At 42.2% G+C, this 72089-nt stretch overlaps 1 long non-coding RNA gene across 2 annotated transcripts; it reads left to right on the forward strand.

Annotated features, from left to right (window-relative positions):
- Positions 1–1145: 1145 nt before the first annotated feature.
- LOC309612169 lies at positions 1146–42742 on the forward strand. Of its 2 annotated transcripts, XR_014235023.1 has the most exons (3): positions 1146–2443; positions 23623–23684; positions 25139–42742. It is a non-coding gene; the product is annotated as an uncharacterized lncRNA (long non-coding RNA). The 2 variants fall into 2 exon arrangements; XR_014235022.1 differs by having other exon boundaries at positions 23623–42742.
- Positions 42743–72089: the final 29347 nt, after the last annotated feature.

Consider the following 72089-nt stretch of genomic DNA (forward strand, 5'->3'; position numbering starts at 1 on the left):
TTAATTCAGAAAAGCCTCTCTCTATACCTGTCTGATCTCCTCGAACTTATAAACTCATACAATACTGAAGCCAGAATTCAAGTTTCACCGCCTCCTTTAAGAGGTGAAGAAAATGTAGATCAAGCTGGAAGGGTTACCAAAGAAATCAGTGAGGCTAGAAACTGAATTTCTTGGTTACTGTTCTGATTCCTTTTATGAGTCTTTGAATCAGTAAAATGACTCCAATTTAATACAGCCCTGCCAGATCAGCGTTGCTGACTGCCTTCAGTAAGTCCCCGGGTTTCTGGGGTCTGGATAATAAAAAAAATTTGAACTAACGGGATCAGAGCTGGTGGACGTCAAGATCCAAAGGAAGAGAAATGGGCAGCATTGCTAAACCAGAAAAGCCATTTGGGGAGTGAGGTGGAAAATGAGGTGAGGCCAGGAGTGAGGAAGATAGAAGACGGCAGAATGGAGTAAACAGACAGGTATGGGGACTTCACATGGCTCGTGTATACTGGCATCCTCTTTCGTTTTTATTTTTTTATTTAAAAAATTATTTATTTTATTTATTTATTTTTGGCTGTGTTGTGTTTTTGTTGCTGCGTGCGGGCTTTCTCTAGCTGCGCGTGCGGGCTTCTCATTGCGGTGGCTTCTCTTGTTGCGGACCTCGGGCTCTGGGTGCATGGGCTTCAGTAGTTGCAGCACGCAGGCTCAGTAGTTGTGGCTCACGAGCTTAGTTGCTCCGCGGCATGTGGGATCTTCCCGGACCAGGGCTCAAACCCGTGTCCCCTGCATTGGCAGATGGATTCTTTTTTTTTTTTTTTTTTAATTTTAACTATTTTCTTTAAATAAATTTATTTATTTATGTTTGGCTGTGTTGGGTCTTCGTTTCTATGCGAGGGCTTTCTCCAGTTGTGGCAAGCGGGGGCCACTCTCCATCGCAGTGCGGGGGCCACTCTTCATCGCGGTGCGCGGGCCTCTCACCATCGCGGCCTCTCTTGTTGTGGAGCACAGGCTCCAGACGCGCAGGCTCAGCAGTTGTGGCTCACGGGCCCAGTTGGTCCGCGGCATGTGGGATCTTCCCAGACCAGGGCTCGAACCCGTGTCCCCTGCATTGGCAGGCAGACTCCCAACCACTGCGCCACCAGGGAAGCCCCGGCAGGTGAATTCTTAACCACTGCACCACCAAGGAAGCCTTGGCATCTTCTTTTCTTTTCTTTATTTTTTAAAAATCAACATGGTAGGGACTTCCCTGGTGGCGCAGTGGTTAAGAATCCACCTGACAATGCAGGGGACGTGGGTTCAATCCCTGGTCCGGGAAGATCCCACATGCCACGGAGCAACTAAGCCCGTGCGCCACAACTACTGAGCCTGCGTGTCACAACTACTGAAGCCTGCACACCTAGAGCCCATGATCTGCAACCAGAGAAGCCACTGCAATGAGAAGCCTGTGCACTACAACGAAGAGTAGCCCCCGCTCACTGCAACTAGAGAAAGCCTGTGCACAGCACCGAAGACCCAACTCAGCCAAAAAAGAAAAAAATCAACATGATAGACCACGCAGACATGAATCTACATAGTATGTGCCTGCAATTTGCCAAGTTTGTTAAAGATGGAAGGAAATAGAAAGCATTGAATACTTGACTCTCTAGTCCCAGTGCCCTGTTATTGGCTTCATTTTGGCAGATTTGAATCAATCTTGAGCACTCTGGACAAATGGGACTGGACTGAACTCTGCCACAAATTCCCTGGGTGACCTTAGGTGTTACCTTTCTCCTCTCTTGGCAGAGGAAATGAAGGTATTAAATGGGTCCCTGGGGACCTATTCACCTCTGGAATGCTGTCATTGTTTCTGGGCAAGATGGTCAGGCTGAGCATAGCTGGTGAATTCCATGAACCCCATTTTCTCCTTCACCCCAGCCCCCAGATATTTCAGCTCCCTTTGGGGTGAGTTCCAGGTGTCACAAAAAGATCACCTCTTCTCCCACTCTGATGTTCCTCTGGGAGATACAGCAGCCAGAATTCCTTCCCTAGCTGCTACCAGGATACATTTTATTCCCCACGCTCTTAAAATTCTCAGTGCCAGCCTCCTGAGCTGGGACGCGAAGCAGGCATGGCAAACGTCGTGCAGAAGGAGTGGCTTGTGTCTGCTCTTTGCCTCTGTCCCGTTTGCACAAGATGTCCTTGTCTTGGCGTCACGCTATAGTGAGTGACCTCTGAGGTCTCACCATGGAGGGAACAATTGCGTAACTGGAGCAGTTATGCTGAAGGAAACAACAACATAAGGAGATGGGCCTGCAACCTGTAACAGAGAGGAAGTAGTGAGCACAACAGAGAGATTCCACACGTTCCACTGTGGACCCAGCAGCACAGCACGGCACAAATATATTTTTAGGAAACCTTCCAGCTTATGCAAATACGGTCTTCTGTCGTACCCCATTGCCTTCTTCCGAGAATACAGGTACGGTGATTTTGAGTTTCTGCCACACATCTTTAATTTATATCATAAAATTTAATAATTTTACGTTGTCCAGGTACTTGTACAAGATCTATTTCATGCCATTTAACATAACTGAAGAAAACTTTAAAAAAAAAGAGATTTGGTTCATCTAGAAATGAATTCTGGCCTGGCAGTATTGACAGGGAGATTCTGGTCAAGTGGCTTTCTCTCTCTGGACTTCAACTCCCAAATTAATGAATTGATTTTATCTTTCATTTGTTCATTAAAATTCTATGAGTGTCACCCATGTCCCAAGTGCTGGGAAAATAAAATAAAGCTATTGCCTTCAAAGACAAATAGTGATCTTCACTTATTAAGTGATAGATATTGAGTGCAAGGTTGTGAGTCTCTTCTCTAAAGTCAGGCAATCAAAACATGGATGGGGTTATAATGTTGTTTTAGGTCCATAGGTCATCAGCAGGCCCTGAATACTGTGGAAAGAAGAGAAGCTTTGTCTCCTGGATGGCCTGGGCTCCATCCTGCCTCTGACCTCCACCAGCAGTGTGACCTGTGGCTATGTGTGTATGACAGCACTTTGTTAGCTACAAAACGATGACAAATGTCAGGGATGATCTATACAGGACGAACTTGCTTATAGTAGAGGACAAACTGATATTTAGAAAACTAATCTCTCCTTGATTGCTCAGGTTCAAGATTGACCAAGATTTTGTATCTAGTTAAATTTTTTGTTGAATGGTATTTTTAAAGTTTTGTTTGGACTTTGTATGAGCCAGTGACTTTTGGCAAGGTAGCCACAGAAACGAGCTACAACTTGGTGCGAAATTTGGGCTCCAGGTATATGCAAGAAATGTTCCTAAAGGTAGTTCTTGGGAATCTTGTTGGAAGAGCATCTAGAAATAATGGATTCTAGCCGCAATATTTTCTGGTGAAGAAAATGGAGTCCAGAAGAAAGCTAATGATTGTCTCTGGATCACATAGGAATTTGACCCATCTGGCAACTCCCAAATCTTCTGGTTCCCAGTTCAGTGTCTGTTTGATTATTCTACATTCCCTTATTACATAGCTTTTTCTTTTATTTGTTACTCTGAACTAGAAATAGAGATGGACGATCCCAATGCTCTTCCAAATAGCTCCCTATGTATGTTTGAATCTATTAATTCTTTTTTTTTAAATTAATTTTATTTATTTTTCTTTTTGGCTGCTTTGGCTCTTCGTTGCTGCACGAGAGCTTTCTCTAGTCGTGGCGAGCGGGGGCTATTCTTCGTTTCGGTGCACGGGCTTCTCATTGCGGTGGTTTCTCTTGTTGTGGAGCACAGGCTCTAGGCATGCGGGCTTCAGTAGTTGTGGCATGAGGGCTCAGCAGTTGTGGCTCGCAGGCTCTAGAGTTCAGGCTCAGTAGTTGTGGCACACGGGCTTAGTTGCTCCGTGGCTTGTGGGATCTTCCTGGACCAGGGCTCGAACCCACGTTCCCTGCATTGGCAGGCGGATTCTTAACCACTGTGCCACCAGGGAAGCCCTGTATCTATTCATTCTAATGCCGAGTTAGGATATCATTTTTGTTACTGGATTTATTCGAGAGATTGGATTACGTTGGATGGGAGTTGGTGAGATGATAGATGTTCATTATAACCCTTCTAACATTCCTGAATGATAAGAATTTATTCCAAATCCAACAGACATCATGGATGACTTGATCACTGAGTAGGAGAAGCAAACAAACAAACATTTGTGTGTCTTCATGGGAGGGAGACCTAAATTTGCATCATAGCTTCACTATGCCTGTCTGAATTTAGGTGAGTTACTTGACTTTTCTGAGATTTCTTGCTCAAAAATGCCCACAGAGCAAGGAAGGTTTATTAGTTTTCTTAATCTGCTATAGTAAATCATCACCAATTTGGTGGCTTAACACAAACAAACAAACAAAAACTTAAGAAGTCTGAACTTCAGTGGGGACAGTCTCCCTCTGGGAGCTGTAGGTGGAGAAGCTATTTCCTGTCTCGTTCAGCTTCTGATGGCTTTCCTGGCATTCCTGGGCTTGTGGCCACACCACTCCAATCCGCACCTCCATCCTCACATCACCTTTTCCTCTGTGTGTCTGTTGTAAGGACATTTTCATTGGCTTTAAGATGCACCAGGTAATCCAGGACGATTTCCTCATCTCAAGATCCTTAACTAAATTACTTCTGCAAAGACTCTTTCCCCAAATAAGGTAGCATTCATAGGTTCTGGGATTTACATGTGAGCATATATTTTTAGAGACTCACCATTTAACCCACTACAGAAAGTGTGAAGATTAAATGCATAAGCCTAGCGTCTGGCACACAGAGATAGGGCTCCACTGATGTTGGTGGTCTCCTAGCCCAGCATTTGGCGAAAATTTAGTTGCCTATTTTTCTTTAAAAGTGGAAAGTGGTTTTCTGCCTAGATAATTTGGCTAATGTTGAACCTACGAGCAGCTGCCATTTAGGGAGCAACCGCTATGAAGCTGGAATTTTGCAGGCATTGCCTCACTTAATCCTCACAACTGCAAGACTAGAAACTTAGGCTCAGCGAGGCTCAGTCTTTTGCATGAGCTCAGTCTGTGCGGGGCAGAGCCTGGAGTCCATTCCAGGCTGGCCTGCCCACTGCCTGTGGTGTACCAGTCTGTCTCTTCCACTAGGAAAGTCATTGGCTGAACAGACCCAGTGCTCAGCAAATTCGGGCTCCTCAAAAAGTATTCCTTTCTGAAGGCAACAAATGAGAGTCCACAACCTGCCTTTTCATTCTGATTTCTAGGCCATCTCATTCTAGATGGGGAAAGGCCTCTGAAAGCATTCTGAACTTTTTCCTCCTGTGCATCTTCTATTCTGAGTCATCTGTGTGTGCAGTATGATTAGACGATTCATCAAATTCTTAATAAAAACGTTTTCTGAAAGGGTGCCCACCATGAATTATGGAATACTTACTTTCACTCCCCTCATCTCACTTGAAAACATGGTGCACCATGATTAAATATCTCTGCCATGAGCATTTGGGCTTTTCAGAAGAGCAGTTCATTGAGATTTACTGAAGTGTTTGGAGAAAGTTCTAATAAAACAGTAGACTGTGGAATCTGCAGCTCAGTGAATTGAGCTGACGGAAGAAAACATTCAGAGGTCTGTGGGTTCTGAGGCTGGGGATGATTTTCACGTCTGATGAGTCTTCTCTGTGTTGGTATGCCTCGTTCTCGTTCTATCTGTGGGGCCTCATGAATGTCAGGGAGGTAACTGAAGACAGGAGGGTAAGGCTGCTTTAGACTAAAAGTCCATCTTGCGGAGTCCTCTTGGCCTGAATTAGGGATAGACAGCCCAGAGTGAGGCAGCAACAGGTTGCTTAGGTCTGCGTGGCTCAATTAAATTTTGGATGAGTGCCTGTGAACCTGAGCACTGCACTCTGTAGGGGCACCATGAATGGATTATTCAGAGAAAAGATACCAGGATTGGGTGGTAACTGGAAACCAAGTTATAGGAGATGCTGTTGAAGAGAATGATGGCGGATCTCCAATATCCAAGTTCAGGAATCTGAAAGAGTGGACAATCTGCTAAATCTCAGGGGGTAAATGAGAACCAAGATACGTGAAAGATGCAAGAAGACCTACAAAAGGGTAAGCAACAGCATCTAGCCTGGTTCCCACCAGTTGGACCCGATAAATATTTGTTCAGTGAATAAATGAATGAACATAAATGGAAGAGGCTTTGGTGTGGAAAGATTGGATTTCGGAGTCAAATAGACTGAGATTTGATCTGCCATTTCTTAGCTGTGTGTACTTGGCTGAGTCATGTCTGAGTTGATTTCTATTCTTTAAAATGAGGACAATGGAACTTACTTCCCAACACTGTTATGCAGCTTAAGATTAGACGAGATCAAACACTTTTTGAGCCCTGGTTAGTCTCAGCAGGAGCACAATTTGTGGAGCTAAAGAAAGAGGAAAATTATGATCAAAACTAGAGCAGATGTGGCCAGTGTAAGAGCTGTGTAGTCAGGGACACTTCACGGGGGAAAGTGGCTGAGACTGGGGCCACCAGTGGCACCACTGAGTAACCCATGTGTGTGATGATGGCTCTATGCCATTCAGAAAATGTGAGACTATGGTATTCTTTTTAAGCAAAAAGTAAGACATGTGGAATTCATCAGGGGAGTGTTCTTTAAAAGCTGGGTTTAAAAAAATGTTGAATGTGTTTCATTTATTCTTTTATTCATGCTTTAGCCCTAAACAAGATAGAAATCGTTTTTAGGAACTTTTCTTAAGTGTAACGGCTCCTTCCCAAAATGAGGAGTAATACCTTAATTCTTCAATTGTGTGATTCGTGTTCACTGTGTTTTTATGAGGCCAAGCACTACTCCATTTGTTCTTTCTGGGTTTTTGTTTGTTTGTTTGTTTTGTCTTTGGCTGCACCAAGTGGCATGCGGGATCTTAGTTCCCCGACCAGGGATCGAACCCTCAACCCCTGCGTTGGAAGCACAGAGTCTTAACCACTGGACTGCCAGGGAAGTCCCAAACACTACTCCATTTGAATGAGGAGTTTCTGTTTCCTGAGTATGAAATTAGAGGAATATAATATTAATTCTCAATTGACATTAACTATAAAACCATGTCATTTTTTTTTCTCCCATCAACGGCATGGTCAAGGTTAACAGGGCAGCCAGGATCCTAGATGACTCTGCCTCCCAGACTCAACCCTTCTTCCTGCTTAGACCCCATGCCCCAGAGGTTTTGGCAGCTTCCTGGTTCTTGATGACTCTGGGAAGGTTTTCCTGACTCTGCCAAGCTTAATTCCTTCTTTTTTGTTGTGTTTACTGAATCATCTGCTCACTTCTATTACAGCACAAATAAAATAATAGTAAAATCTCTTTTACTAGTGCCTAGAATACAGCAGACACTACATCACAGGTTCTGCATATATCGACTCATGAAATCCTTTCAACAACCTTGAGAGAAGATATTATTATTTGCATTTTACAGATCTAAAGCTTCCAGGGCTTAGGAAGCTTGCTAATAATCACTCCGTTAATGAAAGGCAGAGCCTGAACTTGAATGGAGGTGTGTCTGGATCCGAAGTTGTTTTCCTCAACTTTAACATGATACTGTGTCTCTTTCCACTAGGCTGTGAACATTTTTCAGGGCAGATATGGAGTGTAATTTACTTCTGTGTCTTCATTGCCTTCAATGGGGCTATACTAGATGCTCAGGAAACGTCTTTAGTATCATGAAAGGTGCTTCTGATATAGATGGCTCCTAGGAAGGAACTGAACACAAATCACACACACACAGACACACACACGGACACAGACACACCCAGATACACACACAGAGAACAGAAACAGAAACACACACACAGTGACATAAACAGACACACACACACACACGCAGCCCATTAAGGAAGCTTTTTTTTATAGCCTAACATAATGAAGAGAGAAAGTCCCTGACGATTGTCCAGAAGGTCCCCGGTGACTCAGTGACCTGGATTCTGACCTGCCCAGCACCTGCGCGAGGGTCAGGTTGCAGCACTTTTGAAGCTGCCCGGTCAGCCCACTCACTGCGTCTCCAAGGCCTGTGTTTTCATACAGTCAGTAACTGGGAGTTTCCCCTTGCGCGCTGCTGAGTGTGGCTTCCGACGAGATGGAAACAGGTCTGTTTGTGTCTAGGGTTGCCCGCCTCGTAGGCACTTCCGGCACCAGTGAGCAAAAGCAGGTACCTAGGCACGAGGTGCAGGACAAAGGGGCCGGGAGAGGAACGCTGTGCCCAAAGCTCAGCCTGGGCCAGGGCTGCACTGCTTCTCAGGTTGAAAAGTTCTTTCGTTGCAATGCAGTTTGCGGTGTGCTTTCTCAGCAAACTCCATCTAACAACTTATTAGGTTTTGCCTCCGTCTGTGCCACCATTTTCCCCTTCTTCATGAAACTAAGAAAATAAAAAATGAAACTGCTGTTGGTTGAAGTATCCATTTCCCAGGGCTGCTGTAATAAAAGACCACAAGCTAGGTGGTTCATAACACCCCAAGTGTATTCACTTAGAGCTCCAGAGGCCAGAAGTGTAAAATCAAGAAGTCGGCAGGACCTGAGGCAATCTGTATGCTCAAGGGCACAGTTTGCTCCTGTTGCAGGTGGCCCAGGCGTTCCTTGTCTTGTGGCCATATCGCTTCCATCTCTGCCTTCAAGGTCACGTTACCCCCTCCTGATCTCCTATCTTTCAAGTTATATGTAGTTGCGTTTAGGGCTCACACATACGATCCCGGATAAGGTGCAATGACTCTTTCTCCAAATAAGGTAACATTCATAAGCCAGGGGTTTAGGACACAGACATGTAGTTTCGGGGGCCACCGTTAAGTCAACTTCGGTTCATACAGTGTCACCAGAATTACCTGGGAACACGTTCAAAAGACGCATCTCTAGACTCAGGTTCAGAAGACATGGGGTCAGGAACCTGAACTTAGTACGAGTTTCCTGAGTGAATCTTACAGCTCAGCCAGATTTGGAAAACCCTGCCTGGAGCTTAGACCAATCCATCGTTAATTTAAGAAGTCTCCAGAATGATCTTTCTAAAACACGGGTCAATAGCATATCGTTTCTCACGTTCAATCCTCCACTGTTCCACATCCTTCTTAACCTCCCTCCTGAGGCTCCATATACAGAGGGCGCTCTAGCCATGCAGGACCCTTCGCAATTCTGAAGGTGCAGCATCTTCTCTTATCTCAAATTCATGACATCTGACCTCCCCTCTATTCAGAACCTTCCCTCCCCGCCTTTAGTTTTATTTACTCTTCTGTGTATTTCAGCATCTATTTCAGGTAAATCCTCCGTGATACCAGGCAAGGTTTGGTGGTCCTGCTGTTTACTCTTACCAGCTCTGGGTTCACATCTGCATCACAGAAGTTAGCACATCGGACTATGATGGCATGGTTATTTCTCCCTCTCTCCCCCTTAGGTTGTGAGCTCATTGAGGGCCAGAGTCGTGTCTCACTCCCATTTCTTTCTCTAGTACTTGGCAGAGGGTGTGTGACATGTAATAGGGATTCAGAATATGTTTACCATAAAATGAAGAATGAATGATTCCTCCTTATATCAAGTTTCCCTCTCTCTCAAGGTCTTTACCAAATTTTCTGAGTATGCTCATTCCAATGAGAATTTTGTTTAAAGAGAAAAAGCCCGGAGTTTCAGATTGCATTGCATTAAAAACAAAAGTCATTTTGTTATTTTCTTTTTTTTTTCATTGATGGCCTCATATCCCTTTCATTTGGATGGGATTGTTTACAAAACCTCTTTACATAGTCATCTCACATACCAGTCAAATGAAGTAGGCAGGGCGGTTATTAGTATCTTCATTTCACCGATGAGAACATAGATCCAGTTAGATCAATTGACTTATCCAGGGTCATCCAAGCATTCAGTGGTGAAACCCACATTATCTGACTCAAGGCCAGCAGAATTTGCACTATCCAAGTTTGGAACTTAAGATGCCTGTTAAAAAGTATACTAGGAATGTGTTACTGGAATCAGGCTGATCTGTGGTGGGTAGAGAATACGCAGTAGCAGAGATCCATCTGGATGATGCAAAGGGAGGGACTGATGGTGCGACTGGGGAGCCAAAGTCTCCCTGACCCAGTTACCCAAGGGGAAAAGCAAAGTGCTGCTGACAAAGTGCAGTGTTGGCTGTGCTGGGTACAATTCTAGTCCGAGCTCAAGTAACTCTGTGGCTGAAGGTGGCTATCTTTAAATCCTTAAACACAAGTCTGAATATCTGGAGTTAAAGAAGAAAGGTAGAAGGGCATAGGGCTAGTCGGCCCTGAGGTCAGTTTCCCCTCTAGCCAGATGTGGACAAAGCAGGAAGAGCAACGCCCATGTGTCTGACCTTTGCAGGCATGGTGACCCACCCACTGGTAGATCTGACTCAGTGCCTGACCAATTAGATTAGTACCGGTCCTTGGAGGAGGGGCGAGAAAGGGGGCATAGGGAGACTTCTGGGGAGTTTCCCCAACTCACATTGGATCCCGATGACCAGTTTGGTGGCTCCTTCATTTGGAGAAGCCCGGACCGTCAGGGGTAGTACAGCAGGCTCTCCTTCACAGCTGTGCATTCAGAGATGACAGAACAGGACAGGAGACTGGGAAGCAGCAGTCTGATTACACGGCCCTTGGCGCCTTGCAACAAATAATATCTTGGTTTGTAGAGCTGTGGTCTGGAAAATGGGCCATGCTCAGCCAGGCGATGCCCAAAGATGATCCACTGTAATGGAAAGACCATATTGGATCTTCCACTTCCGTTGATCTTGTATCCTCTCCTTTTTGACATTTTTGTGTTTTTTTGTGTCAGTTCAATAATGAACATGACATTTTGGGCGCAGTAGTTGGAGTATATAATATATAAACAAATAAATATATGTCTAAAAGAGGTAAAAATAAGATCATTTGTATATTACCGGTCTAGAGATACAAATTCCATCAACCAAGTATTCTAAGCCAGGCTGGAATGCTCTAATTCAGTGACTCCCAAACACCATTCCATAAATCTGCTTTGATTTGGCTTCATGAGAATAATTGTTAAAAGAACAAAATTTCAGGTGCCACTTCTAGAAATTCCATAGGTTCAGAGTGGGGCCCAGCAAGCTTCACCCCCTGCCTTGTCCTCAGGTGGCTTCAGTGCAAAGCCAGGAGTGCTCCTTTCTGGGCCTTGGTTCTCCTGCTGGGCAGCAGAGAGACCGGGCGGAAGAGAGTCTAAAGCCATTTCTCTCCTTGACGCTCTGTGATTCTATTAATTTAATTTATATGGAGGAAAGGTCATGGCACCCAGAATCTGGAAAGCCTGTTGCTAATTTCTACATTTTCATTAATTCACCTTCTGACATTGCCTCTGGGCATCTCAGTTCCCTTATCTATTGGATAGAAACAACAGTTAGCATTTACTCAGCGCTTACTGAATGCCAGGCACTCTAAACAGTGAATGTCTAGTAACTTATCTAATACATCAACTTTATGAGGCAATAAACTTATGTTTATTATCACTATTTTGTAGATGGGGAAATTGGGACAGAAAAGATGAAGTATCAATAGTTCACCTATGGACACACAGCAAGTAGGTGTTATGACCAGGTTATAAACCCTGTTAAGGGTCCCTAGAGCCCCCACTCTTAAACACAGTGGTATTAGCAAGATGTAATAAATTAACCTTTAGGAAAATGCCACACCAATGACTAGAATCCAATGGTTAAAGAATTCCGTGATTCCAATCTAAATGGGAGCAGGGAACTATTTATATGCCTATGAGATTTGCTGTGTCAGATTCATCTAGTGGCCCGAGCATGGTGCTGTGGGAAGGATCCAGAGCTGGGCATCAGGGACCTGGGTTCTAGCCCTACCCTGTCATAAAATCAGTGAGCCAATCACTCCCTACTTGTGCCTTTCAGCTTCCCCATCTGTATGACATGCTAAGGTCCCTTCTGGCACTAAGGATTTATTCTGTGTCTGTTGCCTGTAGGTAAAATTTTGAGAAACATGCTTATTTGAGGTGGAAACAGTGACAATACCAGTCACAGCTCGGTTTGCTTTGCTGGAAGGTGTTTGAAAAGACTGCATGTACCCACAGCAGAGGCCAAGACAGCCCACGTCTGAAGCCTTGCGCATTCTGTTCCTTTGCATTGTCAGCTCCCACACTGTCAGTTTCCACGAAGTGCTGGGGACTAGGGGGCCTGAAGCGAGTTCAGCTACAGGAGCCGTGGGGCTGTCGGGAGATGTAAGGAGCCGGACAGATGTCAACCAGGGAGCCCTGAGGCCCGAAGTCTCCTCCTGGGAGCAACTCCCAGTGGTTGATCACTGATCTCGCTTTGAAGCCCTCCCTCTATTGAACAAAAACCTTTCCTTTTATTGTTTTGAAAACGTCAGAGGGAGCTTGAAACCTGTATGAAGGATGAGGGAGAATTACAAAAGTAGTGTCATGACTCTGAAGACGGAGATCTTCTGAATAGGACCATTAATTTACTCAGTGAGCTTGGACGGGTCATTGTTCTATCCTGGATGCATAACCCTTATGAGTTAGTGGCAGTTTTTAAATAAATGAAGAAATGAACAAACAGCAGCTCACCACCATCGTCTCACACACCTGTAAGGCAGGTGTTAGGACGCACGCTACTGAGGACCAGTTGAAGCTCCTGGAGGTTAATGACTTAGCCCAGGTCACCCAGCAGGTAGGCAAAGATCTGGAGCTAAGTCCAGATCTCCCAGATTTTCTTTGAGGCCTTGTCTACTGAACCCTGGCTGTCTCCCTGGAGCCGGATAGCTCAACTAGGCTGTAACCATGTGTTAAGCCCCATCTTCCCTTTCATGGTCTGAGTGCGGTGTTGTGTCACTGGACACAAAGAGCTCTTTCACCAGCTGCCTCCACTGAGGACCACCCAGGACAAAGTCAGTTTCAGCCACAGCTGGACAAATTTAGGTCAGATCTGGAGAAGAATGTCCTGGCAGGGCAGTTACAATGGGACAAGTTCCTGAGCAAAGTTGTAATTTTCATCTTCGGAGGATAAGTAAATCAGAGCAAGTTTCCTCTGTGTCAAAGGAGCAGAGGCTTTAACTTTGCAGCCTCTTCATTTCCCTTTATACCAGACAAGTCCTTGAAGCCTAGAAGACAAAGAACTTGTTACTAGAAGAAAAGAAGTTGCCTGGTGTAGTTGACAGAGGGGGTCAGTCTGTAAGTATTTATCAAACCCTCAAGGTATATCTTGCATTATCTAGATGCTGGGGTTAGAGCAACAAATGAGACAGAGTCTCCATCCAGATAGAGATTTGATTCTAGTGATGGGAGACAAACTCATAAATGAATAAGACGATATCCTATACCAAGGAAACTAGGAAGATAAAATAAGATAATTTGAAGGAGAGACTTGGGGCTGCCTTAGCTGGGTGGTCCAGGTGGTCCAGGCCCTCCACTTCTGAGGAAGTATGTTTGGAATTGTGACCTGGAGGCTGAAAAAGCAGCAACCAGGTGGACATATAGGGAAAAAGCATTCTCAGCAGAAGGAACAATAAATGCAGAAGTTTGAAGCCCAGCAGACCTGGTGTGGTGTATTCCACTTACTAGCTCACTGTTCCTCTCAGAGCCTGAATTTCTTCATCTGTAAAATGGGTCAGTATCAGCACCTATTTATTGGTTTACTGAGAAGATTAAATGAGATAAAAAGATGTTAAGAAATAAAACAAGACAGAGTCCCTGCCTTTCGGGAGCTCACAGTACAAGCAATGAGGAGGAGATGCAAGCAACTCAATTTAGAAAAAACAAATATGAAATACATGATAAATAATAATCAACATCATCAAAGTCCAAAGTGCTTGTCCCTCCTAACATACAGACCTACTGTCGTTATAATCTATTGTTCAAATCATAAATCCATAAGGAGAGTGAGCCCATCTCTGCTGGAAAATCTTTCTCCACTCTGGGGCACATCTAATGCTCTGTATACCCCAGTGTCCCCTATACCCAGGAAGCTCGGTGACAATTTTTAAGATATCAATCAGCAAGAGTAACCTAAGAAAGAAGAAAAGAAGTATTAACCCTGAGCTCCGGTGTTTGCAGTTATAAGTAATAAACATGCACGCCTTTGTCTTCTTGCGTGGAGGGATGTTCTCCTATGGATGATTGAGATTGTCTAGTGTTTCATTTTAAAGAGTACTTCTCGCCTTCCCAGACAATTAAAGGCTAGAGTTCATGCTGATTATAGCTTTATTCTGGGGACTCCATTGTTTTCACCTCCAAAAACAGTGCTTATTTCACCTTTGGATACAAATGATACAGTTTCATTTGATGGCAGTATTGAATGTCTTTATAAGAGTTTGCACGTTGTCATAGCCAGGGGGATAATATACCAGGGAGGACTGTGAAATCAATTGAAGAATAATCTCCTGAAGAAAAACAGTGCTGCCGTAGGAGGTGGTGGAATTGACTGTTCTATAATAAGGAGCAGAGCTCAGGCAGCATTTGGACGGAGAACTTTCAACCATACCTGATATGTCTCTGCAATCGGCATTGGTGATTTGTCCTGTTCATGCTGTGTCTGCACAGTATATGAAGGGGCGGGGCTGCCTCCGTCATGGGCCACGTAATGTGCTCTAACTATGAACCACCTGTGACCTTGACAGCAGTCCTGAAAGGGAGGCCTCAGATCATTCCTACTGAGCAGTAAATAAATGCAGTCAGAGAGGTTAAACTTGATCTTGATCACATGGGTGGTAAGGGGTGGAAAGAATTCCTAGCCCGTGTTCTTTTTTTCCATGATGCCACATATCCTGAAGTGTTTTGAATAAAGTGTAAGATTCAATTCAAATGCATATAAGGATGGTGATCATTTAATCGGTACCATGATTGCACCCATATTTGGTTATTACAAAGACAACTGAACCCTTTTCTGAGAATGCAAATCCTTTCTGACATGCTTTAACCGTAATTGCCTCTTTATGGGGAAGTTTGCTGTGCATTTATACATATCCTACGGTCTGCCTGACATGACCTTCTCCTTCTACCCCTGCCTTCTGGTAAATCCCTTGTATCCTTTCTGAAAATTTCCAGGTAGAGGTAATTACTCTAACCTCTGCTCCCAAAGTGCCTGCACCTCCCATCACCCTGAACTGTGTGAGTCTTCCTTCCAATCTATGTCAAAACTCAGTTCCACCTCAACAGCCAGTCTGCTTGGGGGGCGGGGGAGCAGGACGGGGCACAGTTCATCTTTGTTGCTACTGTCGCCAAGCACAGGGTCTGCACACAGTAGGCACAGTAGGTACATGCTTGAAGCTGAAAGGGAGGGCGGAGGGAGAGCGGCAGAGCCATGTGTCCGCCCCCTTCGCCCAAGTGGATTCAGATGACTGAGGCAGAAGAAAATACCCCAGGGTTACTATAGCACAAGGCAGCCGTGGTGGGTGTGTGGGAACAGAGGGCCGACCAGGGTATTTCAGAGTCCTCAGAGAGGCTGAGAGCCCGCTGCACTGGTCCATCCCTGGGCCAAAGAATCGGTGCTTCGTTCACAGGCATTGATCAAATTCCAGGAGGGCATCTCCGTAATCTGCACATTCCAGTGGGTTTGTTATCAGCCTTCGGGTGACGGAGGGGTGAGTGAACGCAGGAGACCGTCGTGTAGCGGGGAATGTTACAAATGCCCGGCACCAGGCTGAGCTCCTAAAATGCATCCTCTGCAGCAAAACGTCCTCACTTTCACACAGCACAGTGTGTGAAAGTGAGAAAGGACAGGAGGTGGCCTTGAGTCCCCGAGATGCCAGCCCTCCCTGCTGGGCCCTATACTGTATTAAACACATGACACAAACCACCCCTGAGACGGGCACTGCCATCGCCCTTGTTCCTTGATGAGGAAAACAACTTTCAGAGAGATTAGGTAATTCACCGCAGCCAGTGGGTGAAGGAAGAATTCATACCCAAGTCAGCCTGACCCACCCCTGTTTTTTCCATCTCCCCATTCTCCTTCATTTCTGGAGATGTTTTCCTTTCTTAAATATCTGGAGAACATATAGACATTAAATATTAAACTATATAGCATGTTCCCCTGTTTGACATGTATTTTTCATAGTCTACTATGTGAAGACACACTTCAGGGCACTTGGGCATCACAGGGAATCATTTGATGTGGGATCTACCTTTGGGTACTTGCCGTATAATTGGGGATTGAATCAAAGGAAGAGAAGAGGTCAGAGAATAGTGAGAGCTTGTCCTCACGGGCCTGAGTCAGTGAAACAGGCATGAGTTCTGGAAGGAGGGGCCAGAAGAGGCCAATTCACAGGAGCAGGAAGCTGAGGACAGGCTTCCAGAAGATGAAGAGATTCAGGAGGACACCTGTGTATGGCCGGGTGCTTGGTTCCATCTTCATTTTCTTAACAATCATAAGCCATTTGGCTTTTGTGATTTACATATGCATTTTTTTTTTCTTTTAACAAGGAAAATACAATATCAGTCCAAGAGTGTTATCAGAGCTTTATGAAAAAGGTGATTTCAAATTGTTCTGGGTTTTGTTTGGGTGGCACTCAGATGCGGGCCACGTCCATGACTTTGCGGATTGTCATGACTTTGTGGATTGTCATGACTTTGCGGATTGTCATGACGTTAAGTTTAGCAAACTTAGTGGCTCTGTCTCTACTCAGCCACCCCCAGGACAGGGGGTGGGATGTCCCCTGAGAGCTGCGTCCCAGTTTTAGATATAATCTCATTGATGCCAGTGTTGGAAGATCCCCTTAGAGATTAACTTCCTTTCCCAGGGGAAGAAACAACTCCAGAGAAATAACTGGCCTGGGGTACCTCACTGATCTTTGGATCCAATCTCAACATTTCCCCAGTGAGGAAACTGAGGCCCAGGGGAGATGGACGGACGTAGCTTCCAACTCTTGGTCAAGACGATGCTATTCGCTTGGTCTTCTAAATTGTTAAACATCATTGTCATTCAGTATGCTGTAGTAAGAATTCCCCATGTCAGTTTCTGAGGTATTGGGCTCAGATAAGTATAATGTATCTTTATGAAATTTCATTCCAGAATCTTTTACATAATCAGCATTAATCCACTCATAAATGTAAAATACGGAGCCACAGTGAAAAATTTTATGCAATGTGCTGTATGCTGTTTACACAGATATTCTGGGGAGCGGAAAGGGAGGTGTTTCTGGAAAGTGGTAATTTTCTCAAAACTTTGATATGTTGATTATTTTTCCTTCAGGATAAATATAATTGATCAACTCACACTGAAAAAATATATATGCTTTAGAAATTGTCATGGATTATGGAGTTAGATAATTCTAGATATATGGATTCTAGTAGAACTACTGCCAGACAGGTTTCTTATTCCTGGAGCTCTGTTGTCTCATTTGTGATGAACACTTTCTGCATGGAAGGCATGGGGTTAGATACTGAGCACTGATTTGGGGGAAAATACCAGGAATGGATACTGCTCAGAGTATTCGAGAGGAGAGATCATCATGGGATTGAGACCCACAATACAATAATAATACAATAATAAGTGATCCATGATGCAAAAATATCAGTCTTTTCCAGATTAATTTACAGACAACACAATTTATATCAAAATTCTAGAGTTTTTAGAAGACAAAATGTTTCTGAATTTCATTTTGAAAAATTAACAAATAGGAGCAGGGGAGAAACTGGAAAACAAGTGTGAAATGTAGGACTTGATTTATCGTATGCAAGAACGCATTATATAGCTACAAAATTAAGAGTATGGTAGCTGTGAAAAATTGGCAGTAAAAAGTATGGAACACAAAGTACAGCAGTCAAACTACTCCTATTGCATATAAAAATCTAGTATGTTAGTCAATAAAATATGCTTACAAATTTTGCTAAGACTTTTAATTAAAATTAACTCTTACCTCATGTTGTACACTAAGATACATTCCTGCTGAGTAATTAAATCCAATGCACATTTATAATTTAATTGACTATTTAATTGTTACTGGGCTGAAGAAGAGCTTCTAATAACAATGGAAAAACAAATCAAAAAGAAGAAGAAGAATATATTTGAATATATACAAATTAAAAATGTTGCACATCCTGAAACTTTAAAATCCAAATTGAATAATCCAGTGGTGGAAAAAATAGCAAAACAACGACAAGGAACACAGTGAAGACATTAGAAGGAATTTCAAAGAAAATTCAAAGATTCTGTACACAAATGAAAAAAAATGTTAAACTACAGTAGAAATGTAGAAATTGGCAAAGATATTGACAAATAATATTTAATGTTTGGGAAAATACTCATGAGATACAAACTTGAAGATACACATATGCTCAGATGTATATCCAGATGGTGGCATGTTTCTAGTGTCTTTTCTTCACTTTTCTTTAACTTTCTAATAAAAAGATTAATTGATAAGAAAGAAAAGACCTTTATTAAAAATAACAAACCCAAAGGAAAATGGGGTCAGATCAAGTTCTTCAGGGTCCTGGAGGAAATGGAAATTTCTAGACAGAAGCATTTTCCAGCTTTTCTCTCTCATCTCAGATTTCCCTTCCTTGCTCTCCCCACTATCCCCCAAAGTCACTGCAGTCCTTTTTCTCCTACGCGAACTGAGCTTTTTCCTTGATAGGATGTTTTTATTTAGGTTGAAAAGCAGTAACATTCACAAGACTTTCTCCCCATAGTCACAAAGTCTCAGACCACTCTTCCTTGTGATGTCATGCTTTGCTGTGAAGGCTGCATCCTGACTAGGGGACCAGGCAGTGATCTGTGCATGTCAGCTCACCCCGTCCTCAGGAATATCCAGCCTACAGGCGTGGGCACCGTGGATTCTACTTACAAACCAGGAGAGGACATCTCAGAAGGCACAAAGATTCATCTGTATCCCCATGGAGCCAGGATGAGGCAAAGTCTGGATGGCGGATGGGAACGCCATGTGTAGAACAGGCAAGAAAGATGGGCAGGAAATTTCTCTGACTCTCAGCTCATTGACACTCTCCTTCACAATGTCAGAGTCCCTTAAAGGGACAAAATTTGCATCTGTTGAGTGCCACAAGAAGCCAGGCAGTATAAAGAAAAAAAAAAAAAAATAGGGTGCATTACTGAGGGGAAAAAAGGTGCAATTGTTTTTCTCTGGATGCACAAACCTAAGAAACAAAACAAAAACAAACAAAAAGAAGCCAAGCAGCCAGGCATTGTGCTGGGAACTTTGTATATTGCAGCGAATCCTATGGCAACCTGGCAGGATAAGCGCTATTCCCATCCAACAGGATGAAAGTACTGGGACCTGAGATGCTGACAGGCTGGCAACTAGCCTGAAGCTGTACCACCTAGAGAAGTTCCTAGTAAGTCCCAACAAGCTTTCAGGAATGACGGTCTGATGACGCAAAGGCCCTCATTGTTTGCTCTCTTTATGTAGAGAAGGTAAACCCTAGACCCTCCCAACTCCCGTTGCAAGCACCCATGGAACTGTTTTTATCATCTTCATTTGTGTCTCCCTGTGGTGGAAGTTTCTGTGTGATTTCATGTCCTCTTGTATCATCCTTGTTTCAGCTTTGCTTCTCTCCAAGTTTACCTTCTCAAAGGCTCAGAGAATCACAGAACTATTCTCTGAAAAGGAGTAGGATGAATCGGAGTGAAATGAAACAGGGGTCTTTACTACCTACATACGTATTTGCAAATAAATGGCATAAGCAGTTTCCCAGGTGGACATTTTTATTTTTTTAGAAGTTATGCATTACAATTAGCACAGACAGGAAAGTACCCTTCCACCTGCTCCCCATGGGACTTCCCCCACTTTCAACTACACCCTCCCTCACATGTATACACATAAAAAACAAAAGAATTTATGGGCAAAATCAAACACGGACACTATAAGTGACTTCCATCCTCACAGCTCCCCTCCCCCAGCTGATTGTTGCTATGGGCAACCATTGCCAACAGGTACCATAAGTTTGGGGCCACATGGCAAGGCTGGCTGCAAGTCACAGCACAGCTCCGACAACTGTGTGTGGGCGGAGAGGGGCACTCACTGGATGTGTTCTGTAATTAGTCCTTCTCAGAGTGGCTTCTTTGTCAATCTCAGATCAAAGGAGGATGGCTTTCCCCAGAGAGAGCGGTAATAATAGCTGAATTCTTGATAAAGCAGAAATGTCATTTCCATAGCTCCCTAAGAGTGCTGTACATGACTGGGATGAGAAAGTACCAAGTCTAGGATGTGCTGGGCACTGGGCTGAGCGCTTTATTATCTGCAGTCACGCAATCATTTGTTAGGGCAAGCTCTGCAAAGTCAGGATGCTTCTCCCCATTTTAGAGCATGGGCAGGTCGCTTACCTAAGAGCACACAGCAAATGTACAGCAGGGCTCTGGGACTCAAGGCTTTCTTTCTTTCAAAAGCTTATTCTTTCTGATTCAAAGCTTGTTCTCTAGCCACAGCACTGCCCCGCTGTCTTCAGGGAACAGCTGCAGGGCAGGGTCGCATCTGGTGGGAGGGATGCTAGGGTGTGAGCCGGAGGGAGCACATCACATTGGTGTCTGCAGATGTTCTGCTCTGGCTTTGCTACTCACGAGCAGGATGAATCAGGTTCGTCCCTGGACCTCTCTGGCCCTCCAGAGGGGCTGGTTCTTATTAACCTGTCTTTAGGGATCTATATAACGCTGCACACGCCCCCTCCCTTCTCACCACTTTCCTGGGTGTTTGGTACTCTGACCTGTCTGCAACTCCCACTCCACACTGCTTGTGCAGGACAGCAATTTAACTCTTATGCCAATGTTTCCACTTTTCATCAGTGTCATCGTGAGACAGGACTGCAGCACCCTGCTCTTTTACAACCTACTCATCAAACAAACAAACAAAACCAGGAAGACTCATATCTCCCAAAGTTGAATCCAGCTTAAAATAAAATGAGGATAAAATTAGGTCATACATGTCAATAATACGCGGGGAATGTAAGAACTCAATACTCGTTGTGTTCTCTACTTTTCTGGGTCCCTTCAAAGTCAAGCCCTGTGCTAGGCATATAACATTATAGTATATGTTCATCATGTCCTGTTAAATCAGCAAATGAATTGATGATGTCCACATGAAACAAAGCCCATTGGCAGTCTTAGCTCCTCTTAAGCAGAGCTGGGAGCTCTGGAGCCTGACTCAACAATGTAAATTAGGTCAGTGTTTGTTTCTGTTATTTACAAATGAATTCAATTGTACTCTCAGTTGATCATTCTGATTGGTCCTGCTGAATGGGGACTTAAGTCAGTTACATAGAAAACCTAAGTATTCTGCCCATCTCAGAATGAGCCAGAGGCTGAAAAATGACCAAGAGCATCCAATGATTGATTGAATGACCTCAACAGGACAGAGGAAAGGAAGAGCCTGCATGTCTTTGGGCAGGGGATTTAACATCTCCAAATCCCAACCTCATTATCTGTGAAATAAGGATGGATTATAAAAATAATATAAGGATAATAACAATACTAAAATAAGCTACCATTTGATGAGTTACTACCAGGTCCTGGACCTTTAACAGAGAGTGTCACATTTAAAAATTTTCTTTTCCTTCTCTTTCTCTTTCTCCTTCCCCTTTTATGAAGGTTAATTTTATGTGTCAAATAGCCCAAATACTTGGTCAAATGTGTCTGTGATGTTTCTGTGACGTGTTCTTTTTTGGATGAGGTTAACATTTAATTGGTTGAACTTGGAGTAAAGCAGATTGCTCTTCATAACGCAGATGGGCCTCATCCAATCAGTTGAAAGCCTGAATAGAACAAAAGTCTGACCTCCACTGAACAAGAAAATATTCTGCCAACAAATGGCCTTTGAAATTGAATTGCAACTCTTTCCAGTCTCCAGACGACCAGCCCACTCCGTCAGATTTTGGACCTGCCAAGTCTCCACGGTCACATAAGCCAGTTCCTTAAACTAAATCCCTCCCTCTCCCTCTCTCTCTCTCTCTCTCTCTCTCTCTCTGATGTTGGCCTGTTTCTTTGGAGAACTCTAATACAACCTTTCTTTCTTCTTTATTTCCCTACTTTCATACCTACCCCCTTCTTTCCTTATAGATTAGAAAATTGGTTCATGGAAATAACATAAATTGACCAGGGTCTACTGGCTTGTAGACTAAATTTCAAGTCTATCTCCCTCCAAAGACTCTATGGCTGCCACAGCTCCAGTTAGTGAATTGTGACATGCTGTGCAAACAAATGGGCCCTCTTTTGGTGGGTCCTGTACCACAGAGCACATCTGGCTGTGGTTTCTCATCTCTCATCAATGCTGCACCTGCAGGAACTTCCATGAAACAGTCAAAGACCCTCGCAGATCTGCAGGGCTACAGAGAGCCTGCCACCAAGTATTATGTGTCTCCTTTGTTGTATTTTGCAAATAAAGCAGACATTTTACTAGTGTTAATGTATCATTTCATGGAGAAAAGTACATCTTATGAGTGGATCAAAACTACATAAGGTGCAGTCAAAGACACATGCCTCTTCAAGCTCTCATTTCTCTCTTTTCCTCTCCATCCCTATCTCACTGCCTGAGTTCATATTTCCATCAACTCTTCAAGAGTGTTCTCTTCCTCTGCTCCTGCCAGCAGCATGTTGCCTACAAACCATTTCCCACAACATAGACAAGATGATGTGTTTAAACTGGAAATCTGACTACACTACTTCCTTCTCCCCCAGGCAAAAACCTACCAATTGCATGATTGTTCATAGGATCAAGGCCAAGCTTCTCAGTAATATAAACTCCCCATTATCTATTTTCTGCCTTAATATCATTTCTCACTAACCCTCTGTCTTACCTTATGCTCCAACCATAATTGATGAAGGGTATTTTCCCTGTGGTAGGTTCTATTATTTTTTAAAATATTCAGTGCCACTCCTTATTAGACACCTCTATGTGGTGCATTAAACAAATCCAGCCCTTGGCCATGTGACCTGCTTTGACCAATGAAATGTAACAGAAAGTGACAAGTAGCACTTCTGAGCCAACATGACATTTTACCACATGCCCTCTTTGTCTTCTGATCTACATGTTCCAGGCAGGGGCTGCTTCTTTAGCCTGGACTCCAGAATAAAGATGTTGTGGAATCAACCCTAAATCAATCTGTGATCATTATGTGAAATGAGCAAGAAATTCAGGCTTATTGTAAACCGCTAAAATTTTAGGGTTGCTTGTGATCATCGCATGACGGTCTGTGCTGACTAAACCCTCTCTCATTCTGAATTAGGTAACCCTTCTTTTAGGATTCACTGTGCCATGCACTCTATTTTTATCACAGCACTTATCACATTAAACGGCATTTGATTTTACACACTTGTCTTCTTTATTAGTTAGAGAAGCCCTCAAGGACAAGAGATTGTGTGCATATTTACCAATGTACTTCCAGTGCCCAGAACAGACTACATATTGGAACATGTTGTCTAAATGTTTTGAATCAATCTCTTGACCCACAAATCTTGCTTAAATACTGATCAATTGAATTAATAGCAATCAAAGAGATTATTATCAATAGCTAGGATCAGAAAGAGATATTGAGTATGTAATTAAGATCAGAAAGGTAGGCATTATAGAAATAGACAGAGTTTGGCATCTTCCAATAGTAATTATGGTGTATAGTATGGAGGGAAGAATTCTGTACATGGTATCGGGGTCAATATGGAGCCATTCAAAAGACTCTTCCACTGAACTCCTAAGCCATGTGGATTCACTTTTCCTTTACAGTTGCCAAGAAGAAAAGTAACATTCACAACATCCTTGCCTTTAAAGGAAGACGAGATTTGATTGTAAGTAAAATATATAATAAAAAGATATCAACTTTCCTTCAGTCAGTGATGCATAATAACCCTCCTGACACTTGCCCTTCTGCCTTGGCTGACCTGAGGTGTCACTCTCTGATATCTGCTGTTAATTCTGTTCCCTTTTGTCCAACTTCTTTTGCCTTGTTTTAATGTTATCCTGATACCAGCAATTTACATTGCCCATATTGGTAGATACCAGGACACTTGCAATGTATAAGAAGCATCCACAGGAAGACCCATTTCTTGAAAATCAAACCCTACTAAAAATGCAAGAATAGATAACTGATTCATGAGTTCCCTTACTGATTTAAAAATGAACATTGAGGGGTGCTGGGTGCTGACCAGATGCTAGCATCCCTACCTGTGGATTCTTCCCATTCTACCAACTGGTCATTGAGAAGATATCCTGAATCTTTTTTTACTTGAGTTTTGCCATCTGCTTTCCCATAACATAAGCTAGTCAGAGACAGGTGTGCTTTTGAAATGATTAAGCTCACACACCTTATTTGACTGGGGTCAAGTCTGAACTGACTCACTCAAGGTCAAACAGTGAATTTGTCACCAAAGCCAGGACTAGGACCAGAGTATTTTGTGTCCTAAACTTTATTTCCCTCCTTCTTCCCTTCATTTAAAAATATTTTTTGAAGGATTTGTTGAAAAGACTATCAAGGAGAGTCAAGGAGCTTCTATCATGTTTTTCAGTAGTCATGTAAATGATTTCATACTAACATCTAAGTTTATTTATTTGGATTTCAATATATGGTGTGTACATCTCCAAGAGGTACGGCTCTGAAGCAGTGGGAATCAGACCTGGGCTGGTGCCTTGGCTCCCTCCTCATCACTGCATGTTCTCAGACAAGTCACTTAAGAAATCAGAGCCTCAGTTTCCATACCTGTTAAGCATGTAAAAGTTACCTACCCATTGTGAGGGTTACATAAGAGAATGTCTGAGAAAGGGCCTCTGACACTGACAAGAGACACACTACTGCAAGCTATTGCTATGTCGGATGTGTTAGTATGTGAGATTTAAAAATATGTATTTTTTTCCTCTCCTCATTAGTTACAGCATGTGATTTCTCAGTAAGAACATTCCCTTTGTGACTTTCATAAAAATCACTGTGATTTCCTAATAAGGAAATATATACAAAGTCTCCCCAAGACCTCTGTTTCCTACCACTAAGGGGCTGCAGAATCCGGGAGTAATCACTGGGGCTATCATGCTAATTGCCCACTCATGTTTCTGATGGGCAGCTCAAAGCATCCAAAAAATAAAACAAAACAAAAAAGGAATTTTTGTAAGAGTTTTAGGTTTGCATTTATAAAGGCTTTCATTCCAATCAACATCATGACAAATTCCAATGTAGACCAGAAAAATATATGGTTGTTCAGCCAAAGGTCAATTGTGATTGATTGATTGATTCATTCATTTCTTCATTCAGCACAGATGTGCCAGTCCCTGGGATGCAAAGATGAATTGGAATGCTTCTGCACTTAAGGTGCTCACAGGCTAGTAAGAGTAGGAGATGCACAAGCAAGTAGGTGCAAAGGTACGTTATAGATTCTCTCGTGGAATTCTGCACAAGGACTTGAATAAAATTCTCTTGAGGGGAGAGAAGAAGATAACAGGTCAAGAAAGCCTCCTTAGAAGGGATTGAAAATCAAATAGATATTTGTCAGACAGGTGTACCAGGACAGAAGAGGGAGCCAGATGGTCTCTCAGAAAGTGGGATACATGTGATCATGAACATGGGAGTACAGAAGAATTTGAGGGATAAGAAACAGATCCTAATGTCTAAGGCCACGTAAGATAGTGGGGAGGGAGAAGGGAGATAAGAATGAGCAAGAAGAAAAACTGGAGAAGCACATAAAGGCCTTCTTGGTAAGTGAAGTTGGGGCTATGAACCAGGAAGGGAGAGCAGGGCTGGATTTTAGAGATGTTTAGGAGGTAGTGTCATGGGACGTGTCCCTGTGGGAAGGAGTCCAGGATGACTCGTAGATTTCCAACTTGATCTACTGGAAACATGGTGGCACTCAGCTGAGGAAGGAAATCCAAGAGGAAGAAACTTTTTGATTTGTATTCTTTTGATTCCAAAAAATAAAATCAGTTTCTTATTTATTGGTTTGCAAAGACTTTTCTTGGCTGGTAGCTCAGGACACCATAAAAGAACACTTGACCTTATTTAAATTCATTAACAAAAAAATTGTTGACAGCAGCAGGAAGAAGCATGGGTAAATAAGGGGAGAGAAAAAAATAAATGGAAAAATGTAATCTATGGAGTTAGACAGACCCAGATTCAAATTTTGGCTGGGTCACAGACGAAAATTTGATGTCAAGGACAGTTATTTAACTTCTCTCAGTCGTGAGAACACACCTAGGTTAATGCTAGGCTAACTTAATATGCTAACGGATATAAATGCTGAAAGTGTTGGAGAAACTTTCTGCCTTCTTCCAGCCCTCCCACTCTTCCTCACTTCTGTTGTATTTGATGTATCCCAGATTCCCAGGCTAAACTTGGAGGAACCTAACTTCCTCCTGCATCCCAATAATTCCCTCTCTACTCCCATCCTCTCATTCTTACGTCAGCAATCCCTGGGGGATAATTGGCATTTACTACCTTATACAAGATGGGGTTTCTTCCTCTAAGACCTTCCTCTGCTGATGTTCTCCCAGGTTGTCTGCCTGCTCACTCTCTCTCCAGCTCTCTAACACATTTAAATTCTTTATTTCCTCTGACATTTTTTTTTTTTGACCTTATAACACGCTCATGTTTCCTCCAATTTAGAAAACACAAGTCAAAACAAACCAGCATTTCTAAAAGAGGCTGCCACTTCTGTGCAATGTTTTTCCTCCTGGCCGTTCTGTCTGGAGCAAAACGCTGCAGCATTCATACATATCCTCTGAGCGTCACTTCACACTCATCCCTAATCCTCCTGTGCGTGGATTCTGTACTGAACTGAAGATAGATTGGTGTGTATCTTCCCAGCTCAGACCCGGAAGAGGCACCAACTGGAGCTTTGTTGCCCGGGAGCTAGTAAGGAAAGCCAGGATACAAAACGTCAGGAGGTAAATCTGAAGAAGCCAGAATGCGAGGAAACTGGAGGCGCCATCCACACTAGACTAAGAAACCAGGGGAGAATGGGCACAGGAGCAGAAAATGGCAACTTGGCTTATAAACGTACATGGGAAATTGGTTAGGGCAGTAGATATTGAGTAGTTGTCTGAAGTAGGCATTTTCTACCTCTTTTATGATCGGGCAAATGGATCCGTTCTGAGAAAAAAGCTCATAGAAAACCCAGCATACAAAGCCTATGGGGGCTGTTCTTGTTTTTACTGGGTGTGAAGAGCTTGGCTGACTGGCCTGCCTTCAAGGGCAAGGGCAGAACAGAGAAAGCCCTTTAAGGCTGCCATGGTTACCCCATGGCCTGGGCAGGCACCTTTCCTCCATCTCTTCTCCTCCATATCTCTACTGCTCTTAACAGTGTCTCTCTCTCCACTAACCGCCCCCCCATATTTATCATCCTCTGCTCCCCTGCTTTGGTCTCTAGGCTTTAGGGCAATGCACCACGCTGGTCACTTAATATTTCTCTAATCCTGCTTCTCTGCACTTTTCACTGGCTTCATGTTTGCCTCATCCCATTGCAATGGCTGCTAGAACTCTGTGCTCCCCTTTCTTTATACCATTCTGCTCTGGAGAACTCATTCCAGCTATCACGTCAATGCAAAGACCATCCATAATTACATCCCTAATGCCAAGGCAGCCTAAATGATTAACCGAACACCCTGCTGCATTATGATTCAGCACATCAACCCCGAAACCCAGTCTCTGTCTCCAAACATCTCCCTTCCCTCCCATCTGCCTTCCTCTCCCTGTTCATGCAGACCTGCCAACCACACTTGACTTCTTCCCCTGCCCAGGTCCCCACATTGGCCAGTGGAATGGTCTTGTCTGCTCTTCTTTAAGAATTTGTTGCTTTTGTTGTTGTTTGCTTCTGTCATCTTGTCTCCATCCCCACCGCCTCTGACTTTGCTCTCAACTGGATTCATCGAGTGATCTCTCTTACCTTTTATCTCCATGTCTGGGTTTCCTCTCTCTCACTGTGCTACGACAGTCTGATATTCTACTAATGATGGAGCCCAAGCTCAGGAAAGTTGAGTGATGGTTCCAAGACTACACACCATGAAATTGGCAAAACCAGGCTCAAACCCGAGTTTTCTGCCTCCAAATTCTATGCTCTACAGTTAACATTTCTGTAATTGGGATGTTTCTTGTAGTATGTACTTACCCCAGAAAAGGTGGGGACCCTATACCCTTGAAATTGGTGAAGAATTAATCCTAAGTGTGTTCACTTAGGTTGCTGGAAAAATGGTGGTGGTTTAGAGGAAAGGAGCAAAATGAGACCTGCAGAAAGGCATCTCAGTGTGACTCCTTGGGGGGACAAGAGGAGCAGTGGAAGGAGGCCCTTCACATTTGATTCTAACAATTCTGTGACCCTCACCCATTTTATATTCGAGTAACTTCAGACTCAGAGAAGTTAAGAAAGTTTCCCCAGGTCACCCAGCTAGTAAGTGGCAGAGACAGGTGTCTCATCCTCTTTGTCTCCAGAATTGGTTTCTCCCTACTCCCCCATCTTCCTTAAAGGCTGGGAACTGTTAACACACACACACACACACACACACACACACATATATGATTAATAGATTAAATCACCATCTCTCTTTCTTAGTACCTAAATCATTTCTCCTGATTCTTTGTCTGTACCATGTTCTTTATGCCTGAGTCCCCAGGATAAAATTATAAGGAAATGTGTCTTTTCAACATGATTGTAATAACCTCACCTTGTTCTCCCCCATGAAGTACTTAGCAAAGTTATTTGCACACAGTAAGGCTTTAAAACTGTGTGCCCACGTTGTTTTGTTCTTCTCTCATTTTGACTGCAGGAACCCATTTGCACTGTGGAGTTCAAGGTATCGGGTAGGATGAGTGGTCCAGTCTTTAATCACTTCCTTGGCTGACAGACCTGTGTCTGCAATCTCCACCTCTAGAGCCCTGTAGTCAAGCCCTTCCCCAACCTTCCCAGGGAGCAAGTTCCTGCCAGTCAGCTCATTTACATCATAATAAGAGTCCATCTCTATCTTTTTATCTTGAAAAAAAAAATAATAAGTGCCTTGACAGTTATTCTTCCTTGATGAGATGTCTGATAAGCTGTCTGTCTTAGACACAAAGTTACTTTATCACAGTGTTTTACAAATAAGAAGAAAATTGTCAAGATCCAAATAAAAGTGGTGTCTACCTCACCAGTCCGGACATTCCCCAGGAGAGCCAAGCAGAGCGGTGTCTCTGAAGTGGAGCCTCGGGGCGGCTGGAGCCTGGACAGAGGCTGATGGGACACACCCAGAAGAGCCAGTTAAGGAGGGGTCTTGACTGGGGCAGACCTGCCCCCTTAAAGACAGTACAACATCATGCAAAGCGGCTACATCAGTCTCGGACTTGAATTCAAATCCCCATTCAACTTATTCATTTTGGACAGGTCTAAACTTTTCAGGCTCAGGTTAAAGGGGGGAGTGGGGGCGGGTTGTATTGGGAGTCTGGGATTAACAGATGTAAACTATCATATATAGGATGGATAAACAACGAAGTCCTGCTGTATAGCACAGGGAACTATATTCACTAGCCTGTGATAAACCATAATGGAAAAGAATGTAAAAAAGAAGGTATGTATATGTATAACTGAATCAATTTGCTGTACAGCAGAAATTAACACAGCATTGTAAATCAACTATAGTTCAATAAAAAATCTGTTTTTATAAAGGGGAAAAGAAGCTATCATTTATGAAGAGCTGTGCCGGGCACTTTGGTAGTTATCTTTACAAATACCACCTCACCTTATCCTCACAAACTTATACATTAGAGATCATTTCCCCTCCTTTTCAGGTTGTTGATTTTTTTTTTTTTTTTGGATAACTACCTTTATACATTAGAGATCATTTCCCCTCCTTTTCAGGTTGTTGATTTTTTTTTTTTTTTTGATAACTACCTTCCACAATATCTCCCTTATTTTTTCTCCAAGTAGCCTAGGATACCACATCCAACATATTTCTACCTTTAATGAGTAGGGTATATGGAACCTGAATTTTTCTGAGCCCTTCCTAGGGGTCATGTGCTGTGTCAGGCATTTTATATCCTTAGTCTATTCTTTAAAAAAAAGAAAAAACTATTTTATTCTGCTAAGAACACAACATGAGATCGACCCTCTTAACATGTTTTTAGGTGCACAATACATTGTTGTTGACCATGGGTTGACCATTGCTGTTGTTCTGTGGGTCTCTAGAGCTCATGCATTTTACTGAACTGAAACCTCACGCATGTTGACCAGTAGCTCCTCACTTTCCCCTCTCTCCAGCCCCTGGCAACCACCATTCCATTCTTTGATTCTATGCATTTGACTATTTTATACTTGATACACGTGGAATGATGCCATATTTGTCTTTCGATGACTGGCTTATTTCACCTGGTGTAGTGTCCTCAGGGTTCATCCATGTTGTTGCAAATGGCAGAATTTCCTTCCTTTTTCTGGCCACTGTGTGTATATTCCACATTTTCTTTATCCATTCATCCTTTGATGGACTCTTAGGTTGTTTCCATACCTTGGCTCTTGTGAATAGTGCTGCAATGAACCTAGGAGTGCTAAAATTTCTTCAATATTGATTTCTACATCAGGCCTGGAGGCAAATATAACCCCCATTGGCAGAGGAAAAATGTTCAGAAAGACTCCATCTCTAAACTAGAGTTACCCAGTTAACGGTGGCCAGGTCTGAGTTCATACTCAAGTCTGGCTACCTCTATAGACTTTGCCCTTCATACAACATCGAGGTCTTCCTCCTTTTTTCTTTTTTTTAAAATTAATTAATTAATTAATTAATTTTTGGCTGTGTTGGGTCTTCGTTTCTGTGCGAGGGCTTTCTCCAGTTGTGGCAAGCGGGGGCCACTCTTCATCGCGGTGCGCGGGCCTCTCACTGTCGCGGCCCCTCCCGCTGCGGAGCACAGGCTCCAGACGCGCAGGCTCAGTAGTTGTGGCTCACGGGCCCAGTCGCTCCGCGGCATGTGGGATCCTCCCAGACCAGGGCTCGAACCCGCGTCCCCTGCACTGGCAGGCGGACTCCCAACCACTGCACCACCAGGGAAGCCCCCTCTTTTATTTTCTTATTGTCTCTTCCAGGACTTATAAAACCTTTATAAATGTTTCATCATTCCTGATTAAAGATACAATTTTATAAGTCACATCAGTCAATCTTTATTAAAATCTTCTAAAAAATTCCAGCTTGTGATACTGGAATTTGTATTGAAATTTCCAGCAGTTTGTTTTTTTTTTTTTTCTTTAATTATGCTAATTGCTATTTCTAAGCATAATTAGCATTTTGAATTATTTAGTGTAATTATGTCAAACAACATGTTTAATTTGTCATGTCAAGTATAATAATTAGTAATAATTCTTGAAAGGATGTCATTACAAGTTTGAGGTATTTACAAGGGATAATTATGTCAAATGTGATAATACTCAAGAGTAATACTAGAGTTTATAAAAAGATATTGCTGCAAATATTTGGAAAGTTTAATGTTGTGGTCATTTTAAATATTTTTGTTCTTCAACAAAAGTCAAATCTATCATGGTTTAGTGGTCTGTTTATCAGTTAAAGGAATAAAAATGAGATCTTAGATTACAGCTGAACTAATATATAATCCATCAAGTGTTCTCCCCGCCTCCCCCCTTTTTTTATCTCCAGAGTGAATAGTAATGCTTTTCCATATTAAATAGTTATACTTAAAAAATGACTCTGGGAAAATAAGGACAATCCAGAAACAAATGGAGTTCCTCCAAATATGGAAATTTCAGGCTCAGATAAGAGGTAAGCTAGGTTAAATGACCCAACCATTTCATGGCTGCATGGCTTGCCATATCACTGACATATTTAATTTTCAATGACCTTGCTACCGTCATGGAGGGGAAATGAGATGATGCTAAATTGTTTTGTAGTTAAAGGTGGTCAACAAGTGCACCCATTTCATCATTATGTGGATATTACAGACTCAATCTAGAACAGCACCAGGAAAATAAAAAATTATAAGTAGTTCTAGTTGTGTCATCACTGAGCTGATCTGGGTGGTCCTGTACGAGCCATTTTACCTCTCTGGGCTTTAGTTTCCCCACCTAAAAAATAAGGAAAATAATACAAATTTCAGTAAGAGGAGTCAACAGAGTGGTTGGGTTAAGCCAATGTTCACTGAGTGAGTTAATAAATGAATAAGCTTTGGCATGATGTCTAAAATAAGAGCTAGTGAAAGGTAATAGAAAATATTCAGGATTTGAATTCAGGCAGAAATGGTTAAGTTATTCATTCATTTATTAATGCTACCATAATTTATTGATCATTGCCTAGGTACCAGGCCCTTGGCTAGGATTTGGGGGTGTGTGTCAGTGAACTAAATTAACACAGATGTATTTTCCTTATGTTCTAGCTCAGTATTTCTCAAGGTGTGATTGAGAATGCATCAGAATCAGGCAGGGATGTTATAAATGAATAATTACACTGTGCATGTTAAAAATGGGCCACACCCTGACCTGCTAAATTAGATTCTCTAGGTATGGACTTTGGGCCTTGCTTTTTTTTTTTTTTTCTTTTTCTTTTACAAATATTTGATTTTTACAGTGCTTAAAGTTTGAGCATTACTGGAGTACATGTTGACTAAGTTACAAGCCAAGTGTGTGAACTTGGAGTAGTTACTCAACATCTCTGTAAAGCAAGTTCATCATCTGTTAAATGGGACGAGTACTACACACCGCAGAACTTAGTGGTGGGAACTATAAATCATCTCCTTAAGGTGCCTAATAGGTACTCAGTTAATGTTCAGTGATTTTTTCAAAGGAAATGATTTTACAGGTACCTGTGATCCCAGAAAGGACATGAACATGTGATTTTCTTAAAGCAAGTCATATTTTAACTATAGTAACAAATTTTTCCATTTAAAATGAACAACGAGAGTTCCCTGGTGGCCTAGTGGTTAGGATTCCAGGCTTTCACTGCCGTGGCCCGGGTTCCATCCCTGCTGGGAGAAGATCCCACAAGCTGCGCAACACAAGAACAACGACATCTCAGGTCTATCAGTTCTGTCAGCTTAGATTTCATGTGACACAGTTTCAATTCAATTGGACAATGATTTATCAAGTTCCCACTCAAATGTAAGGGTGCAGAGGTGTGCAGTGGGGTTCTTGACTTCCAGCAGCTCATAATCCTGTTGGGGATACAGACCTGTAGGTATCTGTCATGGTCCAAGCAGGGAAACAAGCCGGTCAGGGTGTTATAGGAAATGGATTATGCAAGGGTGAAAAGCAGAAAGGGGAGGGGCAATACAGAAATTGGAAACAGCAGTAAAAAGCTCCCACCTCTCAGCTGGAAGGACAAAGGGAGGAGGTGGAGTGACCAGAGTAAGGGAGCAGGGGTCCCCTGGCACAAGCTGAAACCATAAGCTTCCCTGGGGGAGCTGGATATAGAGCAGACAGAGTGAGCTGCTGCCGGGAACACCCTTTGAGACAAAGCACAGAGGAGACAAAGTTCTGGCTTTGCCCTTTTTCTCCCCCTCCCATGGCTTGTCATTCCCTCACGTTGACAGAATCCAAGCTGAAGCATCTGAACGAGGACCCGGGAAATGGAGCCTGAATGGGGTCAGCCTTCCTGCCACACAAATCAGGGGAAGGAGAGGGCAAGATTCAATGTGAAGGCAAATGGCAGGACTGACACATAAGGGAGATTTAACGCAAGAGGCTGCACTAAGTGTTAAGATAGAGGTGTGTGGGGAGAGAGAGAGGACAGCCGTGTCCTATAGGAGCCAGGCTGGCTGCCCAAGCAGAGCCTTGCAAAGGGACAGAAATGCGATGAGATCACCATGGTTTGGCATCTTCCTTACAGATTTTCCGGTTGAGAGTCTGTGTTTTGCCAAAGCGCCCTTAAGTGATAAGACTCAGGGGTTCTCAAGCTGCCCGTCAAAACTTCAGGCAATGGAAATGAAAACCAGACCTTGTTATTACTGATGTACAAGGAAGGATACCTTTTGTAGGATACTCATGTCTAATGTATGTCTAGTCTCCCCTTTTAGTGACAGGTATTTGGGAAGCTAAGTTATAATTAGAAGTGGTTCCATGGGTCTAGAACCAGGATGAGGGGGAAACTGAAGAATCTTAAAACTGAGTGTAATTCAGCGACATCTCTTCTGTAGGATAACTGTATTTCTTCTCACTTAAGAGGCCACCAAATGGAAGAAGAACCACCAAGAAGCAGGAGGAGGAGGGAAATGGAGAAGGAGGAAAAGGAGGAAGAGGACAAGAATGCTGTCATCACGTGATGATACACCGTTTCTTTACCACTTTGAATTTTTATTTTAAACTTATTGAAAAGACTATTTTATAATGTTTTAGACGCTGAAGCGAAAACAATATGAGTAGCCAAGTCCAAGTTCATGAATGCACAGTCAGTGACAATTACAATATTAATACTGCCTTGCTGACAGTAATTTTCAGTCTCTCTCACTTCAGATGCATCTGGATTTTAGAGCTGGTAAGTGTTTTTAAAAATGCACATTAGACCTGTTGGAAAAGGGTAGCTTCAAGAGATAGGAAAAGCTCTTTAAGTTTCTCAGCAGCTAGAGAGAATTTGTGTTAACACTCACTTCACCTTGCTCTTGGATTCTCCCTGGTCTGACCTCCAGGCGGATACCTCTCCATTCTGCCCATAGAGAAAGAATCAATACAATAGTTCAGTTTCACTTTCCTTAGGCAAAATCACACTTGGCTGTCTACAATCAGGCTAGGCATCTCTAAATCCCCCTGGCCTTCTATTTACAGAACTAAATTTGGACTGCCACTAGAGGTGACTGGTATCACCCGTGACATTTTAAATCTTCTTTATTTCAGTTTTCTTTATTGCAATCAGGAATTTCTGGAGTGCTTTACTGTCAACTGCATGAAGACAGATCTATTTAGCATTTTTAACTTATAAGTATCTTACAGCCAAATATAGATTTCCCCCTCCCCTGCATTTTCTTATTCGACCCTCATGAAAACGTTGTGAGGAGGGCAGACACCTAAGATTGCATGGTTGTTATTACCTTTTTTAGGCAGAGGAAGAAACAAAGCATCTGCTCTTTCTTTTGCCAGCTGCCTGAACTCTACAACTCTTTACAACCTGGGTAGAATATTGTCTCTAAACAGAAACCAATGACTTTATCTGGTGGGCAACCAAATAAAAGGTGATCTGTTACATCGCTGGGTTGGAAAAGAAAACCACATGGCTGTGTTCGAGTGAGAATGTGCTGGTCTCTACCATGGAATCTTTTGAAGGGATTTTCAAGGGCAGTTGGACTATATTTCACTTTCCACCTATGTTAACTTCATAACTCCACCTCCACCAGAAATATGCCTTTATTATATGTCACCGGAAAGACACAGATGAGGCCTCATGCAGTGTATATATTATCCTGGACTCAGTGAGCGCTTAATACCTCCCAGGCACCATGCCAAGCCCTTCACAGGCATTAACCCCAATCCTTTCAGCAATCCTCTGCACTAGATGTTATTATTCCCACTTGAAAAGGAAATGAAGAGAAAGCAGCCATCCTGCTAAGCACTGTTCAGCCAGGAAAGGGAAGAACTGGATTTCTAGCCTGGGTCTGACTGGTTCCATGACCCGTGCTTTTTTATCTCTTTCACATTGATTCCTAGAAGAAGCCCAGAGTTATACTAAGGGGCTACAATTTGCTGCATGACTCAGTCTGGAATCCATTTCTTAGGCCTCCTAAGAAGATTTCTCTTTGTAATATGGGATTTTGGAACTCCTAATTCTAACATGTGCAATTCTGCATTATAGCAGGCAGGCTGGGGGCTTGGGATCGCAGAATGGGTCAGTAGAAGTAGGCACAAACCAGAGAGAATGTTCTTGCCTAGCATACGGTCCTTTGCAGGTCTTCTGCCGAATCTTCTATTATCCTGTTATCCTCCCTGAAAACAAGGATGATGGAGGACACAAGGAGTGAGCAGTTACCTATACTATATGCCTGTTGCGTTGTGAGTAGCATGTAACGGTGCTGGCAAACTTGTGCGGATGTCAAATCTATCATCTCCTTTGACTGCACTGCTTTTAGGTCACTCCTCTTTGTCCTTGACTACATCTAAAGACCAGGCTTTGGGCCAAAACCTGCTCTGGCTTCAAAGAAGAGGTTTGCTTGTGGATTCTATTTATGTGAGAGATGGTTTATCACCCATACGCTTAAAAGATACAATGAATGTGTCAGGCCGACAGGTGCACACACGTACAAGGAGAGACCAGAGACGCTACTGCCAACATGTGCGAGTGTCATGGGGTCACAGAATTAAAGCCAAGGTTAGTGATAAATTTAGTCAAGCTCCTTATTTTACAGAGAAAAAAAATTTATGGTCCTAAGCTAGCAGCTTGCACAGGCCTAGATCTAGGAAGTATTTAACCAGTATCTGGAGAGCCACTTTAGCCATAAATTCATTAATTCTAACTCTACTGGATTTCTGCCTGATAATCATAGAAACTTCCCATTTCCACTATTTGCTTTTGCACTTGCTTTGTTGCATGAAATGCCGCCATTTTTCTGACCACCCGCTTCTTGTTGGACTGACAAACTCCTACTCTTTCTTCAAATGCTCAAATGTTTCTTCTTCCCTGACTATTCGGGGCAGGGGTCGGGGGCAAGGCTGTCTGTCTTTTCCCAGGGCTGCCACCATCATTGATTTACATGTGCTTTGCACATATGTGGATCATTTGCAATGCATCATTTCCCATTGATCCCTTTGGTTTCACAGTGAGTTGTTCATTCTTCACTTGCTCACCCAAGTGCCCACCACAGTTTCTGGGACATTGAAGCTCCTTAGTAAATATTTGCTGAAAAAGTGTTCTTCACATACTTCATTGATGTATTTCCTGCTTTGTTCAGATATCATTTAAAGGAGATTGAAAGGAAGGAGGAAATGTGAGGAATGAGAGAGGGAAGAGAGAGAAGGAAACAGCAAATTAGAAGGAGAGTCAAGAAACAGAAGTTGGGAAGTCATGAAAGATGAAGAATAAGACGTGGGTGTTCTGGGGCCAGCCTCGGGTCACTGCTCCCCAAGGCTTTGTGCTGCCTCTCGCACTTCAGAGGGCTGTGCAAGGACACAGGAGAGGAATGAGGGCCAGGACTGGGTTTTACTTCTGACATGGCGGTGGGGTTAATCACGTAAGGATTCCGGGCCTCCCAGCCTTTCAGGGCTAAATGCCCCATCCCACTGTCACACCTCGAAGCTCTTCTGCACATTTCATGGGGACCACTGAACTGTGTGACTGGGGAGGCATAACTTTCCCTCTCCTTTTCTCTGTGTTGACTTTATGGTTGGGTTTGTGAGAGCTTTTCTCTTTCTGCAGCTTCCCCACATGCCCATCTACCCGCAGGTCAGTTCCTTACGTGCATTTCTGGAAGACAGTAGGCCTTCCAAGTGCTAAGGAATACACACCAAGGCACTAGAAAGAGCTGCCTTTCCTCCCACTGTAAAACAGTTCTGAGGGACACTGTTAGGTCTGGAGGGACTTTTTGCTCTGCTGAGTTCTGTTCAGCGAAGCTGTCATTGCTTTTCCTTCAGGCTGTCTAGCTTTATGCCAACTAGAACTAGCATAGCTGTTTAACATTCATATCCTGTGGCTTATTTTGGACAATTGAATCAATATTTCATTAGAAAATTGTTTTTTGAGTCTACTGGAAATGTGATTTTTAAAAGATGGATTGCATTTTTAAATAGACTTGTTCTTAAAAACCATACTAATTATTTTTATTTACAGTAAGCTAAACATAGTTAAAACACAGACTTGATAAGTTCTGGCATATATGTGTGTGTGTGTGTGTGTGTGTGTGTGTGTATCTTGTGAAACCATCACCACAATCAAGATAATGAAAATATCCATCACCTAGAAATTTCCTCATGCCCCTTTGTAATCTCTCTTTCCTGCACTGCATCTCTTTGTACCTCTCCCCTCCACACTGATGTGCTTCTTCTCACTATACATTAATTCACATTTTTTAGAATTTTATCTAAATGGAATCATACAGTATGTGCTCTGTAGTCTGCCTTCTTTCACTCAGCATAATTATTTTCAGATTCAGTCATTGTACAGCAATATTTTGGTTCCTCTTATTCCATTGTATGAGTATACTAGGTTTGTTTATTCATTCACCTGCTATTGGCATTTGAGTTATTTCCAGGTTTCGTCTATTACAATTAAAGCTGCTATGAACGTTTTTGAACAAATCGTTTCATGGGCATGTGCTTTATTTTCTCTTGGATAGATAAATAGGGTTACAATGGGTCATATGGTAGATGCAAGTTTAACTTTTTAAGAATCTAGCTCTTAAAGTGGTTCCACCATTTTACACCACACCAGCAGTGTATGCGAGTTCCGTATCCTCACCAACACCTGGTAGGGTCATTCTTTTTAATTTAACAATTCTAATAGGTGTGTAGTGCTGCCTCACTGTGGTTTTAATTTGCATTTCCATAATGATTAATAATATAGAGATTCTTTTCATGTTCTTATTTTCCATGTGCTTATATCTTCTTTAGTGACATGCATCTTCAAATAGTTTTCTCAGTTTTTGTTTTGTTGTTGTTGTTTTTGAATCCTTTGTTTTCTTGTTATTGAGTTTTGAAGATTTGTTATGTATTCTGGATACAAGTCTTTTGTCAGGTATATGCTTTTAAAATATTTTTTTCCCTTTTCTCGGGTCTTTCTTTTCATTCTCTAAGTCTTTCAAAGAGCAAAGGTTTTTAATTTGGATGAAGTCCAACTTATCAATTTGTTCTTTTGTGGATCCTGTTTTTAGTGTCATATCTTTGCCTAACAAAAGCTCACAAAGGTTTTCTACAAGAAGTTTTATTGTTTTAGTTTCTATCTGTAAGTTGATCTTCTGTTTTGAGTTATTTTTGCATATGGCGCAGGACATGGACTTAAGTTTATTTTTGCATATGGATATCAAATTGTTGCAGCATCATTTATTGAAAAGACTATCCCTTTTCCATTGAATTGCTTTTGCATCTTTGTTGAAAATTCATTATCCAAATATCTATGGGTCAATTTCTGGACTCTATTATGTTCTATTGATCTATACTTTTCTATATTTGAACTAATACCACACTGCAGATTTACAATAAGTCAAAATCAGGGAGTGACAGTCTTCCAACTTTGTTATTGTTTTTCAAACTTATATTGGCTGTTTTAGGTCCTGTATGATTTCACATGAATTTTAGAATCAATGTATTGATTACTACTAAAATGCCTGTTGAAGTTTTGATTGGTATTGCATTGAATCAATAGGTTAATTTGGGGATAATTTACATCTTAACAATACTGAGTCTTCTGACCCAGGAACAGGGTATATCTCTCCAATTTTTAGGTCGCCTTTAATTTTTCTATGCAATGTATTTAGTTTTCAGTCTATAAGACTTTCATGTGCTTTATCATTATCATTATGAAATTATTTTCTTTATTCCCAATAATATTCTTTCCTTTAAAATATATATTTTTTGATATTAATATAGCCAGTATAGCTTTATTTTGAGTAGTGTTAGTATTTGTATCTTCTTATATCTTTTTACATTTAACCTATTTGTATCTTTATATTTAAAGTGTGTTTCTGTAGGCAGCATATAGCTGGATATTTCTTTTTTGTAAACTATGACAACCTCTACCTTTTAATTGAGATTTCTAGGCTATTTAAATTTAATGTGTTTATGTGTTTGGGTTTAAGTCTATCATCTTGCTATTTAAAATTTAAAAAAAAAAGAATTCCAACTGTCTTTTGCTCCCATTTTCTTCTTTTTTGTCTTCACTTTGGATTAATTGTGCATTTTTTCATAATTCCATTTTATCTCCTCTCTTGGTTTTTTAGCTATAACTCTTTGTTTTGTTATTTTAGTGGTTGCTATAGGATTTAAAAGTACACCTTTAACATCACAATCTACATATAAGTGATACTGTGCCACTTTGAATATAGTATAAGAACCTTAACACAATATGTTTCCATTCCTCCTCTCTCAGACTTCATGCTATTGTTGTCATACATTTTACTTATACATGTTATTCTGTATGTTATTATTTTTATTTACAGTCAGTTATCATGGAAAGTGATTTCCATAATTAAAAAACCATCTATTTCCCAGGTAGTAAGCATTTCTATTGCTCTTTATTCCTCTGCCTAGACTCATATTTCCATTTGATATTATTTTCCTAAAAGATTGAAAGGAAGCCTGAAAGACTTCCTTTAACATTTTTAGAGTGTGTGTCTGCTGGTGATGAGGCTTTCAGCTTTTGTTTTTCCAAAAATGTCTTTATTTCACTTTTGGTTTTTGAAATATATTTTTGCCGGGTATAGAATTCAAGGCTGACATTTTGTTTCTATCAGTACTTTTAAGATGTTCCTACCCTGTCTCCTTGCTTGCTCTGCTTCTGATGAGAAGTCTCTGTCACTCTTATCTTTGTTCCTTTGTATAAAATGTGTCTATTTTTTTTTTCCTGGTTGTTTTTAAGAGCTTGTGTTTATTGCTGGTTTTGAGCAATTTGATTATTGTGCCTTGGTGTAGTTTTCTTCATATTTCTTAGATCTGTAGGTTTATAGCTTCATCAAATTCAAAAAAATTTTTGCCCATTTTTTTTCAAATATTTTTTCTGTTCCCTTTGCTTTCTTCTCTAATTCAGGGACTACAAAATATATATTGAGTTGCTTAAAGTTTCCTACAGCTCATCAATGTTCTGTTCTTTTTAGTTTTTAAATTATTATTCTATCAGTGGTTTGTTTTAGTTGTTTCTATTTCTGTGCCTTTAGGTTCACTATCTTTTCTTCTGAAACGTCTAATATGACATTAATCCTATCCAGTGTTATCATTTTTCTCTCTAGGAGTTCAATTTGGCTTTTAAAAATTCTTCCATGTCTCTAACTTTGTGAATACTTGAAATACATTTATAATAACTATTTTAATGTCTTTGTTTGCTAATTTAAACCTTTGTGTCAGTTCTGGGTCAGAATCTTTGATTGGATGGAAAACATTATAAATATTACCTTGTTAGATACTTTTTTTTTTTTTTACACTCTTGTAAACATTCTTGAGCTTTATTCTGTGATGCAATTATTTGGAAAAAGTTTGATCCTTCAGAGTCTTATTTTTGTCATTCATTAGGTACATCCAGAGAAATTTAGGGCTTACTCTCCATTACTGAGCCATGACTTTCCTGAGTATTCTACCCAAAGCCCAGGGTACACTGAGTTTTTCCAATCTGGCTGGTGGAAACAGGTACTATTTCCAGCCATATGTAAGTGCTGAGCCCTGTTTCCATTAATTCTTTGGATGGTTCTTTCTCCAGTCTTGGGTAGTTTACTCACATGCTTGTCTGGATCAATATTCTGGTGAAAACTTAAAGAAGCTCCTTTGCATTTCTCCAGGATTCTCTCTCTCTTCATATCTTCCTCTTCAGTACTCTGTCCTACAAATCCTGACTTCTTTGGCTTCTCTGAAATCTCATCTTTGCTTCCCTACCCAAGAAGTTCACCACATTCTGCCTAGGTTCCTTCCTCCTGTAGCATAGTCTGCAAACTATCTCAAGGTGGTAAACTGGAAACATTGTAGGGCTTACCTCATTTGTTTTCTGTCTCTCATGGATCATTGTGTTTAGTTGCCTGATGTTCAGTGCCTTGAAAACCATTGCCTCATATATTTTGTTAGTTTGACTTTTTTTTTTTTCAAGTGGGAAGCTAAAGCTAGTTCTGTTGTTATAGCTTGGCTCAATGTAGGAGATGAATTGTGTTACTTTTGATACACAGAATTATATCTCCAATAGTATAATAAAAGCCAGAAGACAAATATAATTCAATATATATATGTGTATATATATATATATATATATATATATATTTCTATTCTAGACCTCCTTTTTAATCTTATCTGAATCCAACTAAAGTATCCTTATGGTTGTTCTGAGGACAAAGCATTATTGATTTGTGGCATGTAAAGAATTAATTTTGTATCATATTCATTTCTAACAATTATTAAACATGTGATGTTATTGTGGTACTTTGAATCACTGGGGAAATGGAATACTTTGGACATACAGAGCCAAGGAAGTCTGAGTGGATCTCTCATGGGTCCCCATCAGGACCACATTCACAAAAGGTGCTCAACAAATATGGTTGAATGAACAAATAAGGGAAGAAGGTGTGACTGTATAATGATGAGGCTGGTTATTTGGTGTGCGTATCTTCATGGATGAAGAAGAAGCCTAGTGTGGCTGAAAAAGGACACAGACTTTGGACACGGAGGAAATTGAGGTCTAATTCTAGCACCCCTGTGTATCAGGTAGGTGAGAACAAGTTAAAATATCTATGTTTCAGAGTCTTTATCTTTAGAGATAATGTTATCTATCTTGCAATACTATTATGAAGATAAAATCAGATGCGCATGAGCTACACCTACATAGAAAGAGCATGGCATGAAGTAAGCATCCAATTAATGCAAATTCTCTCTCTTACAAAGCAGCCCAGGGGGAAAGGTAAATCCTGTACATGGTTATTGCTCACAATACGCAAAGGACTGATTTAAGACGTGGAGGAATAGACTTAAGGATTTCTTCACTGAAGTCAAATCTTCGAACTTTGAGAATGGATTTGATTTTTGCAAAGAGCCAAAAAGCATTCAAAGACAAGGCAAGGAAATAAATGGAGTGACTTATCAATGGGGATAAAAATAAATGAGTACAAAAGGATGTGACTATAAAATCATGTCATACAAAGTCAAGTGTTTCATAAGCAAGCACTCTATCAATCCCCAGTTTGGGAGTCAAAAGTGTTCTGAGGATTACTACACCATAAGAATAAGCTTTCCACAAACTCTTGGAAGAAAATACATTCATGTAGATATATACCTTCCACTCTTTCAAAAAAAAAAAAAGTAAAGCAATGAAAGAAGTCTAATTTTATTACTATCTGATCACACTTTTTATAATTCCTTGTATCCATTGGAAACGTGCTTTTACATATGCTCATTTGTAACCTGAGGAAGCAGAGATTCAGGTAAGTTTTAACTGACTTGCCCAAGGTCACACAGTTGGTAATACACAAGGCTGGATTTTGAACCCAAATCATGCTCTTTTCATCATGCTACCTATCTTTTCTTTGTACCCTAGTCGAAAAACATTTCATTTTCAGAACAAAGTTAATGTAGTCAATCAACCGATAACACCAGGGAAATTATTTGGGGAAGTAAGTAATGCTACAGATTATTACTTTTCTTCCTATTAATTTTTATTCCCAGTGTTTCAAGCTGAAGATAAATTTAATCTGAAAGCATTCTTAAAGAGTGACTTCAGTTTTATGTAGCCAGGTCTTGACAGTTGGAAAACACATGCAGTGACATGAGTGAGAGTCTGAGCCCTTATCTCAGGAGTCTCCGGTGGCCTGTGGGCTCAGCGTAGAGTGGGAACTGCTTTTCCCACACCTTTTTCTCAAGCATGCAAGTGCAGAGAGCTGGGATGGTCCAGCTGCATCCAATTAGACTCCTTCAGACAGGAAGGGAGAGGAGCTACAGAAAACACTGGAATGCACAGTCTCACTTGCACTTGCCTCAGCCTCCTCACCCGGGCACGCTGAGCCCTGTTGTGGAGGAAGCCCGGGCTCTGGAATGCAGCGATCTTCACAAGGGGGACATTGTTCTCTGGAGCGGACAGTTCACTGCACTTTAAGAGTGCCCACACTGTGAGTCAGTGGGGGAAACAGATCTTGGCTCCAAACCAGCTTCACTCTGCCTTTCCTGACCCAGATGCAGAAAAGTCTGGTTTTAAAAACCATGCACCTTTTAAGATCAAATATGGGCTGTCCCTATGTCTAAATATCCTTGTTATTACAAAATATCTAGACCAGATTGAGATGAAATATGTAGGTCTAAGAAAAATGATATTCTCAATTAAGCAGCTGAGTCCATGTGAGGAGACCAGCAGTAGGTTAGAGCAGGGGACATTGGACCATTGGGCTTTCCCAGTTGTCATTGGACCTAAGCAGAAGAAACAACTCTTAGTCAAAATTTGAATTATCGGGTGTTTTTTCCTGCCTTGCCAAAGCCCGTATGTCTCACCAATACAACCTATTGGGCTCATTGTTCGGCATTTTTTGCTGATCTCAGCTCAGGGAGAAGACGTGCGTGGGAAGGCATGCCAAATCATCCTCAAGGCTCAATTTTAGAAGGATAATCTTATTTTCCATTGTACTTGTTAAAGGTACTATTGAGTTAGATTGTTAAAGCTTAAAGATACCCAAATGTAATGACTCCAAGTATATCTCATCAAAACCAACATAAAGGTAATACGTAGTTTTGGGCTAGAGTCCAATATTTGGGTGGTTTCTTCCTTCCCTAGTTGATGTTAATGACAGTGAGACCAAGGTGGCAAATTTAACCTATTGGGAAAATTTTAAATGCTTAATCTAAAAAAAAAATTCATAAGTTAGGTATTGTTATCCCTACTATAATAGAAAACTGCTATTCAAAGAGTACACTGCATACTTTGTTAATTACAAGACCAGTGAACAGTAAAGCTCAAATTTAAGATTTAGGGTTCCTAACACTTGGTGTATTAATTTTTATATCCCTTGACAAACAAACAAATATCCCTTAATAAGGTCAAGGTAACACTTGAATCAGGGCAGGCTGCCTTCCCAGTCCTGGAAATGTGTCAGTCTATAGATGTGTCCATGTATTTATAGAAGCAGTGGGTGGCGACCAAGAGTGATCTAGACAGACCCTATTCACCATTGATTGGTTAGGTTACCATAGTCAAGGTAGATAACAAAACCTCGGCAAAGTGTTTATAGGGATTAAGTAGGAAAATGTATGTCAGGCGCCCTGCATGGTGCTTGTATGTGGTCAAATCTGAGCTTAAGATCCGGCATACATTTCAAAGGGACTCTGAGTTTGGGGAAGACCTCATTCCTTGGGAGCCTTTTTGTGAGCTTTCATCTGGGATGTGTGGAGGTCAGGCATCATCAGGGACCTTTGTCTCTTGCAGCCATGCACAAGGAAGTTGAATTGCAAAGCCTTGTGCCTTTCCTAGTAAGTGGCTACCTCTTCTACCCGAAGGACTCGGAAGATGTTGCCTGAGCTGGCTTCCCTGTTCTGATCCAAAGCCACACACCCCACACTAAACAGGACAGCCTCTCTACAGAGTGAGGGAGGGTGACCAGAGCCTTGGGGAGGCCCCCACTTGTGGTTTGGCCTCAGTCATATTTGGCGATATCTGGGGCATGACGTAAGACTGAGTTGTTTGCTTAACTTTTTAGTGAGACTAGTGTCTGAGTCTCTGCTTGTATCTTTTTCTGGCCCCTGATGTTTCTGCTACTGATATCTATTTCTCCTTCCCTCCAGAGCCAGCTACATACAATGGAATGTTTCACAGAGATTCCCTGCACCCCCCCTTCCCACTGCCTACTCCCCTGCTGTCCCCCTTCACTCTCCTCACCCCTCCCTGCCCACTCAGGTCTCTAGGATAGGAAAGGTCCTCAATGATGAAAAATGGCCTGTTTCTAGCAACCTGACATGCACCCCTTTTCTGGGGTGGAAAGATGCCTAGAGTGGGGTATGGTGTGTCCAAGAGCTGTCATCTGACAGAGGGAGAGGAGGGGTGGCAGTGTGTACGCTCAGGTTTCCAGGGCTTTCAATGATCTTGTTGCTGCCCTTCTTCTGGCTGGAAGATTCATTTCTTGCCTTGAATACGAGTAGAGTTCTTAGGAATTAACACGCAGCGATCTCCAAGGCAGAACTAGCTGAGCTCCAGGTGCCTTCATCCAATCAGCTGCTCTAAACTCTCTCCGGATGCTTCACAGGCATCTCAAAATCAGCAAGTCTAAACGTGAATTTATCACTGTCCCATCAAACCGGCCTAGAATCCCATGTTCCCTACAGCCCGAGAATAGACCCATCACCTGCCCAGCCACCAAAGTCAGAACCTCCCCCTTCCCTCACCCCTTATCCAACTAATCCCTAAGCTCCACTGAATCATATATCTCTTGCATATCTCGCCCCTACAGCTGTCTCCACTGCGTATTCTCACCATTATCATGCCAGTACCTCCCTTCATCATCTCTTCCTCGGACTATTGGAGCATGGCCACTCACCATGAAAGTTTTAAATCATAACAACTTCTGGACCCCATTGCTGATCAATTAGAATTACTGGGGGAGGGGTGGAGTCTGAGTACCAGTGTCATTTTAAGATCTTCTTGGATCATTCTAACTTACAGATGAGGTTGGAAACCATTGTTCAATAATGCAAATCTGACCCTGTCTCTCACTCCCATGCTTGAGCAGCCTTCTTTCAGTCTTACCTGACCTTGAAACAGGATCCTACCTGGGCATGCATCCTGGTCCCCTTTGCCATTTTCTCATGCCATGTCACCAGTAAGCCCATCTTCTGCATTTTAAACAGGATCTGCCCTCTATCTTGAAAACTGTGCTTGATATCAAATGCTAGTAGTGCAACTGGTCAGGGCTAAATGAATCATGTTCATATTTTATTTTTATTTTTATCTGGGCATCTCCCAGCAGGATGGCGTTTTGGAAAACCCTAGTCTGGGAGGGAAGAGACCTCATTTATTCACTGGATATGTAAACAGCTTTTTGTGTGATCTTGAGTAAGTTGCTATCTCTCTCGCTCTCTTGGCCTCAGTTTCTCCATCTATAAAATGACAGAAGTAGATTCGTTTCTGATATACTAGTTATAAAATTTTATGATGATCTCCATTAATGTGTATTTCCCTCAGAGCTATGTGTGTTTCTGGAACTTATATCTTACCTGGAAGCATTTATTTTACTCTGTCATTTAGCTGCTTCCCAGCTCAGATTTTTATCATGACTAGTCATTTTTGTCCGTTTTCTAGAAGACTGAGCCTGGTACAAATCAGTTTAGTTTGATAAATGGGTTAAAGGCCTCATGGTGAGAAAGAAAACAAAATCCCTAAACTTCCACAAGACACCTATGTGACAGGAGCAAAGAAACACAGGAAACTCACAATCCCCCACACCCTTCAAAAGTGTGACCGTCAGCAACATCCCCGGTCCCGATAATAAAGAAGTCAGCTCTTCTGGGGTTCCTACTCACAGAGTACACATTGGGACACTAGCTAAATCCTTTGGGCTTTCAACTCTGATGCCTGCTGGACCCAGCCCATATCCCTTGGTTTCCAGTTTGAACAACCAGGTCTTTTCAAATGGAGTACTGAGGCATCAGCATATTTTTACAAAATAGCATTCCAATGATGACTTAAGTGTCACTGAATTAGAAACAGATGGTTCACTTCTCTCTTAAATATACATGTTTGAAAATTAAAGAAAAGAATATTTGACATAAGCTTATGAAGGGTTTTCCCAGTCTTTTAAGGATTAGAGTACCAGTGTGTCATATTTAGTTGAATCCAAAGACCTCAAAATGTGTTCTTCAACCATCAGTTTTCTCATTGGTAGAGATGAGACAAGCTCCCAGTATTCTAACAGATCACTGTTGTCTCAACCTTGGCTATACATTGGAATATGCTGGAAAGCTTTGAAAAGCAAAGTGAGGCTTTGGTCCCTCCCCTGGAAATTCTATGGAATTGGTCTGCCATGGGTCCTGGGCATCAGGTTTTGTTGAAAGCTTTCCAGGTGATTCCAGTGAACAGCCAGGGGTGAGCATGTCTGTGATGGAGGACTCCAAGGAGCCTGGGCTTTTCAAAACAAAAAGCATTTTTCTTCAAATTCTCTGGATGAATCAGAAGGAAACTTAAATTCATATGTACTGTGTCCATGAGAGCTAGAGTTATAGGAAAAAATGGATGTTTCAAGATGTCCATAGATAGAAAGTTTGCTTGGGCAGGGAGTCAGTTTTCATCACTTGGACCAAAGGTAGGCACAGAGAGGTCGTAAACGGGATTCTAGCATCAACTTGAAAGTAAGTGTTATGGGGAGTATTGCATCCCCTGCAAATTCACATATTGAAATTCTAACTCCCAGTACCTCAGAATGTGATTTTATTTAAAGATAGGTTTTTTGCAGAATAATGAATTAAGATGAGGTCATTAGGGTGAGCTCTAATCCAATATGACTAGTTTCTTTACGAAAAAGGGGAAATTTGGACAAACAGGCGTGCGCACAGGGAGAACATCACATGAAGATGAAGACTGAGATTGGGGTGATGCCTCTGCAAGCCAAAGAATGACAAAGATTTCAGCAAATGACCAGAAGCTAAGAGAAAGGCATTCTGTTAGGCAGGGTTCTGCAGAGAAACAGAACCAATAGGAAATATGTATATATCCTCTATACACACACACGTATATACATATATACAGATATATGTATATATAAAATGGTAGTTATTATGAGCAATTGGGTCACACAATTATAGAGGATGAGAAATCCCACAATCTGCCATCTGCAAGCTGGAGACCCAGGAAAAGCCAGTGGTATAATATTCAGTCTGAGTCTGAAGGGCTAAGAAAGAAGGGAGTCGATGATATAAATCCCAGTCCGAGGGCAGGAGAAAATGAGAGGAGATGTCCCGGCTCAACAGTGAGGCAGAAGAAAAAAAAATGGGGAAGAATCCCTCCTTCCTCTGCCTGTTGTTCTGTTCAGTCCACCCACACTGGGAGGACAATCTGTTTTACTGAGTCCACTGGCTCGAATACAGATCTCATCCCAAGCACCCTCGCAGACACACCCAGAAATAATGTTTAATCTGGGCACCTCCCGGCCCAGTCAAGTTGACACCAAATTAACCATCACCTGCATGGAACAGATTCTCCCTCACAGACCTTAAAAGGAACCAACCTTACTGACACCTTGATCTTGGACTTCTGACCTCCAGACTGTGAGACCATACATTTCTGTTGTTGAAGCCACCCAGTTTGCTGTACTGTTACAGCAGCCCTACAACCTAATACAATAAGCTGGATGGTACTTAAGATTCCTCTCCCACAGAGACTCTCAGAGGAGACAGGATCAAAATGGGAAATAAATCGGCATTAACTGAGCACATACTATGTGCCCAGCGTTCTGTTAAGTGCTTTGCAAACTCTATCACATCTTAATACTTATACCACATTTTAATGATTGCTGCAATCATCTTTACTTACAGATGAGAAAACTTAAGTGAAGGTAACTTAGCTAAAGGAACCATCATAAGCAAGAAAAATTAAAAAGGAAAAGGCCATAAGCCCTGGAGTCAGGCAGTTGAAGCCAACTGTTAAGATACAGCTGCTGGTCTTCCATCTGTAAAGTGAGAATGATACTATGACAAGAGTAATAATAATGCTTAGGTCACATGATGGATGAGAGCATTTGCTTCTTTTGAAGGGACTGACACGGGCAGGAAGTCAGTAAGAGTCAGCCTCTGCCTTTCTCCCCAAAGCCAGGCAGCTAGTCGTGGAGCAGAGACAGAATTGTAGCCTGGGAAGCAGTGCTGTCTGAGGGCTCCCTTAAGCAGGCAGAGCCATACCTGAGAGGGCTTAGTATAGTTAAAAATAAACAAATTAAATTAAATAGAGTCGTGCAGTGAAGGACAGGACAGCCAGGGGAGGGAGATCTACCTTGTATCAGCCACAGATGCTATTGCCTTTGGATTCTGAACAAATTTTATTTTTTTTCCAGAAGAAAGAAGAGGCAGGAAATCAAAGAAAAACAATTCTAAAGACCCTTCTGCCTTCCCTTGGGGAACCATAAACCAAAGCCTGCTAACCACAGCCGAGGGAATGGTTAGTTCACGCCTGGGACCAGGCCTGGAGACAGCCCTGGAGCCTCTGCCCTGACCCGCCGTGGGGGCTGTTCTTTGGCTGTCACTTTCCTGCACAAACACAACGGAGCACGTTGCCCAGGAGAGACACAGCAAGGCCAGATGGAGGCGTCACACTGCCCCACGATCACCATGATCGGCATGCTGTTTTGGTTTGTTGCACCAGACTTATTTTCATTTCCTTTGGCCTCTTCTGCTGACTGGTCAGGGGTGGGTGAAAGGAGGGAGTGTCGCCTGGCACTTACTAAAAAGAGAATTGAAATCACCAAGCAGATGGGAGTATCTGCTTTGCACAGGAAGGTGGCTTTGAAGTCTTCCTGAACTTGGAACCATGGGAAACGAGGGAGAGAGACGATCACTCACTGCTCTGTTTCACAGCTGGAAAGTGGGGCTCCGAGAAAGGAAATCTATCTACTTAATTGCACACAGAGAACTTCAAACTGTTGGGATGAGGATTATCCAAGGCTTTTGAGTCTAGTGCAGTGATTGTCCCAATTCCTCAGAGTCACATGTTTGCCTTCCATGCCTTTGCCCACACTGGCCCCTCCGTCTGGAATGCCTCTCCCCTGGTGCTGTGACGTGTCCTAAAAGCCTCAGCTCGGTCCTTATCCCCTCCAGGAAGTCTTCCCTGACCCATACACCTGTTCCAGTTTGCGTGATGGGTCCATCCCCTGGGCCCTCATAGCATTTATCTCACTGTCCTGTAATTGTGGCCCCCAAATTCTCTCCATCCCCTGGAAAGCAGCTCTCTGAGTGCAGGGCCCAGGGTACAACAGAGCATGGCACGGGGTCAATGTTTGGCCATGTGTGTTGAACTAGATGATGTGATCCCAGTCTTGGATCACCTGGCTCGCCTGCCAGAGAATCCCTTTGGAGCTTTGGGAATGTTGTGGTCAACTAGGATGTGTGAGGTTTCCTCACCTCTAAAGAAAAAGAAATCCTGCTTTAACTCCAAAGATAAATTAGTTCAAGGGCTCAGGAATGGGCTTCAACTTAGAATCAGATGGCAGTTTTCCAAGGAATGTTTGTACTCTAGGTAGGATTGGCTTGTATACAATTACAGCACAGAGTTTCCTATGCAGCCTCCTTCAGAAGCCTTCAAAAGGCCCCTCGGATCTCCTGTGATTTCTGTTGTGTTAAGGCATCAATGTCCCTTTTTAAATAGAAGTGCTCTCTGAGTTGGGAAATCCAAGGAGTTAGTGCCCTGAGTTGAATTAGTATGCACCATTAGCAGGTATAAGAAGCTGAGGGAAGGGAACACTGAATGTTAAGTAGGAAAAGCCATTGAAATTGCGAGGTAAAAGAGAAAGGTAATACCACATGACCCATCCTTGAAATTGTGCAAATGAGTCCCATGGAAGATAAGAGAATTCTCTAAGTCACTGATTTTCTTTCTTTTTTTTTTTTTAAATTTATTTATTTTTGGCTGTGTTGGGTCTTTATTGCTGTGCATGGGCTTTCTTTAGTTTCGGCAAGCTGGGGCTACTCTTCATTGAGGTGCACGGGCTTCCGATTGCGGTGGCTTCTCTGTTGCGGAGCACGGGCTCTAGGCACACGGGCTTCAGTAGTTGTGGCGTGCTGGCTCAGTAGTTGTGTCTCACAGGCTCTAGAGCGCAGGCTCAGTAGTTGTGGAGCACGGGCTTAGTTGCTCTGCGGCATGTGGGATCTTCCCAGACCAGGGCTCGAACCCGTGTCCCCTGCATTGGCAGGTGAATTCTTAACCACTGTGCCACCAGGGAAGTCCCAGTCACTGATTTTCAAACTTGCCTGCCTGTTAGATTCATTTGTGAAGATTTTCAAAAATGTTAATGCCTGGGATGTACACTAGACATTGAAATAGACTTTGGGGGGTGAAGCCCAGGCATCAATATTTGTTAAAACTGGTCCAAATCATTTTAATGTGCAGGCCAAGGGGAGAACCATTGATGGGAATCCTCAATTTGGTGATGATGGGAGGACCCACCTACCTTTTAGTGGGAGTTTAGGATCATTTACTGTTATTGTGGAAAAACAATATGAGATCTACCTTCTTACATTTTTAAGTGCACAATACAGCATTGCTAACTGTGGACACAGTATTGCACAGCAGAGTTCTAATTGTGTTCATCTTGTATAACTGAGACCTTATACCCTAGCAGCTGGCAACCATCATTCTACTGTCTGCTTCTATATGTTTGATTATTTTAGAAACATCATAAAAGTAGAATCATATACTATTTGCCCTTTTGTGACTGGTTTATTTTATTTCGCATAATGTCCTCCAGGTTTATCCATGTTATTTCATGTGGCAGAATTTCCTTCTTTTTCAAGGATAAATAATATTCCTTTGAATGTTGGTGTATGTGTGGTGTATGTATACATCACATTTTCTTCATCCATTCATTCATTAGGTTGTTTCCATATCCTGACTACTGTAAATAGTGCTCCGGAGAATGTGGGAGTACAAATATCTCTTTGAGATCTTGATTTTAATTCTTTTGGGTATATATCCAGAAGTGGGATTGCTGAATTGCATGGTAGTTCTAATTTAATCTTTTAAGGAACCTCTATACTTTTTCCACTGTGGTTGCACGATTTTACATCCCCACCAACAGTGCATAAGAATTCCAATTTGTCCACATCCTTGCCAGTACTTATCTTTTTTCTTTATTTTTTTTTCTAATAATAGCCATTCTGACAGGTGTGAGGCAATATTTCACTGTTGATCTGCATCTGATGATTAGATAAGATGTTGAACATCTTTTCATATACGTGTTGGCCATTTGGATTTCTCCTGAAATTGGACCATTATCTTACACGAATATCAACTCAAATGAATTAAAGATTTAAACATAAGACCTGAAACAGTAAAACTCCTAGACAAAAACAGGGGAAAAGCTTCAAGACATTAGTCTAGGCAATGATTCTTGGATATGACACCAAAAGTACAAGCAAGAAAAGTGAATATATCAGACTACATTACACTAAGAAGCTTCTGCACAGCAAAGGAAAATATCAACATAGTGGATGGGAAACATGGAACGGGAGAATATATTTGTAAACCATATATCTGATAAGGGGTTAATATCCAAAATATATAAGGAACTCCTACAACTCAATAGCAAGTAATAATAATAATAATAACAATTGAATTAAAAAATGAACAGAGAGAGTGAACAAGATTTAAACTTATGTTCAAACTTTTGAACTGATGGACCTCTGGGTCTGCACCCATTGTGAGTACCTTGTTGACAGGATTTAGGTTGATGGAGGTTTTGGAATCTGCCCACCTCTCCATGCCAGCATCCTTCCTAGATAGCAGTTCTGCAGCCTCCCCTGACCACCCATGCTCATACTGGTTTGCCATGCAGAGAACGGACCCTTCCAGGAGTCAGCTAAGCCCATGCCATTCCCCTCCATCTTTCAGCATAAGGACTCAAAACTGTAGGAAGCTTGGGCTGTTTATGGCCTCATTCAGATTCTCTTAAGTTTAGCATAATTGATGACAGGGGACACTTTTCACTCATCTTTGGAGATAGCACATAGGTGAGCTGAGATAGCAGAGAATTTGGAACCAAATGTACCTGTCTTTAGGGCTCAGCTCCAACATCTCCTGGCCAAGCAACCTTGTCAGTTCCACCTAAGAATCTGAGTGTCAATTTCCTTTTCTATAAAATGCAGACCCTAGCACTTGTCTCAAATCATGATAGGGAGAATTTCAAAGTAAGAGCATTTGCCATTTAGTAAGTTCTCCACGGAAGTGAGATCCCTTCCCTCACCCCTTTGCCTTGTACCTGTGACCACCACAGTTCAGACACATTGCAGATGATGAGATAAGGGGCTGCTTTGAACACAGATAAATAAATTAATTGATTCCAAGTGTGTCGTGATCTACAAGCACAACATAAGCTTCTTAGGCTTCGTTGTTGAATGATAAATGGATTTTAAAAGTCCTATATTATGGGGTTTTAATTCATCGTTTATTGGGGACTTTCCTATAAAATGTGAAATCCTGTTAGGATGCATACACAGAATGAAAACACCAATTACCCTGATATACAGACCCAGTCCCCACCGAAAGCACAGGGTATAAAAGGAGCCCATCAATGAAGCATTGTTAGACCGGTCCTGTCAGGAAATGCCCATCCCTGGAGGGGGCCCTGCGGTTTCCTCCCCTGAGGCCTTTCCCTGCAGACGGCAAGTCTGGGGCTTTGTCACAACTACGCCCTCTTATAGGGTAGCCTCCAGCGCCAGGTCTGCCATGTCCTCACCCATTTTACGTTAATCCTCACCTCCTCCATTCACCCTCTTTTACCAGTGAGGAAACTGAGACCCAGCGAGGTAAAGTGATGCCCCAAACACTTGTGGACCTCACACCAAAGTCCTCGCCACCATCTTATCTTCCTTTAAAAGCCTAAGACAGAATCTTCTAAGGCAGAGGAGGGAATGAATCATGACCTTGCTTTCAGGCCCAGACTGGATCTACAGGCTGCATAGATTCAAAGCTCCACATCATGAGGAAATACAGACAAATCCTTTAACATTGAGGTTTTTTTTTTTAAAGGAACTCCTTTATTTATTTATTATTTATTAATTTTTGACTGTGTTGGGTCTTTGTTTCTGTGCGAGGGCTTTCTCTAGTTGCGGCAAGCGGGGGCCACTCTTCACCGCAGTGTGCGGGCCTCTCACTATCGCGGCTTCTCTTGTTGCAGAGCACAGGCTCCAGACGCGCAGGCTCAGTAGTTGTGGTGCAGGCTCAGTAGTTGTGGCGCACGGGCCTAGTTGCTCTGCGGCATGTGGGATCTTCCCAGACCAGGGCTCGAACCCGTGTCCCCTGCATTGGCAGGCAGATTCTCAACCACTGCGCCACCAGGGAAGCCCTAACATTGAGATTTTTGAGGAAGCCTCAGAAAGATGCGGAAGAGCCAGAGACACATGCAGATAGATCAAAGAATATAGTATAAATATATATATATATTTTAAATTAATTAATTAATTAATTTATTTATTTATTTATTTATTTTAGGCTGTGTTGGGTCTTCGTTTCTGCGCGAGGGCTTTTTCTAGTTGCAGCAAGTGGGGGCCACTCTTCATCGCGGTGCGCGGGCCTCTCACTATTGCGGCCTAGCGTTGCGGAACACAGGCTCCAGACGCGCAGGCTCAGTAGTTGTGGCTCACGGGCTTAGTTGCTCCATGGCATGTGGAATCTTCCCAGACCAGGGCTCAAACCCGTGTCCCCTGCATTGGCAGACAGATTCTCAACCACTGCGCCACTAGGGAAGCCCATAAATATGTTTTAACACAATAGTTTTAGGCAGCATTTTCTGATTTCTCTGGGACGGATACCTGATGACAAGGATAACAAAACTCCTTAGAATCTTGGGCCAAATCTTGCTCCAGAGAAAGAAAGCTTCCCAGCTTGTAAGCCAGAGGTGAGACAGATTGTCTGCAACCTGCAACCTCATGTTTTAAAATTTTACAGTGGAGACCTTCAAAATGCACCAGACCTTCAAAATGATATTCCACAGAAAGTTTCAGCGATGTGGGCAATTTCATACACTATAGCTCATATCATTTGTTCTTTTAGCTGCAGCCATAGTGATCTTATTTTTATTCTGTGTACCTACTGTGCACTGTGTTCTTTCCTGGTCCTGCTCATAGGCTGCTTCTCTCCCAACCAGCCCCCCTTTATTTTACTAACTCCTATTTGTCCTCTGTTTTCATTTCACGTATTCTTCCTTCCAACACGCTCAAGAGCTTTGATCAGGTTCATTTTTGCAATTGCTTTGTCTGATTCTACCTGCCTTGCTAAGTTTTGCTCTCTATGTCGCTCATCTTCTTCCCCCCAGGACCTAGCATATGCCTGAAACAGTAGAAACTTAGGCATGTTGAATGAAGGAATGAATGTTAAATTTTCAGAGTAAGATGTAAATGGTGTATGTACGCCTGCATTATATAATCTTCTCTCAACAAAACGTTTTATGGGTCCATAGGCTATAAAACACAGGCTATAAATATTTACCACTAGGGTCTGGGATTATAGGTATATTTTCCCTTACTTTTAGTCTATATCACTTGTATTTTCTACAATAAGCATATGTGATTTTTATAATGAGGAATAAAAATCAAAATAATTGCCTTAAGACTTGGTGAAGAATACAAAGCAATACAGATATTGTGTTCTTCCCGTAAAGCTATTTATATAAAATGTGTATTTCTATTTGCTGAAAAATAATCATAGTCACTTACATAATCACCACAATGCTTCGTAGCTTTCGAGGTAGTTTTAATCCATCCCCTTATCGGACATTCAACAACCCTTGACATAACTAGCAGAGGGGTTTGCTTTTCACTTTGCAGACAAGGGTACAGAGGCCCCAGTCATGTGCGGTATGAAAACAGGTGGGGTCCCGGCACCTTGAGTTGAGCGTCCATTTGGGAAGGGCACCTGATTTCTCTTGGCCTCAGTTTCCTCATCAGTCAAACTGAGAGAGAAGCACCAATCAGAGAGTCAAAGCACCATGGTAGGGTCACCGCCTGCACACAGAAGATGCTCCGAAGCCTCCCTGACTCACCTGGGGTTTGTCACCTGCGCAGACCAGGAGCTGGTTTGGAACTCAGGCTTGGCTGTATCTTTTCCATACATGATGCTGTTAATTGAGTGTAAGCCACCACCTCCACCACCACCACCTTAGGGTATAACGTACAGGATCCTACTCACTGCGATGAAGGGTTGGGATGTATCTGGTAGAGGAACGGCCTTTGTCTCTCTAGGACGGCAGTGGTTCTGCCTGCCGTGGGTTGAGGAGTGTTTCATGTCAGCAGATCCGAGCATGCTGCCTCCTCCTTCCAGCATGTTCCTGGGGCAGTATTGCTTGTGCCATCTTCGTGTCACTGTGGAGGTATCCAAGCCAGAGCCTGGGAACTCCTACGCCTGCGGAATCAGCAGCTGGAGGAGAGTCAAGGCTGCGGGTGTGGCTGAGATTGCGAAGCCATCATGATGCAGCCAAGTGACGAGGATAACTTTTCTTCCACAGATGCCGCGACCAGAGCAGTCGTCGCCCTGGACCACGTACTATCTAATGGTCTGCCTCTATCCATGCGAGCCCTATATTTAGTTAAATGACCTTTCATGAGCTGTCTTGTATGTAGAAGACTCTCTGCCATGCTGGAGAAATAGAAATAAAAAACAGGGTCTATCTTTACAGAACTTTGCATCCCCAGCCTCAAGCAGCATGCATGGTACCCAGTAAACCCTCAGTAGACTGTGAGGCGTGAACGGATGCACATGCAAGAGACGTCTCCCAACGGCTGACTCCACTGCATTTAGAGATCCCTGTATCGTCAGTTTTGAAGTCATATTTTAAAGAATCTGGGGAAGATGCCCAGTCTGAAGGTCTTCAACAATTGCACTTGAGCTCTTTGAAATGTCTCTTTAGGGTGGATTCCTGGGCCTGTGACCTGTCCAGTCTTACAAGATCCTGCCCTTAGAAAGGTCCCAGGCTTGGTTTAATTATCTTTTGTCACCCTTTTGAAATTCTTAACAGCTTTTGAATAAAGGCTGCACATTTGCACTGAGCCTTGCAAATCATGTAGTTAGTTCTGTCTCTTCTTCCTCCAAAAAAAGACTCACGATACTGGGGGATTTTTTTTCAGTATTAAATAACTTAGACAAAACAACATGCTGAGGAACGAAGTCGGGCCGAATCAGAAACATGTGTTAACATTGACTCCTGAGCTTAAGAAAATGAAGATGAAAGAGGCGTCTGTGTGATCAGCTGAACTTCAGTGGCTTGAAGTTCAGCTGATCAGCAAACGTTTGAAAAAATTCAAAAACTTTGCTACAAAGAAGTTCTTCTGTTGTTCCTCCATCTCTCTGGCCTTAGATTCCGAAAACCTTACCCCAGTGACTTCCATCTATGAAGTGAGTATGCTCCTTATACCTCAGCTGGAGATGTTTGTTCATTTATTTTTACAATTTTAAAAATTGTATCGAAGTACAGTTGATTTACAATGTTGTGTTAATTTCTGATGTACTGCAAAGTGATTCAGATATATATATATATATATATATATATACTCTTTTTTGTATTCTTTTCCATTATGGTTTATCACGGATATTGAATATAGTTCCCTGTGCTATACAGTAGGACCTTGTTGTTTATCCAGCCTATATGTTATTTTACAATTTTTAAAGGTTAATTTCCATTTACAGTTATTACAAAATATTGGCTATATTCCATGTCCTACAATACATCCTCGAGCCTGTCTTACACCCAACAGTTTATACCTCCCCTCTCCCACCCCACAGTGCCCCACCCCCTCTCCCCCCTGGTGACCACTAGTTTGTTCTCTATATCTGTGAGTCTGCTTCTTTATTGTTATATTGACTCGTTTGTTGTATTTTTTTAGATTCCACAGATAAGTGATAACATACAATATTTGTCTTTCTCTGTCTGACTTATTTTAGACAGAATCTGACTTATTCAGTTGGAAATGTTTGCTTCAAAATAAACTGGTACCTTCAACACTGTAGCTTTATAGTGAGTCCAGGGAACGTGATTAACCACGGCAGGTATTCTGTTCAGAGGGTGAGGAAATAAAAAGAGTCAAAGCTGGGAACTGGAGCCCCCTCAGTGCAGAAGAAGTTTCTGGGAGTCTGAGCCCCAGCTTGCATTGGAATGTGGAAAAATAGAAACTTGTCCTTGGGTCCCCTTGTCATCGACCATTTTGTTTAGAGAGTTTTAGAGCAACAACCAGTGAGTTTACTGGTGTCTGAGGTCCTGCTCTCAGGTGAGTGACACTGTACCTGGGACAGCAGGATTGACAGTCGTAGGGAAGCTGACATCTGTCAAGGGGGGCTCATCCAGCGTGTGGAGTGATTGGGCTGAAAACTCCAAATTGTTTAGTCCTCCCTCCATGAAACCCCTGTAATGATGTGCTAATGTTTGGCCTCATATTTTAATCTATTCTTTTTCACATGTCTTTCTGTAACTCTGCCATTCGGGAGACCTGCAAGTAAAATTCCTGACGGTGAAAGGGTGTATCTTTTAAAGAAAAGGAGAGAGGAACTCATGTTTGTTGGGAACTTCAATACTTTACTTATATTTAGGCATTTATATCTTCCAGAAACCCCATGAGATGATTACCATTTTATAAATAAATAAATTTGTCAAAGGATGTAGAGCTGTTAAATAACACCGTAAACTATGCAACCAGGATATGAACACAGCATGAACTAACTCCACATGCCTTGCTCTTTTTCCCAGGGCACACACACCAGCTCTGCGGCCGTGGAAGAAAGATCGGTTCTGGGGTCACCCTGAGTGAAGTGGCTTTCTTAAGGTGCTCTTCCTGCTGAGAATCTGAGAGCCAGGACCCCGGTCACGCAGGCTTGAGGTACTTCGTCATCCTGAGAAAACTGCTTCACTTCCTCGGGTCCGCGTGCTCCTGATTGGCCAGGGCAGACACGAACGCCTTCACTGCCCACCTCCCTGGACTGTTTGGAATTAGAGGGAACACGTTTCAGGTAGAAATCCTCCCAAAGAAGTCAATGGCTCGTGATGACAAGGTAATTGTTGGTGATGTAATTTGTTTTTGCAGAGACCTGAATAGGTTTATTCTGGAGGTGATAATTGGGAAGGGCTGTCCCCAAGCCTCCAGGCACCATAGGCAACCAGGTCGAGCTATTTAAACTGAGAATTTCACGAACAGGGCAGAATAAGTCGTTTAACTCCTGTGCAGGCAGGGTGAGGCAGTGGCATTCATCGATGTGGCAGAGGAAAGATGGGCTCGGGTTCTTAATTAAGGGACCCTGTGAGCATGTTTCCTTCTCCGGCATCTTTTGAGCAGAGAGAGCGGTGGCTTCCACAGAGGGAATGGGCCCCAGCTCCCTCCCCGGCCTCAGCCAGCTGACTCCCAACCCTGGGATCTGGGTTCAGGAAAATCAGGTTTACATCCTAATCCTTAGGAAACTTTGCCTCAGCTCACCAGATCCATTGCAACCGAAAGGTGAAAGGAAATGAAGAGTTAACTGAGCCAAGAAAGGCAATCACACCAACACAGACCAGAACCAAGTTATGTCACTCTGGGCTTTCTGCACCGTTGCCACCATTAACACCTGGAAAGCCTTTGATTCTCACATTAGCAAAACATGCCATAAAGCACGAGCTTCCCCTCTTGCCACAGACCTGGCCCCATCGCACGCGGGATGGGGACTGTCACAAAGGCGCCATTCAGCCCTGGCAAGGCTGTCTTGATCAGGCCTCAGATGGGAAACTTCAACTGGGTCTTTGCATAGATGTGCAGGCAATTACAGCATCCGATCCCAGCAGCCACTGTGGGAGGGGGTCTTGAAGTATCTGAACCCAGAAGGACAGCGGAAATGAGTGAGTCAAATCACCTTATTTTACAGAGAAGGAAATTGACACTTCAGGTGAGGATTTTCGCCTGCAGCATGAATTTTTATGTTTACCATGTGTCAGACACCATGCATAATGTTGAGGATGCAATGGTTCCTAACCTCAGTTCATTCAGAAGAGACTGTCAGTCATGGTCATGGTACCTAGAATGTTCACCATTTACGACCAAATACGAAATAGCTGTGGTTGTAAGGAGAGCCCCATCTTCCCAATTAGAAAGTCCAAAATAGGGTTGTGCACACACACACACACACACACACACACACACACACACAATCACACACAATATGTAAGTAGCTAAGTTGGCCAAAACTTCATAAAATATTTAAATTTCAAATTAGCTGTACATTGCAAATTATATAATTTATAAACGATGCTAAATCTTTCTATTCTCATTTCATGATGCAAGTATATTCAGACTCCCCACAGGGCCCCTCAGTGTCAGTAACCCCTTGTCAGGAGAACTGTTCTTTGAATCAGCTAACACTCAGCATCTTTATTTCCATCTGTGTGAGGGGCAGCTCTTCTCGGATCCTTGTAATATGTTGTCACTGGAAATTTTCTCTTAAGCCACAAGTTCCATTCACTCTTCATGAGCTTCCCAGCATGAATCTGTTTCTCTAGTGTTTTTTGAAAGTGATTTGTTTTTTAAGCCTTATTGGTGACCACATGCCAGGAAAGAACTGAAGAGGTCATAATCCCCCTTTACCCAGAGGAATAACTACACCTAAATTAAATTTCTTTGCCCCATTTGTTAATAATTCCATTCGGTGACTTCTAGGAGGATCCAATACCAACATTTACTGACATTGCTTCATGCTAATGTCTCTTCTCCAAATACTACTCTGATTTGAAAAACAAAATATTAGGGGGGGAGGCCCCTGTAATAGATTTTATATGGAATCAGATAGCGTACAACTCCCTATTTTCAAAAGGATATTTTTTGAGGAAGATATTTGGCCTTTAAATCTGACATTCATGGTAAATAAGTATAAATTAAAAGGTGAAAAGAGTAAAGTGTGATTGACTTTTTCTAGGGGAGAGAGAGGATGAGTCATGAAACTTTCCAAGGAAGAACTGATGTCTGATGGTGATTTGGAAGAACCAGAGGATAAGATGCTAAGGAAATTCAGTTGGGAAAAATCACTCATACAGAGACATATTGGTGAGAAGCAGCGCAGCTAAGAACCATGAATGGTCTGAGGGTTCATACTAGGACTTTATTATTTACAACCCAGCGAGCAGCACAAACTTCATGGTCACACTGGTTCTCCTTGTCCCCCAGTCTTCACGGAGCCAACACAGAAGCGGGCCCAGGGGTCACTGTACACACAGTAGGTTTGCATCACAGATGACGAATCCCAAGTTTCAGGGCAATGGAAATCCTTCTATTGGACAGCAAGCAAACTTGTGCAACTTTTGCCCTGGAGAGAGACATGATCTTTATTTTACTGGACAGTAAACAAACCTGCTCTCTGTTCCAAAGGGTGACACTATATCCAAGGCTGTTGACAAGATGGATTGAAACAAAATTGTTAGTGCTTCTGCTTGCAATGCTTGCTGAAATCAGAGAACCCAGTGGAGAATTGTCTCCCAATAGGAAAAGCAAATATACTTGACGTGATTTGTGGTCACAAAGCTGACCAGATCTGCTCACGTCCTGGGCAGGTCACTGGCACTGCTCTCCCTCCCTCCACTATTTGTGGGGCTCTTCTGTGGGGTCAGTGGGTCTCTGGATGCGTGTAAGCCTAAGGGGCTACATGATGAGGGAAGAGCCCACGTGGTAGATAGAATTTTAACATGACCCCCAATGACCCGTACCCTTGTATGTTCCTCTCCCCTCAAGTGTGGGAAGTGTATATGGGTGTGTCATTCCTATAATTAGGTTACATTATATGGTAACAGTAAAGAGATGTTGAAGATGTAATTAAAGCCCCTAATCAGTTGACTGACATCAACTGATAATCCGAGTGGGTCTGACCTAATCTGGTGAGCCTTTTAAAAGGGTCTAAAGGCAGCAGCAGACACTCTCTTCCATTGGTCTGAAGAGGCAAACTGGCTTGTTGTAGAAGTAGCTGTGCAGCAGGGAATGATGAGTGGCCTTTAGGAGCCGAGGGCCTCAGTCCCACAACCACAAGGAGCTGAGTTCTTTCAATAACCAGTGAGCTTGGAGGAGAACTTTGAGTCTCAGATGAGATCCTGGCACTGGTCAACACCTTAATGGCCTAAGCAGAGAACCAGTTAAGCTGTCTTTGGACTTCTGACCCACGGAAACTGTGAGGTAAGATGTCTGTGTTGTGTTCAGCCACTGAATGAGTGGCAATTGGTTACACAGCAACTCATTCAGCATAAAAGTAACTTCCAGTAGTTACATACTCTTATCTCTGCTTGCATGAGAGAGCAGAATGAAGACACATGTTTACTGAGCACTAAAAACATGCAGGACACTAGATGGGCATTGTGAGGATTAACAACGATGCCCTGTGCAAAACCTTCCTGCATTCTCTTTTGGCCATTTTGGGAGAAGGGAACATTGTGAAAAAATTAGCTCTTAACACACAATTAATGTATTTATTTGTTGTTCCTTCAATAGACATTAACTGAACACCTAAGTATATACCAGTCAGTGTGCTAAACCTGCTGGAAAATCCTGACTTCACTTTCAGTATAATTCTTGCTTCTCTATTTTTTTCCTCTCTGCCACCAATGGAGCCAATTATGTCCACCTACAAGCTTCCCTCTACTCTAGTCTAGTAGTTCTATGTGGCTGTTCATATAATCACCTGTGGAGCTTCAAAACAATACCCAACCCATTCCCCTAACCAATTAAGTCAGAATATCTGGTGGTGGATGCCAAGGATCAAAATATTTTTTTAAAGCCTCCTATGTGATGTCAATGTACAGCTAGGTCTAAGTTATAGATAGGAAAGAGTTAAGATCCTGAGCCTGGTTGCTCAGTGAACCAGACCCTTTCAGAGCCTTCCTCTTCTATGTTGGGAACAATTTCATCTTCCAATTGATCAGGTCAAAAATCTTTCTCGGCTTTCTCTTCTCTCCCATAATTTTAATGATTTTTCCTTTTCCTCTAGTGACCCAGGTTTCTCTTGTTAACTAGTCCTCTACATCAGACGTTGGCAAATTTTCTCTAGAAAGGACCACAGAGTAAATATTTTAGGTTTTGTGAGCTACTGGATTTCTGCCCAAACACTGCCTCTATACCAGGAAAGCAGCCGTCGATTATATGTAAATGAATGGGAAAGAGGTGCCTGTGTGCTAATAAAACTTTACCTATGATGTTGAAGTTAGAACTTCAAATGTTTCATAGAACATAAAATTTTATTCTTCTTGGATTTTTCTTTTCTTAACTATTTAAAAACGTAAAAATCATTCTTAGCTCAAGGGCAATACTAAAGCAGGGGTAGGCCCAATTTAGCTTTTGGACCATTATTTGCCAACCCTTGTACTACATCATTGATTCCACAAGTATTGATCCAGCTTTTTACTGCCTCTATTCCCTATTTTAATATTTGGTATAATTGTATTTTGGTTTAATTGCATTTTTCCTCTAACTCTGCCAGCTCCTTTAAAACCTTATCTGCTGGGGTTTCCCTGGTGGCACTGTGGTTAAGAATCCACCTGCCAGTGCAGGGGACATGAGTTCAAGCCCTGGCCCAGGAAGATCCCACATGCTGCGGAGCAACTAAGTCCGTGCGCCGCAACTACTGAGCCTGTGCTCTAGAGCCCGTGTGCCACAACTACTGAGCCCACGTGCTGCAACTACTGAAGCCCGTGTGCCTAGAGGCCATGCTCTGCAACAAAAGAAGACACCGCAATGAGAAGCCTGTACACTGCAACGAAGAGTAGCCCCCGCTCACCGCAACTAGAGAAAGCCCGCGCGCAGCAATGAAGACCCAGTGCAGGCAAAAATAAATAAATTAAATAAATTTAAAAAAAAAAACAAACTTTATCTGCCACTGGACCAGCACAAATTCCATCCCACTTCATAGCACTAATATTTATTTACATGCTAAGAGCAGAAAGCAGATGCAGTCTATTTATTTTCCTGCCATTTGTATTGAATTATTTTCATAAATGTGCCTTTGCTCTGAACCTTTATGGCCATGACTTACCTTTTTATATGTCAGAATCTTTTCTTGCAGCCCGTATTGTTGTTTTCTGTTGCTGTCTTTTAGTTTTTCCTCTATGAAGTGAGATCTGTACATGTCTGCTGTTTGCCAACAGACGGGGATGTGTGTTCATTTTCATCTTTTTTATTGTCCACTTGGGTGCGGCCCTGATTCTTCTCTCACATCTTAAACTGTGCTATAAGCACCATCCCTAACTTCAAGTCTAGTATCTGGCAGAACTTTATCTTGTGCTGCTTTACTGCAAGGCTGGATTTTTTTCCCCCTCCATCCCCTCGATATGGTCTTCTGAATATCAAAAATGTTTTCTCCTCAAGGGAACCCTCCTACACTGTTGGTGGGAGTGTAAATTGGTGCAGCCACTGTGGAAAACAGTATGAAGGGTCTTCAAAAAACTAAAAATTGAGTTGCCATATGATCCAGCAATCCCACTCTTGGGCATGTATCCAGACAAAACTATAATTCGAAAAGATACATGCACCTGTATGTTCATAGCAGCACTATTTACAATAGCCAAGACATGGAAACAACCTAATTGTCCATTGTCAGGTGAATGGATGAAAAAGATGTTATATCTATCTATCTATCTATCTATCTATCTATCTATATCTATATATATATAATATGTATATCTATATATATACACACACAATGAAATACTACTCAGCCATAAAAAAGAATGAAATAATGCCATTTGCAGCAACACGGATGGACCTAGAGACTATCATACTAAGTGAAGTAAGTCAGACAGAGATAAGCAAATATCACATGACATCACTTATATGTGGCATCTAAAATATGCCACAAATGAACTTATCTACAAAACAGACTCACAGACCTAGAGAACAGACTTGCGGTTGCCATGGTGGAGGTGGGTGCGGGAGGGATGGATTGGGAGTTTGGGGTTAGCAGTGCAAACTATTATGTATAGAAGGGATAAACCAAAAGGTCCTACTATATGGCATAGGGAGCTATACTCAATATCCTGTGATAAACCATAATGAAAAAGAATACATATATGTATAACTAAATCACTTTGCTGTACAGCAGAAATTAACACAATGTTGTAAATCAACTGTACTTCAATAAAATTTGTTACAAAATGTTTTCTCTTCCCATCCTCTCTTCTGTGTATTTGAGAGAATCTATACTTGTTGTTTCTATAAGCCTGTGAAAATGCACTCCTCCTAGGCCAGTGCTTCTAATTCGCCGCTGCCCCTAGTGGACTTGTTACTGACAATGTTCTACTGTGTGAGGTCCTTTCCACAGCTGGACTTGCTGATATCAGGGCTGGGTGAGCGTAAGTGGGCAGTGGGGTCGGAGGGGAGGAAGCAGGCCCAGTCTCACCTGGGTAGATGTGTCTGGGGGCCAAAAAGGCCTTTTTGTTCAGCATGGAGATGAGGCGCTTGGGGGAGAGGCTATGCCGTGGAGGCGGCAGCGTCCTCCAGCCTCTGTGCTTTCAAGTTCCGAGGTCCAGGTAGGAGTCACTCACTGGTCCTTTCCCCAGTAAGCTCATTCCTACTGTAGGCAGGAACATTTCCTTCAAATACCAGTATGCCATTCATCAAAATGCTCACTTCTAATAATACTGCACCTTTGCTATTAAAAAAAAAAGAAAAAAAAAGTGTTCGTAGGTATGGATTCAGAACCACTAAGTGACTTGCCTCAAATTTCGCAACACATAAGGATTGGAAACAAGATTTAAGCCCACTTCTCCCTTCTACTCTATCTCCTATCTCCAGAGGTTAGACTATCAAGAAGTTAGCTGACAAGTCAAAAAGTAACACCAAAATGCATAGTATGTTGTTGTAAAAAATGGTAAAGTCATTCATCAATAGAAGATCAACTGCTCCCAATGTGTTTTATGGGGGGTTTTGTCTGGTCCCATCTCTGACTATCCAGTAGACATTGGCATGAAGAAGCAATTTACAAAGGAAGCCTATATTGTCATAATTCTAAGTTCTCTAGCATTTGATTTATAAGTCTGAGGCAGTTTGGGGAATGCTGGCGCCCAGGATGCAAATTGTGATCCATAAATTAATGAGTGATTAAAATTGTGCTAAAGGCAAACACACAGCCATAAATCTGAATGATGCACGATTATCGCCAGCCATAGCCAGCAGATGTATAGAAATAATTGGCTTTTAATGCTCATTAGTCAGTTTTATTACAAATAATGCATTTGCATGATGTTTGTAAATTTATGCTCCAGTGGGAAGACGCGGTGACAGCACAGTATAAACAAGCAGAGTGATTACAAAAAACGCATCCAAAATGTATGAATGCGCTCAAAGTTACATTTATTTGTATGTTTATTTGTTTTTAACCTTGCTTCTTTCCAAAACAAAATAATTTATGGCAATTTGAAGAAATAGAACCATTATGAGAATTTTTCAATGAAGACATTATGAAGAAAAGAAAAATGAAGGTCAGAAAATACAATGAACCAAGCAGCGAGTTAATATGCAAGATGAATGTCATAATATTCTGTGCACGCGATAAAAATGTAATGCAAAGTATCCCCTGCATTTATTAGCATTCAAAGCAAAAGAGTCAAAACTGATTAGTGTAAGGTTCATGTGTTCGTAGAGAAGAATGTAAAAACAAAAAAGTATGTTTTTCTCAAGGGAAATATAACATTTCTCAGTAAAATAACCAGAGGGAAATTTACCTAATAGTTGTTCAGAAAGGTGACATGGACATAAAAGGAGACCAATCTTCAAATATATCTCTAAAGCAAATACAATAGAGTTTTTTTTTTTCTTTTCTGATAAGCATGTGAGCTGATATTCTTCTGCCAAATCACAGTTTAGTAAAAAGCAGGCCCTTGAAGATGAGACTTTACCTCTCTTTCCAATCCCCTTCCCTGCCTTATTCATGCACATTTCTTGGCCCATTATCTTTCCCAACTACCCATATTATAATTTTAACTGGATAAAAATTTAGCATTTACCTTATTATGACTGTAAAAGCTATTCACAGTAGAGTGATATACTACACTTCAATGAATTTCCTTGCACAGTTTTGTTTTTCCTAAAATTGTCTTATCTCTTTTCTATTTATTATTGCTAATTCAACCCCCAAATCTTCCCCAGAAAGAAAATCTCCCCATAATGTAGTTGGATACATCCAGTAATATAAAGATTTCATCCACTTGAAGACATTTCTTCCAGAGGCTTCTGTTCAGACTGGCAGCTTGCTGAGCCTGGGATCTCTTCTCATTGTCACCCTGGAGACCCCCCTTGGCTCTCTTGTATTGAATTCTTAGTTTAATGAGTCCCACCTTTGTTGATGCCTTCCCCCTTTTTAGGTAAAATGCTTCCTTGAATAGCTATCTAGAAAGGAGTATTTGGGGGGGGTAATTTTTGAGCCTATAAACATCTCAAAATGACTATTTTATAATCATGCATAATTGATGGTAAAGATGGCATAGAATAACAGCTGGAAATATTTCTCTCAGAATTCTTAAGGGGGGTGCCACTTCGGCTTCTACCATGTTGCTCCTGGAACCAAGTTTTTTTTCCTACTAGGAACACAGCATCACCTAGAGACTCCGATTCAGTGCATTTACTGCTTCCTGGAGGATGGCATCCCATCCTCCACCAGTCTCTGAGCTGGTGCTTCAGCTGTGCTCTTGCTGTTCCAATGTTCTTTCAGGCCAGCAGCTTCTGGGTGGTGTTATATTTATGATCAGTTCTGTGGTCATTGACCAAGGCCTTCACCAGCATTGCTTATCAGAGGGCCCACTGGTTTTTTGCAACTTTATGTAGGATCCCATGCCAGTGGATCCAACACCCCATAAATCTTCAGACAGTGTTGCTGTCCAAGAACCCGTGTGCAAGAGTATTTAAAGTATCTCTCAATTTCTCTCAGAATGAAATGCAGGCACGTGCAGTGTGGGATGTGCCGCCAAGAGACCAGTTGGTCTGCTGAAGGCGTGGTGCTGTACCAGAGACGAGTGTCATTCTGGATTATCACGGTGTGCCCTACATCCAAGGGCAAGTGTTCTCACAAGAGACAGAGGGGAGATTTGGTAGACACAAGGGCAGGAGTCAAGGTGACCATGAAGGCTAAGATTGGAGGGAAGGAGTCACAACCCAAGGAATGTCTGGAGCCCCCAGAAGTGGAGGAAGAAAGGGATGAAAACTCCCCTAGAGCCTTGAAGGAAATTTGCCCTTGTCAACACTTCAATTTTGTACTTCTAACCTCCAGAACTGTGTGTAAGAAAATAAATTTCTGTTATTTTAATGGTAATTTGTTATGGAAGCCACAGGAAACCAATATAGATGGAATCCTGGTTTGCCCCTGAACATCAAACACCTAAATATTCTATTGATTTGACGCTTTGTAGGGTTTATCTCCCCCCTTCAGTTGTATATGTGTCTAACTAAGGCTTCAACAAGGTAGCCACTTTTTGCTCCTCTAATCTGATAAGCATGACTTATCAATGATGTGGGTTAATGTAATATTCTGTGGGATATCAGATAGTCCAGAGTCTTTTCAGACTATATTTTTGACTAGGTGAGGGAGAGAAGAAATTAATATCATCCTGGGGCACAAGCATGAACCTATAGTTCTGTCTAGTCAAAGTAACACAAACTATTTTTGATCTTCTTTTCTGATAGGGATGGAAAAGATTGGCCACAATCAACGGACCCAAACCATGTACTTTGAAATCATGTTAATATACAGTATCGATGATACCTGGTCTGGAACAGAGATTGAAATTGCAGTTGGTATTATTACTTGGTGGAGTTTATGGTAGTCTGTTATCCTCCTCTAAAACTCGTCTGGTTTCTGCAGGAGATTGATGGATTAAATGGGGTTTGACAGGGACCACTCCCTATGCATCATTTAGATACTTGTGAATGAAACTAATGTTCAACAAATGTTCACCTGGATGTGATACCGTTTTTGATTTACTTTCTTGGCTTGGTGGGAGGAGCAGTTGCAGAAAGATCTGGGGAAAGGAGCCGACTTTGTGGACCCACAGTTGGTTGGATATTGGCCAGGACTCGGTCTGTTTACCTGGCCCCACTCCAACACTGGGCCATGATGACTTTTGAGTCTGGTGTCAATGTCAAGTTGGGTTTTCCTATTCCCTCCGTATAAAGTTGTCCGAGTTGACAACTTTGGGGAAGGACTAGGAGAGTCATTATCATGACTCCGATGCAATTCTCCATGGTATTGCAGGATCCTTCATTCTGTCCTCTCCCTTATTTAATAGATTCTCAGTATTAAAGTTGGCTTAGGTCCAGAAGCTACGTAGGAGATCATAATTTATTTTTTGAATGGAGTCAACTGTTTTCACCCTCCAGATCATTCATCCTTGCTTTTTTCTGATGAGACAATTTGAGTATTGTCCTAATTGGCTTTCCAACTACTTTGACTCTAGGGACACTGCATGCTAATAATTATCTCTACAGCTCTCTTCTAGCCTGCTGCTACAATCTTGCCATGTATTACAATGATTGTGTCTACCTGTATTTCAACAATTAATTGCCATCACCTGGCTTAAATAGAGATTCTATCATCCTCATGGCTATCCGTGACTCTAGTTCTATAATGTGCTCCCCTACTGTCAATCCTGCCCAAAAACGAGAACCGCCAATGAACTTCTTAGTGATGTTGATGCCCCTTTCACCAGCACATTCCTTGTTTCCTCTGGGAAAACCCATAAAGTGGGTTTTTCATACACTGTATATCGCCTCCGCATGCCCACTTCCTGAGCCTTCGAGTCCCATAAAACACAGACATTCTGGCACTTAGTCCTCACTCACCCTGGGTATCACTTTTTCTAGGTTTCTAGGAACAAGTTTGCACCATGTCTGAGGGTTTTTGCTAATTGTTAAATCCGATGTCTTGCAGGGGAGAAACATCTGGTTAGGTTAATAGGGAGGGGAAGGCCCCTTGAGCAGGCTCAGAAATTTGGGGGAATTTGGGAATTCAAAAATTGTAGGGGCATCAACCCATATGTCTTCATTCCGTGTGTCTGGGTGCTATTCTTTCCAATCAGGCTCTTTACCCAGTCATAAACATGTTGGCGATGAGTTTACTATTCTTTGTAGCTCAGCTGCCATGATGACTAAGTTGTGAGGCTGTTCCTCAGCTTTCTTTGCCCTTCTGCTACAGGGGATGGTAGCCTTTTTATATGCTACTACAGACACTCTGGCTTTCACACTTGGTCTCTTAATTACTCTCAGTCTTAGCTTTATGTTTTTCTAGATCTTAAATACAGCTTAACAATAGTCATATACTAATCTCACTGCCTTTATCACCCCTATTTTCTCCATACGTTTCAGATGCCTGATGTATTACACCAGCTAGTGCATTCCCTTTCACTGGCATAGCATCCCAACTCACCTCCAATGTAAGTTTTAACAAACAGATACCATCTTGTTCCAGGACTATATGTGCACCACCAGCCACAAGTGATTGCAACCTAATAACCAGCTGGGTGGTGGATAGTCCAGCTCAAAAATCCCATTTTAGTTCTGCTTGCTTCCATCAACTATTTGGATTCATCAGGATGCTGACTCTAAGATGAAATTCAGTGTTCAGAGTGTTTATTAGAATATCCTTGTAATCAATCTCCATGGAAGGGAAGCAGACAAAGCAGGATTGGCCAAAAGGAAAAGCTTAGCTGCCTCCCAGGCACAGCCTCAGCCAGTCCCATGGAGAACATGGAGAGCTCGGGAACTAAAATGGTTCATCAGAACTGCCCTGCATTGTGCTGAAATGGCTGGACCTTTATGCCACTGCCTTGATCAGTCATTCCAGGTGAGTCATTCTTGGAAGGCCATGACCTTGGTCAAGATGGCTCTCTGAAGCTGAGGCAGTCCCTGAAAAAGATGGCAGTTAAAGCTTATCTCCTAATAGCTCTACCAACAGCTAGGGGGCCAAGTCCTTCATTCATGGGACATATGGGGGCTACATCTCTATGGCTACCATGCTTTGACTCTGCCTTAGGAAGATGTGAGCAGGAAATTAGTATTCTTTCCATCTTCTGCAGGCCCAGTTTTATTCTTGCTATCAAAATAGGAAATTATAATCTCATTCTGAGTTGATGTTCCCCCCCAAATCCCAATAAATCCCAGAATAATTATCAGTGCACCATAAAAAAAACTATCTCTAGGTATAAGTAGGGAGTATGGAAGCTAAACTCTTAATTCTTTAGAGCATAGAAGAATAGTTTCAAAATGATCCAGTAAATAAAAATTGAGTGTCTATGGTGTGTGAGATACTATGCCCAGTGGCAGTGATTCCAAGATAGATGCTCCAGATCCAGGAGGAGAGACAGACAAAAACACATTGGACATTAATACTGTTCAATATGTGTTATCATTAAATAATGTCCCTATTACAGTGAGAGCTCGGGAAGAGAGCACCCAAGGAACACTTTACAAAGGAAGCTCAGACACCTCTGGGCAGAGACTTCCGACACAAAGCATCCATTCATTGGATGCTTGTTGAATAAATTATGTGTGGAATATTAACAGGCAACAGAAATTATGGTGGACGGGAGAATCCAAGTAGACCTTGAAGGCCTACTTGTTTTCCGTGTATAGAAAGCAGTAGGTAGTCCACTGTGAGTATTTACTAGATGAGGCTAGAAATATGGGGTGATGTCATATTGCCTTGAATTCTCTTATAAGGAGTCCTGACAATATTCTATAAAGAGTGGCAGAGGGCATGGGCTTCTTGAGGGTTTTGATCAGGCGAGTGAGTAACACATCGGTGGGTTATGGTGGTCCCCCTGTAGAAGTGAGAGGAATGGATTGGTTAAGGGAAGAATTACAGCACGATGACCAGGTAGGAGGCTGACGCAACTGCCTGGTGAGTGGCCATGAGGCCTAAAGTACGATACAAATTGAAGGTGGACCAAAGGGGAAAGGGCGGGGTGGGATAAATTACGAGTTTGGGATTAAGATATACACACTACAGTGTACAAA

This window comes from Balaenoptera borealis (genome assembly GCF_965194805.1).
Source record: "Balaenoptera borealis genome assembly, chromosome: 15".
Taxonomy (NCBI): Eukaryota; Metazoa; Chordata; class Mammalia; order Artiodactyla; family Balaenopteridae; genus Balaenoptera; species Balaenoptera borealis.